The sequence below is a fragment of the Macaca thibetana genome, chromosome 11 (assembly GCF_024542745.1).
Source record: "Macaca thibetana thibetana isolate TM-01 chromosome 11, ASM2454274v1, whole genome shotgun sequence".
NCBI classification, from domain to species: Eukaryota; Metazoa; Chordata; class Mammalia; order Primates; family Cercopithecidae; genus Macaca; species Macaca thibetana.
Window position 1 is genome coordinate 123,163,697 of NC_065588.1, and position 72,089 is coordinate 123,235,785.

The 72,089-nt window shown below is 42.0% G+C and overlaps 2 long non-coding RNA genes across 2 annotated transcripts; one reads left to right on the forward strand and one right to left on the reverse strand.

Moving 5' to 3' along the window:
- Positions 1-1,763: 1,763 nt before the first annotated feature.
- Positions 1,764-10,648, reverse strand: LOC126930975 (uncharacterized). Its single transcript, XR_007717745.1, has 3 exons — positions 10,551-10,648; positions 5,868-5,964; positions 1,764-1,893 (listed from the first exon to the last, which is right to left on the reverse strand). It is a non-coding gene; the product is annotated as an uncharacterized LOC126930975 (long non-coding RNA).
- A 175-nt stretch (positions 10,649-10,823) lies between these two features.
- On the forward strand, positions 10,824-18,033 carry LOC126930976 (uncharacterized). Its single transcript, XR_007717746.1, has 3 exons — positions 10,824-11,016; positions 15,744-16,559; positions 17,044-18,033. It is a non-coding gene; the product is annotated as an uncharacterized LOC126930976 (long non-coding RNA).
- Positions 18,034-72,089: the final 54,056 nt, after the last annotated feature.

Here is a 72,089-nt window from a genome sequence, read left to right on the forward strand (position 1 = left end):
GTATACAAACACGTGTACATCCCTTGTTCACACGGTCGTGCACGCTGCTCTTTTTCCTCTCAGTGTATCTGGAAGGTGGTTCCGAATCAACTGGATGGGATTTTTAATTTCCCAAGGCATGAGCTCTCCTGGCATCCGCAAATGTGACCCGCAATTTTGAGAGGAAGAGGAGCGCAGACCTCCTGCCCGGAGAGACGGTCAGGAGGGAGGTGGGGGAGGGCTGGGCCCCTCTTGGTGTCCCGGGTTCCCGGCAGAAGTCTCCAGGACTGCGGGAGTCTGCAGACTCGGAGTTTCCGCGCCAGAGGAGCGGGTCCACGCGGACAGGCAGTTCCAGCCCCGGGTGAGAGCGGCCCCATCTCCTCCCCGTCCCCGGCGCCGCCAGCAGCAGCCCTGGAGCGATTTCCCCTCCCCGCCACCCGCGCTCTCTCTCTTCCTGCGCCCAGGCCGTCTCCGGCTCCGGATCCGGGCGGCGACGGTGTAGATGGGGGCGCACAGGGGAGGGTCCTGGAGCCCAGGAAGGGTGCGAGCTGGAGGCGGCGGGTCAGAAAAGTTGTCAGGTCTCCAGCGCGGGCAGCGGCGGGAGCTGGAGCCGCGGTCAAGAGGACCCCAGGGGACGCGGCCCGCCTGGCACAAACGGCCACGGGTGCGAGGGACTCGATGAGCTGGGAGGACGCGGTCACCGCTGGCGCGGCGCACTGGGCCCGGTGATTGGCGCCTTCCCCGGCACAGGTGAGGCTGGGCAGAGAGGGCATCCGTGGCGTGGCCTCTCTGGGTGCGGGATGAGGGGACGCACTGAACGCGGAGTTAATCTTGGGGATCGGGCGGGGGCGCTGGATAGGTAGATACTGTGGGGCTCCGCGGACCCTATCGCCTACCTGGACCTCCCGAGGAACACTTGCAGGTCCGGTGCCAGGGGGGATGTGGCGGACGGGTCTTGTCCCTTGCTTTCCCCCTCCCCAGGACTTGGCGGGACTATGAGGATGGAGAGCCCGGGTCTTTGCACTCCTTTTTCTCCAACCATGGAGCTCCATGCCTCCCTCACTCCAGTTCAGTTAAACTCAGACGGGGAGGGTCCCAGGGACGAGCCAGTCTCCCTCCACCTGTTTCCCTTCCATCCTGTGGTCCTGAGAGCCAGGCTGTGCCCACCGGGGAGCAGGAGTTCACAGCGAAGCTCTCAGGGGGTCCCAGGTTGGCAGAAATGAGGGATCATCTCGACAGACACCCGAGATCCGGTCCGATGTGGTTTGAGGATTGCTAGGAGGGACTGGGGGTCTCTGGTGAATGGGTACAGGAATGTAGAACAGAACTGGGCTTTCTAGAAGGCCTTTCACCCCACTCCTCCATCTCTGCAGCACGAATTACTTCATCTCAGAGGGAATTTAGTGGGTACGTTAGGCACATAGCACAGCGCCTGAAGCGCACGAAAAGCTTAGCAGCTGCTAACCACTGCCATGATTATCACGCACACGTTGGGCCCAGGTAGAATCAAGCCGACCCACATGAGCAGCGGAGGGAGAGGCTTCCAGGTCCGGGAGAGCCACCTACGCGCCTTTCTGCGCAGGTTGCTGGCATGCGTGGTTGCGTGGATGGCGAGCAAAGTCTCACCTCAGGCTGGGAAGGTGGCTGCGCCTCTGTCCAGGGTTCCCGGGCTCCTGAGAGCAGGAGCGCTAGGAGAATGTCGTTCGCCTGCTTCCCGCGCGCCCGAGCTGTGTCCACAGGGCTGGGCTCTGAGCGCAGCAGCGAGACCACCTGTTGGTGAAACTTTTCGTGCGGTGTGGGGTCGTCTTAGGTCTCTGCTCTCAATGCGGAGAGCTCTACCTTAGCCCGCTTACAGACAGATCTTCTAAGCACTTTTTCTCCAGCTGCCTCCTGCCTAAAGCCCTTTCAGCTCAGCTGGAAAATCAATAGGAAGAATATACTGCCAATTTCAGTGAGAAGAAAAATGTTTTTGCTTTTCGAAAGTCATGTGCAGCCTGAAATTCTGGGATAGCCATTCTCCTTGAGCCTGCAGGTTTCCTCAGGAGCCAGACTGAACTTTTAAAATATGTTTTTTAAATACTGCCATTTTCTTTCAAGGCTTCCAGTTAGGCAGAGATGAGGGTGGGGTAGCAGATATCTTCCCTTTTTTCCTTTTATTTAAATTGCAAAACAGATCTCCAGTATCAGGGTGCAGAATAAAACTAGGTGAGGAGACAGAGTGAGAGGGTGCAGAATAAAACCAGGTGAGGAGACAGACCACTATTGGCGGTGGAGTGGGCAGAGAAATTTCCCCAAGGAGGTTTACTTGGGAGCAAATATTTGAGTGAAGTGAGGGAAGAGGCCAGAGAATATCTGGGGAGGAGCTGTCCAGGCAAGGGAACAGCTAGTGCAAAAGCCCAGAGGCTGGAATTAGCTGGGAGCGTGGAAGGAAGAACAAGGGCGAGACGGCCATGTGGCTGGGGCAGAGTGAGGGTGGGAAAGGGGTCCTGAAGGGAGGTGGGCAGAGTCCTGAAGCTCATCATGTGGTCCAGGCAAGCTACGTGTGTCTCAGATTAGAGCTGGGTCCGGTATCCACTCTCCTTTCTCTTTCTCAGGAGCAAACTCCTGATGTTTTCCTGGGCACTTGATTACCCAGAATAAGGACTGCCTTTGCCAGCCTCTTCTGCAGCAGGGTGTGGCTCTGTGACTGGGTCCTAAGATTTTTTTTTTTTTTGGGGGGTGGATGGAGTCTCGCTCTGTCACCCAGGCTGGAGTGCAGTGGTACCATCTTGCTTCACTGCAAGCTCCGCCTTCCGGGCTCCCGCCATTCTCCCGCCTCAGCCTCCAGGGTTAGCTGGGACTACAGGCGCCGCCACCACGCCCGGCTAATTTTTGTTTTTTTGTATTTTTAGTAGAGACGGTATTTCTCCGTGTTAGCTAGGATGGTCTCGATCTCCTGACCTCGTGATCCATCCACCTCGGCCTCCTAAAGTGCTGGGATTACAGGTGCGCACCACCATGCCCAGCTAGGTTCTAAGATTTAGTATATAAAAGGGGGTGGCACCTGTAAACTCCAGGAAGTGAACTTCAGTGGAGGAAGTCGCCTTTCTTTGTCCCTATGTCGTGGCTGGAAAACGAACCGTTAGTAACGACAGGAGCTCTAGCAGCCGTTTTAGACCATGAGGTGTTCCTTGGAAATGGAACCTGCACAGTGGAACAGCAAGAGAAGTGAAGCCTGGATCTCCACCGCAGCTACACTACCCCTCAGCCTTGGCTGATGGCTTCTGGACTTTATGAACACAAGAGAAAAATTAATTTGTATTTTGTTTAACGTTTAAACCTAAACTTACATGGAACCCCATGGTAAGAACCTACATTTTATTCTAACCCATCAGGAAACTATTGGAGACTTTTGGGCCAGGAAGTGACAGAAATTGTTTCACTTTTTAGTAGACTCATTCTGCTGCTGTGAGGGAGGAGACTGGGCCCAAAGGAACAAGAATGGACACAGGAAAGGTCAGCTGAGGTTACGGCAGTTATCCAGGTGCATGAAAATGGCAGCTTGGGCCAGGTGGTCATGGTGGAGGGAACAGGAAATGATCATCTTTAATATGAACTAGGATGAGTGTGATTAATACAGGTGATGAGAAAAGCCACAAACACATATATTATACATTTGACTTAGAGACATAGATCTGATTTTCCCATATAATATTTTCTTAAAATAGGTCATTTCATAGTTCCCATCTCCTTAGTTCACCTCCCCATGTTTCTAGTAGTTTACTGAACAGCACCACAACTGTTTGTATAGAATTCGTCAGAAAGCAAGAATTAGGAAGACTTTTTAAAATTCTCATATTTACAACGAGAATAAATGAGGCAGAAGAAAGTGGTGCAACTTTCTATAATTCATCCCAGCGAATAAGTTTGACACCTGGTATTAAAAGATCTGAAAATATTGAAGCTTCAGTGAAAAGCAGATTCCTGCCAAGCAATTGTTAAAGACTTCTTAAGGAAAGAAAAAGTCAGCATTGCATTTATATGCGTTATTTTATATAAGTATATGCCTCTGTTTCTCTAATTCCAACATATGCTTTAGCTCATGGTTGGCATCTGAAATAGCATTTGATAATACACATGGAAACATAGAGAAATAGATGTAAGAAATGTAAAATAAGGCTAAAACAATTGAAAGGAGATCAAATCCAGGGGAAATGTTGGACCGGGGTATACAGATTGTGACTCTTTGATGGTTCCTGAGAGGGAAGTAAAGCTTTAACTCAGGATTTCCTAGCAAAAGGAAACACAATTTATTACATGTTTCTCACTGTCCATGAGAAGAAAACATACCAGCCATAAAGAGGCCATGAAGGTGTTCCTGCCATTGAGATCTGAAAGAAAACTATCATGAACAGTTTTAGAGCAGAAATAATTACCCTGTAGGCTGAGACTCCTGCAGTTCACTGATAAGCATTATGGAGTCAATTTTCTCTTATTTTTTTTTCTGAAATGTTGTGGTTGTTTGCATTTTTTCCTCTGAATGGGCTCCATAGTTTTAATTATATTTCCAAAAGGGTGAAAAGGTCTGAAACTGTTAAGCATCATTTATATAGAAAATAATGCAGTAGGCAGCATTCTCCAGGCCATAAAAGTTGCAATAAATGTGGCAGCAGCCTTCCTAAAGCTTTCCATTTATACAGGTTTCTTAGCAAAGTTGAGGGTCTGACAATTTTATTTTTATTCCTTACTCTATTTACTTTCCTCCTTTGTTGTCTTTATTATCAGCATGTGCTTCCTTCAAACGATGTCATTATCACGATGTTTGTTTTAGTGTAGTTATTAAAAGCATGGGCCCTAGGGCCAGAAAGCCCACCTGTAAATTCTGCCTTCACCACTCCCTCACTGTGTGCTGTGGGATGGGTGGCTTCAGGCTTCTGTGTCTCATTTTTCTCGCCTGTAAAATGGGGCTAGTAATAGATAACGCGACAGCATTGTGGTGAGATTCACATGAAGTAAGAAATGGAAAGCACATGTGTCCACGTCGAGCACATCGCACATGCTCAGGAAGTTGAGTCCTTTATCATTCTTGATGTTGCCTTCACAATCGTTGTTATCATGGACTTTCCTTTTGACATGCCAGAAGGCATCTCCCACATCAGCTTACTTAAAATGTCGGGCATTCTAATATTTTTGTTCAAATATTTATAGCAACAAATAGAGAAATTTACAATTATCCTCACCTCCACATAACTGATCTTGATTTAGGACTGTGCACATTTAGCGTTCACAGTCAGTGTGTATGTGTCCATCCCAGAATAGGAGACGCGATAGTGTACAATGGCGAAAACACAGACGCCTCAACCCATCTGTCCACTCAATGTGTCCCTGCCCAGCAAGAGGCCATGTGAGTCTCAGAGCCCCTCTGTTGATTCCTTTCTTTGAGACTCTTGTCATTCTTGTCTTTAGAGACAGGATTCTGTATGTGTGTGGGGGGTGTGTGTGTGTGTGTGTGTGTGTGTGTGTGTCTGTAGTTGCTTCACTGTTTTACAGCTTGGTGCTTTAAACTCTAGATCTTCAACTAGGGCTCAGCAGAAACAGCAGCACTCTGTCGTAATGCTGAACAAAAAGCCATCTGTGCTAAATATATTGCAATACAGAACTTTACCATCTTTATGGCAGATTTTGGTTTAAAGAGACTTTTTAGGAATAATCTGATGCTAGGTGCATTCTGCTTCCATGTAGACTTTAGAGATTGAGCCCTTTTTATATGCCGCTTCACTGAACACTCAAACTGAAGTCAGAGATTCCCTGAGGGGAATGGCAATAGCTGAGTTTTAAGTAAGACGCAACTCTGTGTGACTGGGTAGTTTAGCCAGTTCTACCTCTGCCCATCCTCACCCCAGACATACCTTTTTCCCAGAGAGATTAGAACCATAATCACCCAAGTCAGATGAAAATACACCTTCAATCTGCAGCTCCGGCGAGTCATTCCGTTCCACAATCGCTCTGTGAAAAAAAATGTCAGAGTAAAAAATATTCTGAATTGTGTTAATTTCTTTCTCTCAAAATTATAGTTCTAATTCTCCTTGTCAATCTATCTGCACACACACACACATACACACACACGTGTGTGTGTGTGTGTATATATCATACATACAATTTCTATTATTCATAGCAGTTATATTCCAATGAATTAACACATACTGAACCATTGCTCCTAGGGAAACTGCAGAGATAGGTTTCTCTTAGTCTTTGTTTACACAACTGATCAATATATAATTTTATGTGTACTTCTGTATAAAGACACCTTATTTAATATAGATTATTGGTTCATTTTCATTGAATTTACAGCTGACAGCACTACATAGCTCATGCCTGAGCAAAGTTTATCTAACACACATATTTTCTCCACAAGGCACACGACAACTTCCTTGTGCTTAGGAACTAACTACATGGCACTTCAACCCTACAGTTGGGGACTGTTTTAAACAGCAAAGTTCCTCTCAAAATGAACCAAAATAGGAAGAGCATGGAACTGACTAGACCACAGAAGGACCGTTGCTCACAGAGCTGGGCAGGAAGGGAGGGCACTGCCTGTTTGACCTCAGGTTGGATGATTCACATTTTTTGCTGCTCCGCCCATGTACAAAAATGACTTCAGATGTTCCACAAGTATTGATATGGGGGTTAAAAATGAGGGCTAGTGAGGAGGCAAATTTGCAAATACAGAATGTCAATAATGAAAATTGACTTTGTGTGTGTGTGTGTGTGTGGATGCGTGTGTGTGTGTGCGGGTGCGCATGTGTGTGTGCGCGTGTGTGTGTGTGCAGGTGCATATGTGTGTGTGCGCGTGTGTGTATGTGTGCGTGTGTGTGTGTGTGTGTGTACATGCATATATAGGAGTGACAAGTGGCTGGCCCAATTCAAATTTATATTGATTAGATTGGAGCTACTTGTAGCATTTACATGGTCCCGTAAGATGCATTCTTATTATAGCTGAGGAAATGTAACTATTTTCTGCCATAAAGCTTGTTGTAGTCATCTGCAATAAGGAAGTGGAATAATGTAATAAGGATTGTCCCTGTCCTTGAAAGAGACAGCTCTTATTAGTTTTTTCTTAGCTTTTGGGGTAGGAGAGCGTATAGGACAGATTCTGTTGAGGATTTTCATGGAAAACTCAGCTAAGAAAAGGAACAGGTTTGGTTACTGTTTCAAATTAATGAGCCAGGTTCTTTCATTTCTGTCTTTGAGGTACAGGAAGGGATTCAGAGTGGTGTTACTGAGTGGACTCAGGATCTCTGACAAAATTGGAGAAGTTATCATTTATGTTTCAAAATATTTATCCATATTAAAAGTATGAACTGAATGGAAGGACTACTGGTGTAACCCCTTTTGTCACTGGAAAGTTATTGATTAGATATTTCAGTCTTTACAGAAGAATTCCAGAAAGATAGATGCCTTCATTATCTTGTCTGTAGTTGGTCAATTTTTATAAAATGAGAATGTGTTCATCACTTTTCTTCTTTCCTTTTTCTCTTGTTTATAAGGATTTGATAGTCTATGGTTTATCCTTCCTTCTCTTAAGGTAGAAGCTTCTTTTTTAAAAACCTAAGACATGAGACTTCATGGGCCTCCATGGACTGTTTTTCCACATGCCCCATGTAATGGGAGCTGTGTAGGTACAGGAATGTCCCTTCACAGTGGTTCCCAGGGTGCTGCTTTCCTCTCCCAGCTTCAGAAAAAGACACCTGGGACCTCTGAGTTCCTCACTGGTGGTGGCGGCAGGGCTTCAACATCCCCAGTTCTTATATCCTCACATAATCCTTTGAGTGTAAGAAATAATCTTCTGGTAGCTCCTGCACACGTTCTGAAGGCCACGCTTTCTTGCATCATCCTGTAATACTCGGCGATAAACTGTGTGGCAGAGTCCCCAAAACTACCCCCAGATTCACTTATTCTCTGTAAGAACTCAAGGGATTCAGCACACAGGCTTACCTGCCGCTGTGAATTATCACAACAAAAGATGTAAAGCAAAATCAGCAAAGAGAAAAGGCTCACAGAGCAAAGTCTATAGGTCGCCGGCACAAGCTTCCAGGAATCCCCTCCCACTGCAGTCGTCCAGGGGGTGCCAGCTTTTGCATCCTATGGTAACAGCATTGTGAAATGTGGATCAGGGAAGCTCATTAGAAATGCAGCACCCAAGGTCTTTGCTGAATCCTGGTTGCCTGGGTACTTTCTGCCTATCATGTACCTGAATCCAAAACTCTAAGGAAGAAAGCAGGTGTTCAGTATAGACTGTCCTTTGTGTGAAGAGTTTTATCACAATGCACCACTCTTCTTAGTTAGTGAAAGCTGGAAACTCTCACAAAATCCAAGTTTCCAGAGAGCAGTCAAAGGACAACCTTATAAGCAGATCTTTCTAAGGACAGCAGTCTCAGGCCTCCTACATCCTTTTCTGCACACGTAACCACCCTCGGCCTAGTCAAAGATTAAGTCCAAAGGGCGATACAGAGAATGTTAATTTCCTTAAGCAAATCAGGATTCACTAAGATGTTTCCTTGTGTTTTGGACTTTGGTTCGGCAAATCCCATTGAAGATTCTGCAGAAGAGACCCCCTGCCCTCCTTATTGACCTTTTAACAACAAAAGGCTGAAAACAGAGCACAGGCTGACACACCGTTGCCATGACTACCTGTGCGGCAAACATCTTAATGGCATTTCACTGAGATGCTTCAGGTATTGGGCTTTGGAAAGGGATGGCTGAATAGAACTAAAGACCTCGTGGCACTCAGCTCCCAGTGGTGCAGGAAATATCCAGTTAATGCCCTCAGTGGTAGCCATTCCCTTTTTACCAAGGGTAGTAGAAGATGAAATGGGTTCATGCTACCATGAGTTGGTTTGGATACTCATGGAAAGAATGGTCTCTTCAGGCATTATTCAACTTCCACAGCTCCTGCTCACTCTCAGTCATGGTGCTGTGTCTCTTGGCTTGTGGTATAACAAATCTTCTATTTTTTTTTTGTTGTTGTTGTTGTTGAGTTCTTTTTTTTCTTGAGTTCTTCTTTATAGGTTTTATTCCACAGACATTTCCTTAAACATTCTTAATTAAGACAATGATGAGGCCTGCTTTGGGTACTTAACAGGACTGCCTACTGGGGGACACAAGCACCATGACACGGAACGGCTCTCACTAAGTAAGTCAAGTCCATTCGATGGTTGGTTAGTTCCCTTGAGGCCTCAGTAACGTTTGACATTAATACTGATGTCCTTTATTAAGCTCTCTATGGCTGTGCTTCTCACACTTTGATCACAGGATCTGTTTATCCTTACATTGTTGAGAACCACCCCACCAAAAAAGCCATTTTGCTTATAAACATTGATATTTATTAGAAATTAAAATGGAGAAAGTTCATGATGTTGTTTCTCCAGTTGGTTGCAATATCACCTTTCCAGTAGCCTCTGGAAACCTCCATTCTGCATTCATGTGCTCATGAGAACGAAACCAACAAATAACACCTTAGTATCCACGTAGAGATATTTTGGCTTGTGTGGACCTCCTACAAGGGTCGTGGGAGCCCCGAGAGTTCCTGGACCTCACTTTGAGAATCACTGTTCTACACAATTCCTTTGACTGTTTTTAACACCATGGGCTTCTGTCTTCCTCCTACCTTCCTGGCTCCTCCTTCTTGTTAGGTTTCCAAGGCAAAGTGAGGGTTAAAGACACACATAGAACAAGATCGCGGCTCAACAGCAAATGCAGGCATTTAGGTCCAGTGTAAACCGGCTGAGGTGGAGCACCAGTTTAATGCCAGTGCCCATCACTGCTTATAGGCTGGGATACTTACAGGTATGGGTGGGAGGGGTCTGGGCAGTATGGCTTGCTGCCGGGGAAGATGTTAATAAGATGTACCCATGATGAAGCAGTTGGGGCCTTGTTCTCGCAGAATGTGATAGTGATGTGCCTTGGACTTTTTCTCAGCAGAATGTGATAAAGTCAGGCGGTTGGACAGGCAGGTTCTCATGGCCCGAACCCTCATGGAATGTTTCACTTTGACCAAGGTCTGCATAATGGCAGGGAGTTTACAAAATAGTGTATTTCGGATTAACAGGTCTCAGTCTTGGGCTTCTTGTTGTCTGACAGGTCCTAAATGTTGGCCCCTGCTGTTCCAGGTTCTCTGCTCATTACGCATGTTCTCTGGGTAATTTCATCCACTCCTAAGGCTTAAATCATCATCCCTCTGCTGAAGGCTTCTAAATCTCTTTCCCTAGCTCAGAGCCCTTTTCTGAGATGCAGATTCTTGTGTAGTTTGATCTAGTGGGCACTGGTACTTTTGTATTCCACAGGTATTTTTGGCAACTATCTACTTCTTTCTATCTTCAGGGCTATTCTTGCAGGGTCACTCTAGCAGTCCCTAGCAGGGTTTACTGTGCTTGTCCCGCCTGCTTTTGGTCCATTCTCCATCACTGTAGAGAGATATATTTAATCAAATCTTCTCATTTGTGCTTAGGTCATGTCAGTGCCTTTCCATTACTCTTTGGATAAAGGCTAAGCATTTTAAAATGCTTAATGGCTTTTTGTGATATGACTCTTACCTAAACCTCTCCAGCTTGTGCTTTGCAGTTTGTCCCTTCTATTGAACTTCATCTTTCAGTGACACCGAACTTTCAGGTTCTTCTAATGGCTATATGTTCTCATCCTCTGGGCATTTACCTCTGTTGTTCCAGGAAATGGTCTTCAACATCTTCAGATACCTAGAAGCTTTGCCCCTCAGTGGGAAGAAAGCTTTCAACTCACAACAGTTCCAGCAGAAGTTCTGGGGCTGGAGAGCTGATCCTGAGTTGCCTGTGATCACATGCCACACCTGAAGGCATCACTCTATCCAGGCTCCAGGTGTATAGAACGTTGTGAGGTCATGACTGAGGCATTATGACCAGTCTTGGAACTAGAGTTGGGGTGGGGTTCATCCCACCCAGACCACAGGGACCAAAAATGAGAAAGGATGTTTTTCAGAGAGAAGTGTTGGTGCTGGACAGGAAGAACCACAGATGCCTGATACGGGTACTGTTGTCACTCTGTTCTCCATAAAACGTAATTTGCTTTTGTTTAATACTAATCTTTTTGTCCTCATAGTCTTGCACATGGAGTTTATCTATCCACCTCCAACAGACACTCATGTGCCTCCCAGTCACTTCTTCTTGTCCCTCAAAACCAGCTCCAGAGAAAGGATCGATGTTCTTCCCTCCTAGGCTGACTTTCCATATGCAAAGTTCACATGTGTACACTGCAATGCATTACACACAGCATTTGATTTGTGGGTTTGTCTTCTCCACCACATGAGCTGAACAGAAATCATGCCTTGGACGTTTCCACATCCTCAACAAGTAGTTAAGACATGTCACAGAGTAAGTAGTGCTTAATTAGGTTTGAGGAATAAGGGATACAGTTTTTTTGTTTGTTTGTTTGTTTGTTTTTTGAGATGGTGTTTTGCTCTTGTTTCCCAGGCTGGAGTGCAATGGAGCGATCTCGGCTCACCGAAACCTCTGCCTCCTGGGTTCAAGCAATTCTCCTATTTTTGTCTCCCAGTTTCCTCCAAGGCTCTTGTTCAAACTGTTCTTATTGTGACTTTGGGTTGGAGATTTCTAAGGCTTGTGGTATAACAAATCTTCTATTTTTTTTTCTTGAGTTCCTCTTTATAGGTTTTATTCCACAGATGTTTCCTGAAACATTGCTAATTAAAACAATGATGAGGCCTGCTTTGGGTACTTAACAGGACTGCCTACTGGGGGACACAAGAGAAGGACATGACAGAGCCTGTGACTTTTACCAGCCATCAGTTCAAAGGGAAACTGGCACACAACCTGCAGCTGGTTAAAGGATCAGGAAGGAAATAGTTCATCTAAGCACAGTCTCTGGAGCCTGAGTTCAAACCCTAACTCACCCCTTGCTAGTTTTGTGCCAGCGGGCAAACTTCTTAACCTAATATGACTTAGTAGATGCAAAGTACTTAACTCATGCTCGATGTATAGTTAACAATTAATAGTTAAGATTAATTTCATTACCTCTTTGTGATTATTTCAAACTCATTGATTTCTTCTTTTTCTAAACTCTGACAATAGTTGAAACTGTATTGAGCACTTCTAGTGTTGCATTATGTATTTTCATTTATGCATCAGTATTTATTGTGAGCATACATCTTCTCTTCCCAACTAAATTATTTGTTCCCCGGGATAAAACTGTGTTTTCTGCTTTGGATATGTATTGGCTATGTCATATGTGTAATAGGGGCCTTTACATAATTAGTTCTGATAGAAATGATACGATCATTTTTTTGTATCATAAGTTAAACATAATATAATGGTAATATAATACCATGAAAAAGATGGCAGGAGTGACTGTTAAGCTCCTGAGCCAACATTGTTTCAACTCTTGAGAAGCACCCATTAATACATCAAGTGTTATGGCCATTTTGAAGCAGTCTTAATTTCCTTAAGGTAGTTGCATTAGTCTTCTGGCACTGCCATAAAATACCATAGGCTGGGTGGCTTAAATTTTATTTTCTCACAGTTCTGGAGACTGGAAGCCCAAGAGCAAAGTGCCTGCTGATTAGTTCCAGGGCTTTCTTCCCAGCTTGCAGACAACCACCTTCTCACAGTGTCTTCACGTGGCAGAAAGAAACAGCGAGCATTCAGCTCTCTCTCCTTAGAAGGGTCCTTTCAGACCAGGGCTCCATCATTACCACCTACTTTAACCTTAATTAATTCCTTACTCCAAATTCAGCCAGATTGGATGCTAGGGCTTCAACATATGAATTTTGGGGGACACAGTTCAGTCCATCGCAGAGGTCTTTCCACAAGAAAAAACCAATATGATTGTTCTGTCCCTCTAGTTTTTGTGAGCCAGTCCATACAAGAAACTGGCTTCCCCAAGTTATCCGGGATGACTTGTATTTTACCTTTTTTATAAAAAAATTAAATTACTATATTGATGAGGAGTCAATGCCTAGGTCAGGGTTGTAAACTCACCCTGGGTCCTGGTATTCAAATGTGTCATAGGGATTCTGTCTCCATCTCCAGTGCTGCTTTCCCCAATGTTGGCCTTGTTCTCACACAGTTCCCTGAAGGGGTGACAGGAAGGCCAGGCAGGGGACACAAATGAGACAAGTCTGGGCATGGGGCAGGAGGGAATGGTGGGGACTGAGGCGAACCTTAGGACAGAGGCCCCATGTAAAGTGCTCAGAGGCCACTGAGGGCCATCTGACTAGTGCCAGGAGAAATGTATGTCCCACTTTCCAGATCTTTTTATATTTTCAAAGAAAAGCTAGAGATCTGGATTTTTTATGTTGATTTTCTATGTTGATTTTCTATGTTAATTTCATTTTTTAAAGATTGACAACTAATTCGATGTTAAAAATTGTGTTAAATTAGAAGAAAAATGTCATCAAGCAGGCAATCCATTTTGGATCTCTAACCTAAGCTTTTGGAGGAACTTAATAAAAGTGGCAAGATCACATTGGTGGGGGATTAACTTGCATATACATCCAATTTTGTCATTGCCTATTGAGCTTATTACTGAAGACTCAGTGTCATAAAGTATATCTGTTAGTTCATTTGCGGCACTGGGTTCAGACGGTCTGTTAAAAAAAAAAAAAGAGTCAATTCCAACAGTAACTTTTTTCTCCAGAATAATTGCTTAAATATCTGGTACACTCTGAGGGCACTCTTGGTTTCTCTTTTATTTCCTTTTTTTTTAACAAGATTACTGAGTTGAATAAGTCAGATTATATTATTATTTGACTATTTTGTTTGGGTTTGGGAATGAATAATTGTTGCTGTTTTTCTTCTTAGCATTCCTTTGCCCTTCCTGTCCTAACAGTATCTAAGAATGCTACGGAAAAGCACCACCGGTCCCCTACCTTCCAGCTTTGTACTTCAGGAAAAACTGACTTTTTTTTTTTAGGGCTGGGGAGGGGGCCTGCTGGCATAGGCTGGGCTACTCGATACATTCTCCCCGTAGGCCACAGTGATAGGGTTAAGGATGACACATGACCCACTAGAGACGATGACATGCAGAATGGCTTCTTCCTTCTTCTACTGTGACTTGTGGAAAAGGAACCCTAACCAGTTCTTGATGGACTGAACAATGTTTGGGAGATGGTGTTCTTGTCACCATGTGGAGCTTAAGCAAAAAGCCACACCATGGAAAGCAAGACTGAGAGATGAATGAAAAAGCATGTTGGTGACACTGTTGGCACCTGAATCCATCTGAGTCCGAAGCCAGTCTGCTCCTCGTGACTGTGTGTTTTATAGATCTCTTTAAAAAGAATCCTTACTGATATACATAATGGCCAAAGGAGAGGAAGATCAGTCTCAATTAGTGAGAAGTCCAAAGCAAATGGATGTAGAGGACTATGTGCTCACAAACAGGGTGTTCCCGATAAGTCCTGCTCTTGCAAACGAAGCAGGGCATTCCCAATAAGTCCTGCTCTTGCAAACGAAGCAGGGCATTCCCAATAAGTCCTGCTCTTGCAAACGAAGCAGGGCGTTGGGGGCTTGTTTATGTGTAAACATCTTGAAAATCCAGAAAGTCAGGGAAAGGTCAGAAAAACAACAATGTGTCTTGTGACTTGGCAACATTCCACAAACGACTGTATAAAATAAAGCAGAGCGCACCATTCGAGGCGGCCGCCATGTTTGTCTTGTCTTGTGTTGTCTTGTGTGTTCATTCCTTTGTTTAGGAAACACGCGGACCCCAACAAATGGACTCGTGCATGGTCTCATCAAAATGAAGTCAAAGGTTAAGGGCACATTTAAATTGTCTCATGGTGTGTTTTTGGTGGGTGGAGAGACTACAAAATCCCATTTAATACAGAGAAAACAAATCGAACCTCAGAGGACTTATGTGGTTTCTCTCAGTACCTACAGTGGGCTCATGCAGTCCTGGGACTCCAGCTCAGGTGTCTCAGCTTCTCAGGACATCAGCTGCCCCCTATTCAGGTAGTGACAGAGCTACTAGGATTGCTCAGTGAACATCCGTATACCAGCTCCTAGATTCAAGTTAATATTTTACAGTGTTTGCTCATCACATATCTATCCATGTGGTCCACTGTCCACTCTTTAATACATCTTATTTCACGTTTTAATTGGAGGCCATCTTTCTTGATGCACTAATTTTTATTCATTTGGCAAAGATGTAATACCTCCCACTAGGCACTTGGGATGCAACAGTGAGCTAAATACCAAAATGTTTCCTCTCAGGAAGCTGGACATTTTTGGGGGGTTGATGGTTGATGGAAGAGTAAAAAAAACATACACACAGGACACTTTTAGGTAGCAATAAATGCTTTTGAGGAAACAAAATAGGATGAAATGACTGAATCTCTAAGACATATTCCAGCTAGGAAAATAAAAACTCTTCTAGGTATTTTAACAGAGGGATTTAGTATAGGGATTATTTACCTAGGTGTAGAAAAGCTTTAAAAAGGCTTAATATTTCTTGAGAAAATAAAGCAGAGGTTAAGAGTTGCAAGAAACTGTTACCACTCCTATGGTTGGAGGAACAGAGGGAAGGGATGATACTGCTAGTGCCCAAGTACGGGGACTGTTTGGTGGAAGTTAGAACCACAGCCGTAGTTGTCCTGGATGATGTTGCTGGGGGATCTGAGAAGATGGTAAGGGGAGCTCTCAAGGAGCTGGAACCGCAGAGGAGACAAAGTCAGTAGCAGAAAATGCTGCAAGAAGCAGGAAGAAAAACACATACTCAAGTTCTTCCTTCTTCTTCTCCTCCAGCCTTGCACCAGTGCCTCCAAATTGGCTGAACCTGCTGAGAGTCGGTGGGAGAGAGCCTGGGAAATGCATTTCTGAGGCATACACAACAGAAGAAGGTGTTTGGGGGCCCAGGACAAACCGGCAGTTGACAGGCACATAGAGGCTTTTCAGAAACAAGTCTTGTCGGAAATGTGACTTTTTTCTGGGGAAAATTTGACTAGAAGCGAGAACAAGAAGAACTGTTTACTGGGAATTCTCTCTATGGGAAAGTCATGGGGGTATCGACTGTAGATTGGCAGACGACAGAGGGCCTCTTTGAGGGGGTGACAGATAGCTGAGGATGCCTGACCAGGGGCTGACATCTCTGCACACATCCTGGTAGAAAGGTTTCCAGGCTGAGCAAGGAGCCAGTGAGAGCCATGAAGACAGCACGGAGGAAGATGTGTCAATAAATCAGAAACTGATATTTCAGACAAGGCTGGTTAGAAGAGTATGAGGAACCTTTGGCCCTTTCCTTCACCGTAAGCAGTGACATGAACACCACCACCCCAGATGAGTATCAGTTTACTTACCAAGGCTCCTTCAAGCTCTTGGCAGGCAAGACCATGGACCCAGGAGGGTATGTAACTGTGTATTGTCAGCGACGCTGCATGGCTACATTTCGGTATTTAATGAGGCATTGATCTTGCTGGAGATTTTTGAAAGTCTGGTCAGGTGGCCCATTGGAAGGAGACCTGAGCTTGGTTCTCTGTGCCTGAGTCGTCAGCTGTCTATGCTACAGGAACAGCCTCAGCTGTGGAAATGCCACGACTTCTTTCCCCGTTGGCCATGCAGCAGGTAATTAGCTCTATAGAGATGTGGGGAGGATATGGCAGGCTTTCAAGTCTGCAGGTTGTATCAGGGGCCTTGTCACACTGCCGGAGTGTTTGCATTCAGGGCTTCCTCAATCCTGACAGAGGCACCTTTCCAGAGATGATGTATGTGTTCCAAGCACAGCTACAAATGAGGCAGTTAAGTCCGTGGAAGCGCTGTGGGCCACAGTCTCCTGCCAGGGTTCCCAAGACCCTGGGAGTGGCTTCCTTCCAATGGGCCATTAGCTTTCCCCCGAAGCTCTTTGAGGCTTCTCTGGAGCCAGCTTCTCTTGGCACTGCTGGGCTGGAGGAAGCTTCTCCCATGGCGCTTGTCTGGCAAGCCTCACAAATTCACTCTGTCTTTCTCTGAACCTCTATGCTTGATTATTTCTGTAGCTCATAACCAGGCCAGTAATGAGAGGCCCTGTAGAGCTGGGCCTCATTAAGACTTTCTTCTTCTCTCTTCCCAGGATATACTTTATTCAGCTGGGTGCTGAAAAACAATCTTGGAAATTAGGAAACTGAATGAGGCCTCATTTCACACTCAGAATGTGGGTTGCAATAGTCACTTCCTCTGCTGCTGGGAAAGAAAGAATTATACTACCTTTTGAATTTTGGATTAAAAAGAGAGGTGTTGGCTTGTCAAACTACCGTGTATTCCTCAAGACATATTTTTGTAGCTTTATAAAAATTCAATATATATTTCTAAATTTAAATGTATTTTGTTGCAACCTGGCCCTTGGACAAAATGAGGCATTGGCAGCTGATGTTTATGGCTTTCCACAGAACCTTCCAGATAAAATTTACACAGCATTTTACTGCAGCTATTTCACATAAAGCAGAGGATTTTGCCACAAAACTGAAAGAAAAAAGAAACTGCATTCTTAAATTTTTTATAAATCAAAAGGTATCAAAATATCCACCTAAAAGATAAAGGAGTTGAGAAACCCATCCGTGACGGAAAGAAAGCCTATTTCAGCTTTGCCTTTTCTTTAAGTTCTTTGTTCCATATCTGGAATGCAATCGGAATTTAATCTTTCCTGGGATTCCTCCTGGATGTGGGGAGAAGAGAAAAGCTGAAAATCTGAAATCTGCCTGTGTTGGGCTGCATGTCTTCGGACGCCAGCGGAAGGATCACACTGCACAGAGTGCTGTGCTTGCAGAAGCCCAGCTTCTCAACCTCCATCGCTTTATGAATTGATTCACCGGAAAGGCAACTGGCCATTTCTACAAGGGGAAATTAACCAACTAAACGTGACATTGGATTGTTCCCAGATTCTTTATTAATGATGCTTCTGCATCGCTTTACCTTGTCAAATACAAGTTATGGCAGATATTCTTCTGAGAATGATCTCCTAAGGCATGGCTTCCTCTTTTCATCTCTATCTGGACGCTGTCCCATCTATAGGGTCGCATTTCCGATTAGAAATGTTGCTGAAGATCCCCTTAAAATAACAAATATGTGTGACATAATTATATATGCTTTATATATTTTACATATACACATGTACACTTGTGTAAGAAACTTATTAGTTTTGGTTAAATAGCATTTTATAAATGCTGTTTCATATGACACATTGCAAATGCTTCCCGTGATACTGTATTATCTTCAAGTCACGGTTCTGATGGTGATTTGATACCCTATTTATAGTATGTCTGAACCATATTTATTTAATCCCTTTAATGATGGAGATGCAGGTTGCTTTCAAAGTTTTCTTGCTGTCATAAATAATGGTTACCACGAACATCTTGGCACATATATCTCTTTCCAAAATGATTATTTCCATAGAAGTTCTTAGATGATGAATTATAAATACACACACTTTTTTTTTTTTTTTTTTTTTTTTTTTTTTGAGACAGAGTCTCGCTCTGTTGCCCAGGCTGGGGTGCAGTGGCGTGATCTCCACTCACTGCAAAGCTCCGCCTCCCGGGTTCACGCCATTCTCCTGCCTCAGCCTCCCGAGTAGCTGGGACTACAGGCGCCCGCCACCGCGCCCGGCTAGTTTTTTGTATTTTTCTTAGTAGAGACGGGGTTTCACCGTGTTAGTCAGGATGGTCTCGATCTCCTGACCTTGTGATCCGCCCGTCTCGGCCTCCCAAAGTGCTGGGATTACAGGCTTGAGCCACCGCGCCCGGCGAAATACACACTTTAAAAAGCGTATCCTGATTTATTTATGCAGTCCCTTATTAATTAGCATTTAATGCTGGTTATTAATAAAGACAATCACAAGGGGATATTTATTATTTAAACATGCCAGTAACTCTTCTAAGTGCTTTAGCCTAGGAACTTGTATGATGCTCACAATCACCCAGTGAAGTCGAATCTATTATCATCCCATGTCCTACCTAAGGAACTGTGAATTGTAGGAAGACGAAGCAGCTTGCCCAGGATTGTTCTGCTTGTAAATATCAGATTCCAATTCAAGGACATGGCTGCAGCATATTTGCTGTTTATTTGGTTTGATGTTATAAGTGATACTGTAGTTAATATGCTTGAGTTTCAATCTTTAGTCCCCCTCAATAGCATCTATGAGGCATGACTTTTAATTTTTATAGAAAGGAAGATTATAGAAGTGTAAATGTTCTCCCACAGCATTATTCTCATTTTAATGAAAATGATGGAGATATCTGAATGTTTCCTTAACAGGCTTCCCAAGTAGATGCAACATAAAGGGACGATGGAAATAAGCAAAAGGTTCTCAAGTATCAGCGTGCCACCTTCCACAGGCGGGATGTCAAAAATAGTTCTGGCTGATGGGCAGCTTACTGTGCATAAGGTTTGCAACCAATTGATATTGATTCCTGTTTTTCTTTCCTTTAAGAAAAGAAGGAATCAACACTTTCAGAGATGGAGACTGTTGAGTCACAGTATCAACTAGTCAATGCTGAATCCGACTTCTCCCTTTCTACATTGCCTGATAGAAGTCATTGGGGAATACTCTGTATGTGAATTTTCACTGTTGGGGAAAGCAATTTTTGGAAGTGGTGGGTAGACCTCAGTTTGTAAGCATTGCGTTAATTACTATTTCTTTGCTTTTCCTTTTTTGTGAAGTTGCAGGGAGTCAAGGGATTGGATTGTGGATTGCATTAGTGGCTTTCCTCAGTTTCCTCATCTTCTCCACAAGTTTCTACATATCGAATGCAGAGCAGCCCTTCTTCAAAGGACCTCCTACGGAACCTGCTAAGGAACTCACTCTGTAGCTCTGTGTGGAGCCATGTGTAAACACTGAAACGAGACCTGCCACCTCCTACTACCTAATGGCCCCTTCTCATCTGAGAAGATCATTCCCTAGAAACAAGCTCATGCTGATGTCCATGTTTTTTTTTGTTGTTGTTGTTTTGTTTTTGGATTGGATATATGGAGAATTTTCCTTTCCCTTAGAATTAAAATCCTGCTTTCTAGTTTTCAGCAAGCTTTTTTATTTTGGAATAATTTTAAATTTAAAGAGAAGTTGCAAAGATAGTACAGAATGTTTTCTTATACCTCTCATCTATTTCCCCCTTTTATTACCATTTTACATGACCATGGTATACTTTTTAAAACTAATATACCAACACCGAGGCATTATTATCAACTACACTCCAGATTGTACTTGGATGTTGCCAGTTTTTCTATGAATGTTTTCTTTCTGTTCCTTGATTCCCCTTTTTTGTTCTATTAGTTAAATAGTTAATAGAATACACAGTTAGCTATTAAATTAATAGAAACCATAAATAGTTGACTAATTAATAGAAACCAGGACACCCAATTGCTTAAGTATCATATTTGCTTAGTCTCCTCTGGACTGTTGCAATTTCTCAGTCTCTCCTTGTTTCAAATGATCTTGATGGTTTTGAGAAACAGTGGTCAGATTTTGCAGAATGTTTCTTCTTTGGTGTTTGTCTAATGTTTTCCTCATCATTAGACTAGTCTTAGGGTTATTTTTGTAAGAAAGCTACAGACAATATGCAGGAAAATGATTATGGACATTTTACTATAAAACTCTACTTATAGGCACTGAGATGTAAACTTCATGTACTTGTCACACCACACAATATTCTGTTCATTTTTATTATCATTAAAATATGTAAAAAACAAAAATAAACTCTCTTAATTCACTAAACAAAATTAAGAGGTTCTGATTTGGCCCATGCAGCATTTCGTTGACCATTGGTATAGAGTAATACCATCTTACTTTTTACCGTAAAAATAATTGAATAGACATGAAGAAATTAATAAGACTCAGGTATGCAGATGCTATTTATGGGGGTGAGGAAGCAGCTTGTTGTATACTAAGTGGCTAAACCATTATTGTGTTATTGTCTTGCCTATTAATTTTAAGGAGTATATATCACAGTCTATAATGGGCTTTGAGGGTTCTAATGCATGCATGTGCATGTCTGTATGTGCATGTGTGTTTGTGTGTGTGCCTGTGTGTGTGCGTATTTTCACAGGAAACTGAGCGGAAACTCCATGGCAGACATGGTCCCTACTGGCTGGTACACAGGGAATGTGCAGCCACTGTTGATAGAAATACCCGCCAGGTACAGCCGTTCGTATGGCCTCTGGGTACAGGTGATGACTGATGAATGCCATCTGGTGTCAATGCCGGGTCTGCTGAATCTGACCAGCTCTTCTTGGTGTGACCCTGATGCCTATGTGATGTGTCCTGGGGCTGCCCGTGTGTATCTAAGGCTTTCCAACCTTTCCTGTCCTTCTCAAACCCAGTCAATTTCCTTCCTATACTTTTTTTTGTTTCTCATAGGGCAGCCAGAATGGCTTTCTGTTGCTTGAGAGAATCAATGAAAAGTAACAGTGTTCTCCCTTGAATGTTGGACTTACATGCATATAATTGTGTAAATTCTGTTTATTTTCATTGTATTGTTTTATCAATAGCTTCATTCTCCTAAAATACTGAAGAAAAATGTGATGTAATTCATGTTTGCTTCTAAGGCAAATGTTCATTTTCAGTAACCTAAGTTTAACTTCTCTCTAACTTGTGGTTGAGATCACCTGTTTGTATCTGTTTTTATTTAGAGTGATGTTCCCAGGAGGCGTGATAATGCAGCAATGGACAAGGACAGGAACAAGAGACAGTTTTACCATCTTCCTACAATTTGTAGATGGGACAGTGGAAACAGAAGCCACATTGGGGTTGGGCATGCAGAGATCTGGCCCTAAATCGATGTGAATTTTGCCAAGTGCTTTTGCCTCACAGAGCTCTAGGTTCTTACCTGACAAACAGGAACCAGACCATCAGATCCATAGAGATTTAATCAATGGAGCCTTTGAAAACTTCACACGGCCTGTGTCAATGCGAGGTTGCTGGATGATTATGATAAGAAATCACATTGAATTCACTGTGGTAACATTGTGGTAACATTGTTCATGAAACGGGATAATGTGTTTCAGCGATGAACCACCACGGTCTTACGACAGACATATTTCCACTTTGAAAAGGTGTGTGCGTGTATGTGTCTGTGTGTGAGACAGCGATTGGAAAGTATAAATGTGTGTGTTTTCATTTTACACATCTTACATTTTCCTTTAAATTGTGTGAAAGCCTGTTTTGTTTGTGACTTCCATTCTTGGAGGTCCCATGAGTTGTTAGTGGTGAAGATGGAACAGATGGAGACTCCTGCCCTCAGGGACTGACCACTGCAAATATCCCTCTCTCATCTGATTCCACTGTTTCTTCCACATGTACACATCATGAGAAATAATGTTCAATCAATATATTTCTTTAAATCAACTCATATGCTTATTTACATGAATTTACCTAAAACAGAAACTTGATATCACTTCTGTAAATGAAAAAATTAAACTTTCTGGCTATAAATAAAGTGTAACAATAATAATCATGCCAAAAAAATACCCCTCCAGTGTTATGAATTGAGGGTGGGGTGTGGGGGTGAAGACACTGCCTAACTCCTCCCCACTGTTGGGGAATGATATCCAGCCTGTCACCCGCTGATGGCAGGTTATGTAGGAGAAGCAAATCCATTAAAATAGAAGCACAGCTGCATGCCCGTGATTACTTCTCTAATGTTATTGTCTAGCTCTGCGCTTGATCCTCCTCTGATAATACTCAAGAAATAGAACAGCAAAGTTTGCTTGTTTTAAATCTGGTAATTAATGTCTGTTTTGCTTACATTAATGGTTTCTCGCGGGAAGGATGCATGCATTATTAAATGTTGCTTAAGGAAAAAAAGTCTTGTGTTGGTTAACAATTTTTGACTACAAATAATAGAAAACGATACGAAGGCTGGCTTCAGTAGAAAAGTAATTTAATACTTCCCATAAATAATAAGCCGGGGGTAGCATGGCCAATTTATCCAGTAGTCTCAACAGCCACCATGCCTGAGGCCCGTTGTACTATTAAAAGGTTCATGAAAATATTTTTATTTTAATTTATTTTAAAATTAGAAGAAAAATCACTATAATAATCTTTTAATAGGGTGGGAATCCACAGAGCAAAAGCTTCTGAGGCACCCAAAGTCATAACATAGCCCTGAGGGGTAGGCCTGCCTTCAGCCTTCATTTGCTATCAAGAACACACCAAACTCCTTTGACTTCCCCCTGCTCTCCCTTCTTTTTTATATCATGCTGTTGACACTTAAAAATAGGCTTTTCCTTCGCCTCCTACCATCATGTACTCTGTTCACCCCATCTAGCTCCCTGCTCTCTTATTTCCCCGTGCTCCAAGGCTGTGTCTGCAGCAGGATCTCTGCCCTGGGTCTTCTCTGTCTGAAGTACATTTCTTTCAGGAAACTTTCTAATTTCTCTTGCTCCAGGGGTTTTCTCGGCTTCTCAGAGAAACTTTCTTTCATATGTAAAAAGGATAATGAGGCCAGGCGCGGTGCCTCACACCTGTAATCCCAGCACTTTGGGAGGCCGAGATGGGTAGGTCACTTGAGGTCAGGAGGTCAGGAGTTCAAGACCAGCCTGACCAACACAGTGAAACCCTGTCTCTACCAAAAATATATGTATATAAAACTAGCCAGGCGTGGTGGTGGGCACCTGTAGTCCCAGCTACTCAGGAGGCTGAGGCAGGAGAATTGCTTAAACCCAGGAAGCGGAGGTTGCAGTGAGCCGAGATCATACCACTGTACTCCAGCCTGGCGACAGAACGAGACTCGGTCTAAAAAAAAAAAAAAAAAAAAGAGAGAGAGAGAGAAAGAAAGAAAAGATAATGAATAAATGAGTGAAAGATAGATGCACCAGCCCAGACTTCAAAACACAAGGTCAGGAAATCAAGACCATCCTGGCTAATACAGTGAAATTCCGTCTCTACCAAAAAATACAAAAAAAATTAGCCAGGTGTAGTGGCGGGCGCCTGTAGTCCCAGCTACTTGGGAGGCTGAGACAGGAGAATGGCATGAACCTGGGAGGCAGAGGTTGCAGTGAGCCGAGATCATGCCATTGCACTCCAGCCCGCCTGAGCAACAAAGCAAGACTCTTTCTCAAAAAAAAAAAAAAGTGCTATTGGCAAACTGTCCAGCATTGTGCCATAGGAACAAAAGAGTGGATTTAAAAATATAAACAGAGGTAGGTGTTTTTAAAAAGGTATGTACTGAATTAAGAAAGAAGCAGAATGAGTATATTATTTACCCCAAATAGCAATATATATTGTGACAGAACACGTAGATATCTCCATGACCATAACAAAATACATGTTAATTTTACGTAAGTGGCTGGTGATAAAGAAATGAAAATGGTAGTAAAATGTGGGGTTTATTGTTTGTTTGTTTAGACAGAGTTTCACTCTTGTCGCCCAGGCTGGAGTGCAGTGGCAAGATCTCGGCTCACTGCAACCTCCGCCTCCCAGGTTCAAGTGATTCTCATCCCTTAGCCTCCTGAGTAGCTGGGATTACAGGCGCCTACCACCACGCTTGGTTCATTTTTGTATTTTTAGTAGAGATGGGGTTTCACCATGTTGGTCAGGCTGATCTTGAACTCCTGACCTCAGGTGATCCACCTGCCTTGGCCTCCCAAAGTGCTGGGATTACCACACTGTGCAGGAGTGAGCCACTGCACCCAGCCTGGATGTGGGTTTAATAAGGAATAACTGCTAGGTGAGCCAGTTGAAATCATTAATATTTGATTACTTTTTTATCTTACAAAAGTGGTAATTGTACATAGTTCAACATAATGAGTGAACAAAAAAGGATTCTTTCACAGATCAATAATAATAACAACATGCCCTGAAAGACAAATGAGGTGAGGTTGACCCTTCGCATCTGTGTTGAATAAAACAAAACTAAACTCTAGATTCTTCTGTAAAAAATATATTTCCCAGACTTGGTTTCATCTTGCAATTCTATCCCACTGAATACATGGACTTGGTTTCATTTTGCAATTTTCCTCCACCGCTTCTAAATGTTGTTGTAGAATGATCCACGTAACAGAAGGTCCTGCCTGCTATCAGAGAGAAAGCCACTCCTGTCTGGAAAATGCCATCTGAAAAAAAATGACTAAGTGATTTTCTCTTGGTGACTTCAAACCCACCAAGTTAAATACAGAAAGGTAGAGACGGTTATAAGAGTAATGCTCTCTTCCGGCAACGGATGGATTGCAGCGGCATTTATTCATTTTGCATTTTAAGAGAAAGGCAGTTTTCTTCTGCTTTTATTAGTGTGCTTACAGATGTGGAAGGGAACCAGAGGATGACAAATGAAGCACGAAGCTTTCTGTTGCTCCATGGGTCTGCCTCTCCTCAGTGTCTCCTCACCACCCTCCGAGCAGTCACCGGGACTTCTCATCTCACAGAGATCTTGAAACAGGGGAAAAGTGCCTAGATAGGTCATGTGGGGTCTGTGTCCTGTCTGTTAAGGAACAGTGATTAGGAAGCAGGAAGACATAGAGGAAACGATGCAGGGACAGAGTAGGAGCCCTTGGTCTGAATCCTTATATGTAAGTAGCTTCATGCATGTGATTTTGGCAACTTTCTTCCCGATTAGACCTTAGTTTTATTGTTTAAAAATTAGTAGGTTGGAGTGAATGAAACCCCAAATCTATACTATGCTAAAGCTTTATGTGTTTATTTGACGAGTTAAGGAGGGTTTTCTTTGTTTTGTTTTGTTTTAGTTTTAGTTTTAGTTTTTGAAGAGCCTGGGTCTCGCTCTATCTCCCAGGCAGGAGTGCAGTGGTGTGATCATAGCTCACTGAAGCCTCAAACTCCTGGATTCAAGCGATCCTCACATCTCAGCCTCCCAAGAAAATGGGATTACAGGTGCATACCACCATACCCAGTCAATATTTTTTTTTCCTGTGGAGATGGGGTCACATTATGTTGCCCAGGATGATCTTGAACTCCTGGCCTCAAGTGATTCTTCCCGCCTCAGCCTCCCAAAATGATGCTTGTATTATAGGCATGAGCCACGCATCCAGATCTTTTCTATGTCTGTAAGTATAATGAATGCAAAGAAGATCATTGAAGAGAAGCGACTGATGGATCATAGCTTGACAAGCTTCTAACCACTCCCTAGATCCAATTGCCTTTACATGGGCCCAAGGTCCCGTCTCTCAATTGCTGGAACCAGTGGCAGCTTCCCAGATTCTGTTTCTTCATCTGTGAAATGGGATTTTCAACCATATTTCTCTCACGTGTTTTCACATGGTACAGTGTCTGGTATTCTATAAACTGCCGAAACAACAGCTATTTTCATGTTGAAAATCTTTTCCCTCCAGTTAACATAGTTTAAAATCACATTCCTCTAGCCAGTGGTAAGTTGAGGCGTCTTCTACAAACATTCTATTTTCCATTTTCATTTTGCCTTTAGTAAATTATCTCTTTATATTTGTTACACATTTTTTTTTCCTATTTGGTTGTTTAGTTTTTCCTATGATTTAGCATATTATGATGTTAAGCTTTGTTTTTCCTAGTGCATGTGTAGAAGACGAAAATGGACTGCAAGTGATGTGTAAAGATTATCACCAAGAAGTCCAGTATAATTTTCTATCCTTGTAATGTAAGCTGTCCTCGAGGTGTGCTTTGGCCAATGGAATACGGCAGAAGAGTCACTGGACCACTTCTGAGCCTGAGCTTCAAGAACCCTTGTCACTTCAGTTTGTTCCTTCTTAGAATGTGTAAACCCTCAGGAGGGGGGTGGGAAGGGGTGGGGGAAACCCTATATTTACTCTCTAGAGGTTGAGAAGCCACATGGAGAGAGAGACCTGGCCAGCATCAACTTCCCAACTGGGCTACCGGATGACTACAGCCGTGTGAGTGACCCAGGCTAATCCAGGTAGAAGAACCAGTATGCTAAGCACAGCTCAAAGTATAACTCCAGATTCAGAGCAATAAAATGGCCATTTCAGCCACTATGTTTTTGGGTATCAGTTATGCAGTAGTAGATGGCTGATCATACACACACACAAACACACACACACGAAATCCTTCTATGCCTGTGCATACACATTTAGCATTATCACAGGAGAGGGAGACTATTACTGAGATTTTGGGGGACAAAAATTTTAACCCCTATTTTGTATATTTTCTTATTGCTTGAGTTTTTACAATAAGCAAGCATAATTTTTTACATAAAAAAACAGTTTTCTAAAAGATAATAGTCTGGCTCTGTCAATTGGAAACATGTCTTCTTCAGGACAATGATTTTTGTTTCTCTGATTTTTTTTAATCTCAAAATGTTATCTATGCTATGAGCTTCCAAAATCTGATTTAAAGGTTTTAGAAATACAAAAATTTATATGTGATCATCTGTATTTTGGCTGGATCCTTCTTGACTTGAGCAGAAGATGTCATGGTCTAGTTTTAATACGTGTAAAAGGGAAATTTTAAGAATGAAAAGCTCAGTGATTAATTGAGGAAAATGTTCCACTGTATGTACAATATATTATAATTAATGAAAGGGATTATACTATCAACACAGTTTTGAGTTTGCTGTTTTCACTTCAAAATATTTGTAGACATCTTTCCATGTTGACCCAAACATTCTACCACATCAATTCTATATAGATTCTATAATCTATATAACATAGCATTGTATAACCGTGCCATAACCTATCAACCAGCTTCTTGTTGATGCACATTAGGGTTTGCAGGTAGAACTTCTGAATGCAAACAATACTTCAGTGAACATCATCGCACACATCTTTTGCAATAGGTCTTTAAGGTCCTTCTGCCAGGGCAGAAGTTGAATGTCTATATTGCGATATTGTTTTTAGGCTTTACTCCGATGGACAGGACCTGTTTTCTCATTCCCCTGTGAAATTTGGTAGGGGTTACAGGAGACAAATGTGTAAAGGGAATGCACAATGAAACCAAAGAGATCCATGAATACTAGGTGTGCTGCTTATTCTCTGTTTGTTTCCACCCCATCCTCTTCACCACACCTTGTGCCCAGGGACTGACTCCTACAGACCTCATCACCCAGCTCCTCTATCAGCCGTGATAAAGGACTGTGGTCAGTGTTGGCTAGTGGGAGGCATCAGAAGGAGTTTGGAAGGTAGAAAGAAAAAGACCAGAGGGTTTCTTTCCACTTGTTTTCTGCTTTGGCAACATGGTTTCTGGCAATGGCTGCATCCATTCAGAGCCACAGCCCCTCTAACATGGCCCCTCTCACACAGCCCCTCTCACACAGCCCCTCTCACACAGCCCCTCTCACATAGCCCCTCTCACACAGCCCCTCTCACATAGCTCCTCTCACATAGCCCCTCTCACATAGCCCCTCTGCCATGGAAGTAGCTTTCAAGGGGCTCCAGCAACACTGTATCTCCTCTTGGTCGTTCAGATCCAAGGATGATAATAACAGCTTTCTGATGATACCAGTTTCTGGGTTCCTCAATACCCTTCTTACTCTTCTTAACCCTGTAAATATTCCCTTCAAACCCCCGAATACTTTCTTTGTGAAATTCTATCCCATAAACCCATTTGAGAGGATCTTACTTCCTGCTAGGGCCACTACTGATTCACCCGGCTTGAGTGCTTGAATTTCATTCTCTGGGCAGTAGGCACAAATAAGGAAGGCCTGGATTTGGTCCTCACTGCTTGGCACTACCTCCCTGCAGGAGCCACTGGGAGAACGGATAGGGCAGCTCCTACCATATCACACACACGGGAGCTTTGGATCATGTTAAATTATATTGGATCTGGAAGAACATGAGTATTCCTTCAGTGGCAGTTCATGAATAGGTCTGGGTCTTTTAGTTAAAAAGGCCTTTTGTTCATTTAATACTCCAGTACCTTTGCTTTGAGGAATTTCTATGAACATTCAATGTGCAATATTGTTGAAAGGTTGTTAAGGGAGTTTAATTCATTGAGATGTATTTAAGTTGCGACAGAACCTGACATCCCATATCCTCCTGAATTATATTGCCTTCTCTACTACAAATTTCTCACTGGGTTGAGCAGCAGTGAATGGCCAACCTTTAGCTCCAATTTTTAAAGCAGAAATAGTTGGAAGATGGACCCTGAGACTATGTTGGTTTGATTTAGCAAACGCATAGAACTGGGTAGAAGAGAATGAGATTTGGTGTTCGTAATTTAGCCATTTCAGGGAATCATTGTGAAATGTCAACTTCCTAGAAGGATTAGGTGTTCCAGGAAAGAAGTAATAAACTTCAAGAAAATAGACTAACCTCGACTTTGAAGGTAATTTACACTTTTCTACTGCACCTTTTGCTTATTCCTTGAAATACAGTTAAATATCCATTGAAATTATAAGGCAAATCAAACGGCTAGTGTACAGAGAAACATGGGAACGCTGCCTCATTAAGAATGCTCTGCTGTCATTTGGTAGTACTAATTTCCAATTGCTGCTATAACAAATTATCACAAATTTAGTGGCTTAAAACACTAGAAATGCATTATCTTACAATTCTGAAGGTCAGAGGTTTACATTAGATTTTGATGAACCGAAGTCTTCAGGGAAGAATGGTTTCTTTTTTTTTTTTTTTTTTTTTTTTTTTTGAGACGGGGTCTCATTCTGTCGCCCAGGCTGGAGTGCAGTGGCCGGATCTCAGCTCACTGCAAGCTCCGCCTCCTGGGTTTATGCCATTCTCCTGCCTCAGCCTCCCGAGTAGCTGGGACTACAGGCGCCCGCTACCTTGCCCGGCTAGTTTTTTGTATTTTTTAGTAGAGACGGGGTTTCACCGTGTTAGCCAGGATGGTCTCGATCTCCTGACCTTGTGATCCGCCCGTCTCGGCCTCCCAAAGTGCTGGGATTACAGGCGTGAGCCACCGCGCCCGGCCTTTATCCAGTTGGGAGAAGCTGCCCATGTGCTCTGTTCTGTGGCTTTCTCAGTCATCAAAGACAGTAGCATAGCATTTGAATTTCCCTCTGATTTTCATGCCCTGTCTCACTCTTTCACTTATAAGAATCTTTATGATTATATGGAGCCTGCTAGATTATCCAGAATCTTCTCCCCAGCTCAAGATCCTTAATGTAATCATGACTTTAAAGTTACTTTTGATACGGAAGGCAACATATTTACAGGTTCTGTGGATTTGAACACGGACCTCTTTAGGGACCCATTATTCTGTGTATCGCATGTAGCATATAACATTTTCTATTGCAAACAACAGAGCTTCAGATTATCCTAAGGAAAGGATGGATTGACTCATGAATTGGAAAGGGGGTTTCAATAAGTAAATCTGGAGATACCTATATGTGGATTTTTATATCTATACTCTATCTGTATCTCTATCTATCCATCTATCTTGAAATACTAACTGATCAGAATCAATTTGTTTATCATTCCACTACTTTCTACGTTTTGCATTCAACTCATATGTTTTCAGTGCTCACTACATCTTAGGCTCTTGTGAATTAGACGTGGTCATTTCCTGAGATACTTACAGCATAATGGGGAAATGAACCTGTCTGTTTTGTGACACACATACGCAAAGGGAGCATGACAGGGGAGCACTACCTGCAGCAGATGGGACATTAGTTACCGCAGCTTGCTCTTACATCTTCCCAAGGTTCTTGATGGGCATGTCCCTCATAGCACGTGCCACATTCTGTTTCAATAATGAGCCTATTTCTCCAGCTTTTCTGTGACTTCTACAAAGATGGAGAGAGTCAGGCATCAGTTTCTTTGCATTCATAATTCCCAGCACAGTGCCTGGCATGTACTTAGTACCATATATTATTTATCCAATGTAAGTTATCTCACGGGGCTAAGTAGTTGTTGCAGCTGTCCCTGCAGGCAATAGACTGGGACATGCATGAGTAATGGGAGCTGGAAGGGACAGAAGGCCCCTGCCCCATCCAGAGGGAGGATCAGGGCCTCAGCACAAGGCAATCCTTGCCATATTGGAATGTGTGCTTAGTGCAGCTGGATCTTCCTGTAATCTCAGAATATTGGAAACGTTTTCATGTTGTGTGAAATCCAGATTTGTTTTCTGTTGGTAACTAATATTCATTGCTTTAAGATGCAGATAAGGCTGGGGAAAAAAATTTTTAAAAATGCAACCGTCTCTCTTCCAGTATTTGATGTTTGATTAAAAGCTTGTGGACATTTTTCACCTTCTAGGCTGGTGAGGGGGAAGGGGCAGGGGGTGGAGGGGAGCTGCTGCATACATCTGGATAAAAACGTGACTTAGAGGGGCAAAGGGGCCTGCAAGTGTTGAATGTCCATGCCCTCTCTGACGTGGAAACCTCATGCTAAAAAATGCAAACACTGGCACCTTATGGCACTGCTGTTCCCGGGCCCTTGGGGACATTTTGCCTCCTTCCGCTCTTCTTTGCTAGGCTCTGCTTTGAAACTTATGTAGAAATCAATTATCCAAACTGGGGAGTGGAATTCCAAGATACCCACTGGTGGTTGAAGCTCACTTTTCCCTAATTCAGCTGCTATTCACAACTTAGCAAAGTTGCAAAAATTTCAGAGGGGACAAGAAAAGGAGAATGCTACAGAAATCTCCTTCTAGAGTTGATTGACTGAGAAGAGGAATCATCTCTATCATAACATGTCTTTTAATTAAACTACGTTGTGTATTAATTTTCTCAATACCAATCTTACTACCCTAAGCAGACTCTAAGCCTCAAGTAGTCAGATAATTTTCATCTCCTAAATTGCCCAGCATAGAGGGTAGCTGATAACAGATATTTTTAATATATTGAATGTTTACCTGAGATCAAATCAAATGTGACCCAGCTTATAATTTCATTAGACATTTTGAAAATTTTGATAAAGGGGTGTGGTGAAACATTAGGATTACTATGTATCTTTCTTTACATTCTCATTACAATTAGGCCTAAACATTTTAGATGTTTATAAACAATGTTAAAACAAGGACATTCATTTGATAAGATCTGGTATCCATAAGAATGTAACATTTATGTCTGTCTTAAGATAAAAAGTTTGAGAAAATTTTTTTTGACAGCAAGAAAAATTGCTTGAACTCTAGAGATCTAGAAAGGTTTTGAATTCAAGTGAATGATGCTCTTTAAAATACCATTCTAACATGGTTAGAAATATATTTCCACTAAATGATTACAGAGATGGACAATCAGCCGTGTTTACTGGAATGCTTAGCTGGGCTGGGATGATCATGGCTCAAGATTTGGCTTTCCAGAGCACAGCAGAGCAAAACAAAACAAAACAAACAAAACAACAAACAAACAAACAAAACATTATCTTTAAGGAAGCCTGACACTGTTTTAATTAACACAACAGCCATTTCCACCACCTTCTCCTTTGTCCCCTCCCACTAAAATACCTGCAAAGCCAGGCACTCACTTTACCAAACCTCCTTCTAACAAGAGGTGGCCATGTGACCCAGTGCTGGCCGATGAGGTCTTAGACGGTTATTTGAGATTTCTGGGAAAACTCTTGCCTCCTTAACAAAAGGAAAAATATAATAGGAACTTTCCCTCTTCTTTGTGCCGTGAAAAGGCTGTGATGGCTAAAGCTGTGCAGCCATCTTGTGAACATGAGTTGCTAAGCAGGAAAATGGAAAATCAACACTGGAGGGTGACAGACATGAATTGTACAAAGAGCTCATGTTTTTGGTTTAATTGCTAAACCAATGTATCAATCTAGAATCACCTACTCACAGTTTTCTCCACTACCCCTAGTGCCTTGACTGTATGAGCCATTATTTTAGCGATTTAGGTGCTTGACTGTATATATGGTGTATATATACTTAGGTGCCTTGACTGTATAAGCCATTATTTTAGCAATTTCTGTTACTTATACACAGAAATGTTAGAACTGTTATAGCACCAAATATTTGGAAAGTTCTTCACTAGACCCCTGAGAGGTACATGATAGGGATATGGTACCAGCGACTTACTTTCTGAGTAGACAATGAGACATATATGAGTAAAACAGAAAAGTGATAGAAGAGAATACACAGTGGCCACATCTGTCCAGCTCATGTGTTCAACTGTCTACACAAATTATCCCCAGAGCACTGAATCTGGAAACTTTAATTTCTACTTTAACCATTTAAAGTTTCCCCATATGTTAGTTGTGGAAACTGATCATTAGGGAGTTAAAGAAACTTTCTCAAGATCACCAAATGAATAAAACGCGGAGCTGGATTTCTTTTTCTTTCTTTCTTTCTTTTTTTTTTTCATTACAAAGTAAACTTTAATGTCGAAAGTGCAAACTTGGAGAGGGCAGAAAGATCATCCACAAGGCTGTCACTTCACACTTGGAGGTTTGCACAGCCGGGCAGAGGCGCTCCTCACTCCCCAGACAATGTGGGGGGGGGCCAGGCAGAGGCGTGGAGTTGAATGTTTGTTTTGTTTGTTTGTTTGTTTTTTGAGACGGAGTCTCGCTCTGTCGCCCAGGCTGGAGTGCAGTGGCCGGATCTCAGCTCACTGTAAGCTCCGCCTCCTGGGTTCACACCATTCTCCTGCCTCAGCTTCCCAAGTAGCTGGGACTACAGGCGCCCGCCACCACACCTGGCTAGTTTTTTGTATTTTTAGTAGAGATGGGGTTTCACCGTGTTAGCCAGGATGGTCTCGATCTCCTGACCTCGTGATCTGCCTGCCTTGGCCTCCCAAAGTGGGAGTTGGACTTCTAAACAGGTTAATTGCTGTCAATTAACCTAATCAATACTTAGTGTCTAAGTTACTTAATATCTTCAATTTTATTTCTTATTTTCTATGTCAGGAACGAGCCAGAATACAGCATTTATTTTTTCATTCATATTACCTTCTTTTATCCAATCTTCTTTGAAAGTTTACCACATAGTTACTATTTTTTGTTGATCTTACTGGTGAGAACATTGAGGCTCAGAAATTTAACGATTGCCCCAGGGTCACTCAGTCCATAAGTAGCAGGAATTTGAACGCTGACTGTTCACCTGTGAAACTGTCCCTGTAAATTTTAGAAAATGAATCAGGGAAGAAGGAGTCGGGAGAAAGGGAACTGAACCCAGCTTGCAGCACACTCAGCATTCACCATGAGGGAAGCCTGGTCTCTGACCTGCTTCCTCATAACTGTTTGGTGCTGATTGCCTCAGAATCACATAGACCCTGTTCCAAGGTTACAGTTCCACTTAACTGCTCTGTAATTAACAACTTGAACCTTAGAAAACATTGCCCACTTGGGATACTGTACTAGTCCATTTTCATGCTGCTGCTGAAGACATACCTGAAAGTGAGTAATTTATACAGGAAAAAGGGGGTTTAATGGACTTACAGTTCCACGTGGCTGGGGAGGCCTCACAATCATGGCCGAAGACAAGGAGGAGCAAGTCACTTCTCCCATGGATGGAAGCAGACAAAGAGAGCTTGTGCAGGGAAACTTCCCTTTATAAAACCATCAGATCTCATGAGACTTATTCACAATCATGAAAACAGCATGGGAAAGACCTGCTCCCATGATTCAATTACCTCCTATTGGGTCCCTCCCACAACACGTGGGGATTCAAGATAAGATTTGGGTGGGGACACAGCCAAACCATACTTTTCAGTCTGGTATACCAGTGAACCTACTAACTCAGCTGGTCTGAAGGACCCTGCAAGAAATGGACTCAACAAAGAATGCAGTTTCCATGTCCTGATGGTTTATCCCTCTTATCCTGACCAATCAATGACCCCAGTCTTCCAGCCCCTTACCCACCATGAGCAGATTCAGCCCAGAACCCCTTGCAGAGATGGAAAGAAGAGTCTTCTTCCATCTCCTCACTTGGTGCCCTGCAATTATTAAATTCTTTCTCTGCTGCAAACCCTGCTGTCTCAGTGTACTGATAAGTTACTGTGCTGCAGGCATACACACCTGTTGGTCCTTTATTCTAATTATTTGTTCATCCATGTATTCCATTATTTATTCATTCATTCATGTTTTTGTTCTTTCATCCAATGTTCTTTGAGAGTTTACCAGATGGTACTATTTTTCTCGATTTACTGGTGACAAAATTGAGACTCAGAGAGGCCAAATAACTGTCTTAGGGTTACACAGCCCATGGGCAGCAGAGCAGAAATTCAAACTCTCAACTGTTTGCCTGGATAGTCACAGCCTCTCTTTTTTACTGCCTTGCCTCACCTGCAGGTGCAGTGGGCATGGCACCCTCTGCTGTGTTCCTCTCCAGGCCCCGGGAACAGCTCTGCAGTGGGGTTATGCTGGTTGCCTGTTTATTCAAAGATGAAATGTTTCATGAAGGTGTTGGGCTTACCTGGGCTTACACAGGAAGTCGCTATCCAAAGAATGTACATCCTGTGTTAGTCCCAGTGCCCATCAGTCCTTTTCTGATCACGACTCAAACTGGCTTAAGTGAGAAAGGAATATATTTACTTAATTTGCTGACACTTTCAGGAATACACAAGCTCCAGGTGTAGCTGGAACCAGTAGCTAAAGTATTTTTCTCAAGACCTACGTTCTCTGTCTCTCTGCTCTGCTTTCACTTGTGCTGGCTTTTCTTTCAGGCAGACTCTCTTCAGTTGGTAACCCCTGACATACACATGCTCTTGTCCTCGCAGAAGGTAGAAGATGCCCCTTCTCTACTCTTGCCAGCAGTTTCAGTGAAAGTCCTGAACCTGGCTTCCTGCCCAAATAGAGTCTTGCATCCATCTAATATGGTCTGAATAATTGTCCCCTCTAAGTCTCATGTTGAAATGTGACTTCTGCCTTGTGGAAGGCATTTGGGTCATGGGAGCAGGTGTCTCATGAATAGGTTTGTGTCTTCCCCATGGTAATGAGTGGTAATGAGTTCACATGAGAACTGGTTATTTAAAAGAGTGTGGTGCCCCCTCTCTGTCTCTTGCTCCTGCTCTTGCCATCTGATACGCCAGCACCCTCTTTGCCTTGCATCATGATTCTAAGCTTCTGGAAGCCCCACCAGGAGCAGATGCTAGCACCAGGCTTCTCATAGAGCCTGCAGAAATGTGAGCCAAACTAAACCTCTCTTCTTTATAAATAACCTAGTCTCAAGTATTTCTTAATAGCAACGCAAGAACCGACTAACACACCATCCCTGAATCAGTCACCGTGGCCAGAAAATGGAATGTTTTGATTGGTCAGGCCTGGATTATGTGCCCTTCCTGAGCATGTGGTAGAATCTGGAAGGACTGTGAGTGCAGCTATGATAGGAGTAGAATAAAAATGGCTCCAAGTCAGCAAAACAGCAAACATCCTCTGTGTCAATGCAGGTGCACCACACACAGTTCATAAATGAGCATTCTTCAGGAAGAGAGCCATAGGTGAGGGCCCTGTAACCATGCTGGACACACAGCAAATGCTCGGAAGCTGTCTGCTAAATGCAGTGCATTTAAATAAAAGAGGGCTCTGTTAATACTGTATCTGGAAACACTTTATTTAAAAAGAAGACAATGCCTTGGAAAGCAAACTTTCTAATCATGCTGGACATTTCAAGGATGTATTTGCACTTTAAAAATGTGGTTGAGAAGATATGTTTGCAACCTTGAAACTTACTTTCATAGTATAGTTAAGGAGAAAAGTTGTTCACTAGACACTTGTTGATAAAGGGAAGGTGTATTTTATTCAAGGATATTGCAATAAGGGAGAGAGACTGAACTCAATTCTGAATACAACAAGGACAAGGGAGGATGTTTAGCAAACTAGCTGAATAAGGAGATCGATCAATGGATGGAAAAATAGGCATCGAGTGGAAAGGGTTGTTTGATAAACTGACCTAGAAAGATTCTTGCTAAGGGCAGACCAAAGATTTAGATGTCAAGGGTAGAAAAAGAAACACTTTATGATAAATAAAAGTGATGGGTGGTTCTCAATAAGCTGACTTAGTAGGCTGAAGACATGAAGGTCTTCAAGGTCAAAGCCTAGTCAAGGACAAAGATCAAAGAAATCAAACTAAAGTGTGGTCAAGAAAGCAGTCTTTGTCAGTAAACAACAGAATCCCAGCCTTAGCAGAAAGTCTTTTCCTGGTTCCTCTACCCTCATGATTTTGAGTTTTTAAGGGTTAGCGTATTTTCTTTTCTTATTCTTTTGTATTTTTCTTTTGTAGAGATGGGGGTCTTTCCATGTTGCCCAGCCTCATCTTAAACTCCTGGGCTCAAGTGATCAACCTGCCTCGGCCTCCCAGAGTGCTAGGATTACAGGCATGAGCCACCGCACCCAGCCAGGGCAAGTATATTTTCAACTAGTGCGGGAACAGCATTTCCCTTGTGGTGTAGAAAAGCTTCCTGGCCATAAAGCTGGGAACACAATTAGAAAAACATTTAAGTGATGATTTAATACAAATAAGAATAATACAAGTTGAGGGCTTGATATTCCCCTATTAAGCATTATTAGTCAGAAATTGCATTGGATATATGTGCAATCTATTTTACTGAAGAAAAATATATGTAGACTATAGACTTGTGAGTGTAATTAAAAGCATCCTTCTGGTGAATTCTAAAGCATCCAATTTACTCAGATTGTAGTTTTCATCTCCCTATACTTGCTAATCAGTCTGTCAAGCATAATAGCCATTTTGGGATGGAAGTATTTAATCCTGTGTGAATGGGCTTATCAGTATGCCTTAGGAAGACAATATATGACTTCCTGGCAAAGAAATGGCTGCAATTAGGCAGTGATTATGAAGTGTACTTGTTATTATGGTTTTAAAAATCATACCAGGCTAATTGTGGTACAGGAACTCAGAAGGTACAACCGAAGGTTCAAAATACGATTACATTTGGTGATTGGGAGCATTCTGGACTCTTGACTCAAAGGTCTGGTTCTGAAATCTGAGTCCATCCCTGATGCAAAAAGATCAGCTTTAGCATCTGGCTCAATGGATACAGGGGAAATGTGTAACTAACATGGGACCCAAAGTCTTGGGGAGGGTCATGCCACCGTTAGCTTTACAACCCATTTGTGAGTGTGCTGATGTTGGAAACTCGAATCTCCTCATTATTTGGGGACCTAACTTCTTGTATCCCACATCACTGTAACAGTGAGAGAAATCTAACACAGCTAAATCAATCTTGGTTCTAACCTCACAAGCTAACTGTCCTTGCTCATTGCTACATGTAGAACAAGCTAATGATGGGAGGAAATTAGTTTATAATTTAAAGCAAGGATGATAATAGCCACTTCCAAAAACTCACCCCTGAGGAGATAAAGAGGGCCATACACATAAATAACCATAGTATGTTAAATGTTTATAGGAGCATTGTGACCTGACCAAGGGCAAAGAAAGCTTCACAACCCCCTTAGGCTCCTGCCAATGCTTCGATGTCTGTGGTCACCTGTTACCCTCTGATCTCAAGCCCCTCCTTGATTCCCCTTCCCCAAAATAAAAAGAGGCTTGGAAGTCATGCCTTTTAAGATGGTCCTTCAGGACATTAGTATGCCAGCTTCTCAGTTTGCTGTCTGTCTGAAATAAACTAGCTTTTCTAGCCCCAAAAATAGAGGCAGGGGACAGAGAAATGCTAAGCAGACAAGAGTGGGTCCCTGGTGAAACCCCACCTTCAAGCAAAAGACAGTTTAAAGCCTGAACACCAAGCTACAAATCAAATCCATACACCGGGTTCAGAACCTGTCTTCCCATTTGACACACTTTCCTTTAATTCCCACCCTTCACCTATTTTACATATACCTACCCTTCCCTAATTGCTTTTACACTGTGCCCACCTTTGAGTGCTACCTTTGTTTTAATCTTTTTTGCATATTCACAAATCAGTCAGCATGTACTCCCTTATCCTGTGCCTATTAAAGCCCCAGACTCAGCCACACTGAGATCACCTGACTTCAGGAAAGAGACGACTCCACCTTCCCATCCCCTCTCTGCTGAGAGCTGTTTTGTTGCCCAGTAAAATTCTCTGCTCTCATCACCCTTCAATTGTCAGCATGACCTCATTCTTCTTGGACACAGGACAAGAGCCTGGGAGCCATCAAAGGCAGATATCCAGGAAGGATGTAACACTGGCCCTCTTCCCTTGCTGGCACCAGTGGAGGGCAGCCACCCCACATGACAGAAGCAGCAGCAGGGCCAAGCCAGCCCCAGAGCCACGCCAGTCCCAGAGTCATGGGCCAGAGTTGGGCAAGAGGCTGGCTGAGCTGATAACACACTGCTGCCCATTGGACTGTGGATGGTGGAACTAAAAGAGTTAATTAGTACACTGTCTGGGGCTTCAGGATCACGGACATCCCTACTTGGGCCCTGCAGCATTCCCCTTGGGGGTGACATGCCTGGTCTGGCTGCAGGCCCCACACAGAGTTTGCTCCTGTGTTAGTCTTCAAAGGGGTTGATCAGGCCCTGTACTCACTCGCACACGTGCTCCCTCCTGCCAGGGGCTAAGTGTGGCAGGCAGAGTAGACAGGGTGCCCCCTGCTGTGAGTCCAGCAAAGGGGCCGAGAACAATTCTGTGTCATCAACACCTTGTCTCTCAACTTACTGACTATTGTACAGCAAGCAGTGTGAGCTTTGGATCCAACAATATGAGTAAAGGCAAATGTATTCAGAGTAGGATTAAGTCACTTCGCTTCTTGTGTTCAGACTTCAGTTTTTTCTCTCCCTAATTATATCTTTATTTTTTCTTTTTGTCTTTTTTTTTTTGTGAGATGGAGTTTCACATTTTTTATTTATTGTTTGTTTGGTTGTGTTTTTTTTTTTTGTTTGTTATTTTTGTTGTTGTTGTTGAGAGAGTTTTGCTCTTGTCTCTCAGGCTGGAGTGAAACGGCATGATCTCTGCTCACTGCAACCTCTGCGTCCTGGGTTCAAGTGATTCTCCTGCCTCAGCCTCCCAAGTAGCTGGGATTACAAGCGTGCACCAACATACCTGGCTAATTTTTATATTTTTAGTAGAGACAGGGTTTCACCATGTTGGCCAGGCTGGTCCCAAACTCCTGACCTCAAGTGATCTGCTCACCTCAGCCTCCCAAAGTTCTGGGATTACAGATGTGAGCCACATAATCCCAGAATCCTGGCCTCTCTTCTCTCCCTAATTATTAAGAAGCCATAAATAATATTAATTTTGCATAGGAGCAGAATGTCTGGAGCTCCTGATCTCCCTATAAATGTAAAATCTAAGTTATTTTGCCCTGAATTTGGGAACTATCTGTCAGAATTATACTGTGACTCAGAATCACATGACAGATACAATGGACATGATTTTTTTGAGTTAGAGTTTAATGGTCTGGGGGAAAATGTCAAAGTCAAAATATTATGGACTATTTTAGGGCTACTTGAATCTGAAAAACAATCTTCAAAATCTGAATCTTCATTTTTAACCTGAACCTGGAAATCTGAGTTTAGCCTAACCTGGAGAATTATAAGACCTGAAATGTCATTCTGTTCCCAAGAGGGAACAGCAATAATTTTGAGACTCTAGAATGAGGAAGAAAATTGTTTTCATCCACTTTGATTGGTAGTGGTTTCATGCTGAGAACAGTTTTAACAAATGGGAAATGTGTCAGATTGCTTGGTGATATCAGCCATATATGAGATGCATGTGTTTTGTGTTAATTCCCACCACTTCAGGGCAGTGAGAAAATGCAAATGATGGAATCCCAACCAAGTCAGCCTCTGCTGATTCTGCTGATTCTTTTTTTTTTTTTTTTTTTTGGTCTTTTTTTTTTTTTGGTCTTTTTTTTTTTTTGAGACAGACTCTCGCTTCATCGCCCAGGCTGGAGTGCAGTGGCACAATCTCAGCTCACTGCAAACTCCACCTCCTAGGTTCAAGTGATTCTCCTGCCTCAGCCTTCTGAGTAGCTGGTATTACAGGCGTGCACCACCATGCCAGGCTTGTTTTTGTATTCTCAGTAGAGACTGGGTTTCACCATGTTGGCCAGGCTGGTCTCAAACTCCTCACTTCAAGTGATTCACCTGCCTTGGCCTCCCAAAGTGCTGGGATTATAGGTGTGAGCCACCGCACCCAGCTGATTCTCTATTCTTCCGTGAAAGCAAAAATTCAGATCTGGCTATTTTTCAGAGGCATCATGGCTTAATGAAATGTACATCGACTTGGGTGTCATAGCTAGTGGTTAATCCTGGTTCTGCTACTTAACTAACTGTGAGAACTTGGGCGAGTTACTTAACATTTCAGAGCCCAGTTTATCATAGGAACTTGGGCAATACTCATGTCTCTTTTAAAGAGTTGCAGCTGTGTTGAAATGAATCACACTGTCAAGGGACCGGGTTGGCATCAAGTAAATTACTCAAAACAGTACTACTTTAAAAACACAATCTTGACAGGGGAAATAGCTCCTAGTCTTATATTTAAATAAGTGATAGGGATTAATTTTATTTAATTTATGCAAGTAGCTTATGAAGTATAATATTCTAAATCATAAAATTATGACTCTAAAAATATATAAAATTAAACCTGTATAAATTTCTTTTTAATTACTACTTAGAGAACCAGTAACATGGTATAACTGGTTTAAAGAACATTTTTGAAGCCTCGTATATAAAAGCAACATTAACATATGATGTATGAGTTGCATACAAAAACTGACTAATATTCAATATGACATATTTTGGGGGTTGTTATCTGTTCTACCAAATAGAAGTAATTTGTATCTCTACCAGGACAAAAACAATCGGGGATGCTTATTCAATAGTATCAATGAGTTCACTTCCTAGTTGATTTTGCACATGGAATTTGGCAGGAGGGTTCAGTTCTTCACTGGCTTTTGATAGGAGTATGCATTTGTGTTTTTTGTTTGTTTGTTTTGTTTTGTCTACATGGGCTTGAGTGTCTTGCTGAAATACAGCTAGATTTTCCCAGAGTAAGTGATGAGAGAGAACAATGCCTTCTATTTTCATGACTTAGCCTAAAAGCCATATGTATTAGTTTGTTTTCATACTGCTAATAAAGACATACCTGAGACCAGGTAATTTACAAAAGAAAGAAGTTTAATTGGACTTACAGTTCCACATGGCTGGGGAAGCCTCGCAACTATGGCGGAAGGCAAAGAGGAGCAAGTCATGTCTTACGTGGATGGCAGCAGGGAAAGAGAGCTTGTTCGGGGGAACTCCTCTTTATAAAACAATCAGATCTTGTGACACTTATTCACTATCAGTAGAACAGCATGGGAAAAACCTCCCCCCCATGATTCAATTATCTCCCACTGGTCTCTCCCACAACACATGGGAATTCCAGATGAGATATGGGTGGGAACACAGCCAAATCATATCACCACATATTATTACTTCTGCTTGTGAATTACCTCTGTGAATAACTCATTTGGACTCTCACTCACTAAGAGGGGAAACAGACTTAACATGATAAGGGAGAATTTGTTAAAGAAAAATTTGTGGACATATTTTAAAGGCATGTACCTAACAAACAACCTCAGAACCTCTGTGGTTTGAAACAATAAGGTTTATTTCTTACTCATGCTATAGGTTCTTCAGTGATCAGTAGAGAGGTCCTGTTCATTGTGATCGGATGCACAGGATAAATGAAAACCATCGTATTGAATACTATAGATCACTCTGGAAGAAGGAAAACAAGCTTTCAGAGTCGTCATCCAGCAGTTGAAGATCCCATCTAAATACCACACTATTAGAATAAATAATGAAAATCACATTATCATCTCAGTATACCCAGAAAAAGCATTTAACAAAACCCAACACCTTTTCATATATATTTAAAAAAACACTCAATAAATTGGAAATAGAAGGTAAAGGACATCTACAAAAAACTCCACAGCTGTCATTATAGTTAATAGTAAAAGACTGAGTGATTTTCTCTTAAGAGCAGGAATAAAACATAAATGTCTACTCCTATAACTTCCATTCAAAATTTTCCTGAAATTATCCAAGAAAATTAGGCTAGAAAAATAAATAAATAGCATCCAGTTTGGAAACAAAGAAGCAAGTCTATTTATATTCAAACATGATATGACCTTGTATATGGAACATGTTAAGAAATCCACTTAAAACCTATTATAACTAATAATTAGTTGGACAAAGTTTCAAGATACAAGATCAATATACAAAAATAAATTGAAATTCTATATGCTAAAAGTGAACAATCCAAAAATGATCTTAAGAAAATACGTAATTCCATTTATAATAGCACTCAGAAATAATATGATATTTAGGAATAAATCTTTAAAAGGAAGTGCAAAACCTATGCATGTAGCACCAGAAAACATTATTGAAAAGAATTAACGAAGATTTAAATACATGGAAAAAAAATCCATGTTTGTGGATTGGAAGGACTTAATATTGTTCAGATGGCAGTACTTTTCAAATTGATCTATAGATTCAATGTGGTCCCTATCAAAATTCCAGCTGGATTTGTTGTATAAATTGAGAAGACTATCATAAAATTCATACTGAAACACAGGGGTCTTAGAACATCCAAAACAGTTGTGAAAAATAACACCTTTAGAGGACTCACACTTTCCAATGTCAGACATTACCTGGGCACAATAATTAAGGAGTGTGGTATTGGTATAAAAAAAGACATACAGACCAATGGAATAGAATTGAGAGCCATAAAATGTACCCTTACATTTATAGTCAATTGATATTCAACAAAAATGCCAGTTGAATGAGGAAAAAAATAGGAAAAATCGTCTTTTCCACAACTGGTGCTGACAAGTATGTTTTGGATCCCTTCCTTACACCACATACAAAAATTAACTCCAAATGATCCACAGACCTAAATTAAAGAGTTAAAGCTGTAATACTCTTAGATGAAAGTATAGGATTAAATTTTTGTTGCCTGGGTTAGGCAAAGCTGTGTTAGAAACAACACTAAAAGTACGAACAACAGAATATTTTGTTACTTCCTGTCTTCCTGATGTGCGTCTAGTCTAGGTTGTTTTTCTTGTTCTTGCTACTGAGAGGAGAAGTCGTCTTCTGATCGAAGGTTTTTCTCAGTTCAAGGGCTCGTGGTCTCATGGGCTTCAAGGAATGAAGCCGTGGACCACAGCGGCAAGTGTTAGAGCTGGATTAGAGAGTGTGCAGCAGCAAGATTTATTAAAGCGAAAGCGAAAGTAAAGCTTCCTCATGGTGGAAGGGGACCTGGAAGGGTTGCTGTTTCTGGCTTGGGTGTCTTATGCTTATATCCCCCTTATGACCCCTCCCCTCTTCCTTTTTCTGTCCTATAGAATTAGCTTATTTCTACCTGCTTGTGGGTCGATGGGCCTAGTTGGTTAAAAACATCAGGCTGCAGCTGGAACTTAAACTCCCTGTATGATTGGTTCAAGTTTCAATCCCTTAGCTCGCAGCTATGAGTCATTTTGGCTTAGGGGAAATTCCCCTTTGATTGGTTGAAGTTTCAATCCCTTAGCTCGCAGCTATGACTCCCTTTGGCTTAGGGGAAAGTCCTCTTAGGGAAGTGCCTATTGACCCAGGAAGTCTAGCCAACTTAGCCACTTAGTCCCTCATTACAACTCTTCCCATTTAACTGCATGAACCACTCCTTTTTTTAAAAAGTCACCACTTTTTTTTTTTTCTTTTCTTAGAGACGGAGTCTTACTCTGTCGCCCAGGCTGGAGTGCAGTGGCGCGACCTTGGCTCACTGCAAGTTCTGCCTCGTGGGTTCATGCCATTCACCTGCCTCAGCCTCCTGAGTAGCTGGGACTACAGGCGCGGGCCACCAAAGCTGACTCATTTTTGTATTTTTAGTAGAGGTGGGGTTTCACCATGTTGGTCAGGCTGATCTCAACCTCCTGACCTCGTGATCCACCCACCTCGGCCTCCCAAAGTGCTGGAATTACAAGCGTGAGCCACTGCACCTGGCCTGAAAATCACCACATATTTTTTAAGCACTATTTGTCTCAGGACATTGTGGGATTTCAGTGATGAACTGGATTTAGCTTTTAAGTTGAACAGGAAACATCAATAGACTTTTCGGTTTTCAAGTCAGTGTAGATCTCCCAAAACAAAAATAAATGTGACATTGGCTTTAAGGGCAGGGCCTGGCTCTTTCCCATACACTAGTCCAGGCTATTCTGTAAATGGTTAACACAGCTCCAGGAGGAGATTGCCGATCCAGAAACACCAATTCTGTTAAATACAGAAAGCAAATCTCACACTTGGGTTTTTGAGATCCCACAGAGTATGGCTTTGCCATTCTAATCTCCTGGGGAGCGGGGAGATGTGGCAGGAAGAGACTGCTGCACGGAAGACTCATAGGCTGACAACGATGTGTGAAGATGACCTGCAGATGCATATGCAAAGGAGAGTGTGTGGAGACCACCAGCAGAGGACTAAATTAGGACAAGCAATCCGGAAGGGTGCAGGCACTGGTTTGGCTGCCATGAATCTGAAATCCATACAGGAATTCAGAGGAGAGATACACGTTGCTAGAGAGACCAATTCAGGGATAGAGGGAGGCAGAAGTGAATCTTCAAAGACAAGAGCTAAATTTTCAGCTGTAAGAAAGGAAAGAGATATTATGCTGAGGTGCCTTGACTCTGATGGTCATAGGTAAGTCATTAATTCATTACTTCATTCATTCATCTGTTCATTCATGCAGATTGTAGTGGTGGCACACAGGAGTTTAGTTTCAGACATATTAATTTAGAGATGCATATTAGATGTCTAACTGGAGACAGTGTATTGGTAGTTGGATGAAGGAATCTTGAAGTAGGAAGAAATATTAAGGCTGAAGATATAAACTCTGTGATTTTTATTCTCATGCTTTTAAACTATTAATATATACATTTTTCTGAAATCAGTGAATTTCCCCAAGCAACTCCGGAGAGATGTCTGTGGCCTCTTTTATTTATTGGTTTCATAAATCTGAGGCCTCTTTGATTTAGCGTTATGCAGCCAAGCCATCCCAGGCCTGATCTTTGCCATGCTGATCATGAACTAAGCCCCTGCCATGTAATTGTGTGTCCACTCTTCTGCCTCGAGGAATTGTAAGTACAGTGTTGTTCTTTATGCTTCAAGATGTTATTGCCAAGATGTCAGTCATGCAATTGCCAGGAGTAGGGTCTCTGAACCCAGCTGCAACTTCTCCATTGAAGACTAGCATGCCCTAAAGGGGGTTCAGAGTAAAGGGAACCTGTTTACCCCCCGTAAGAGCCCAGCCAACCAGCATCCCCAATGCATGCATACATGGCCATGACCTCAGTAGTGATTGTTCTCTCTTGGGTAGGCCAGTTTGTCTTCTAGAAAATGAAAATGCCTCAGTTAAAAAGGCTAATGAAGTGCAAACTTGTGAAGACAATAGGGGGGAATGTTTCACACTCTGAGGATCTGTTTTGGAAAGTAATTTGAGGGTCAGTATATAACTCTGCTTTTTAAATTTTCCCATTGGATGTGCAACTATGTATGTCATACACCAGGCCGGGGACACTGAATGGATGAATGGAAAGTCAGTGAATAAACGACTGGGTTCTACATAGACTCTGCCCCACCTGGGATCCAGTGTCACACTGAGCAGTTGGTGACACCTGATGCCTCCACTTCATACCTCTGTGACCTACCTACTCCTAGAGGTAGACATGATAAACTTGCACTTGCTGGCCTCGTTAATTCCAGAGATGACCTTGTGACTAGATCTGGCCAATGGGTTGCTAGCAAAAGTCAACTTTCCTTCTTCTGGACTTGAGCATTTAAATCCCAGTGTCAAAACTTCCAGAGCTCTTCTTTCCCTTCAAGTCCAAAACCAAATAGTCTAAATTTAGAATGGCATGTATAGTATGTATTACTTATGTAAAAATGGGGCAAAAAAGGGCACATGACTATGTAATTGCTGGTAGATATATAGGATATTCTAAGGATAATCAATAATAAATTGTAACATCTCGATCAAAATATCCCAACTCCAATCCCAGATAAACCCGTAAACATCCACCTCTATAGCCCCAAAGAATAGTTTACCAGATGTGACTGCCTGCCCACTGTGTATACTGACAGAGGTTGTTGCAGTATTTTTTTTTTTTTTTTTTCTGAGATGGAGTCTTGCTCTGCTGCCCAGGCTGGAGTACAGAGGTGCGATCTTGGTTCACTGCAACCTCCGCCTCCCAGGCTCAAGTAATTCTCCTGCCTCAGCCTCCCAAGTAACTGGGATTACAGGCACGTGCCACCATGCCCAGCTAATTATTCTTGTAATTTTAGTAGAGATGGGGTTTCACCACCGTGTTGGCCAAGCTGGTCTTGAACTCCTGACCTTGTGATCTGCCCTCCTTGGCATCCCAAAGTGCCAGGTCGCAGTATTTCTTAAGTCAACTAGAATGAGCTCATCAGTATTTTATAGAGACTTAAATAGAAATAACCTGCACTTATGATGTGTCCACTTGATTCTACGTAAGAGTTTTCATCGAGGGTGGTAGGTAATAAGAATAAACAGAGATAGGCTATTCTTAAAAGTTGTATTGGCTAGGCGTGGTGGCTCACACCTGTAATACCAGCACTTTGGGAGGCCAAGGCAGGCACAATCATGAGGTCAAGAGATCAAGACCATCCTGGCACATGGTGAAACCCCGTCTCTACTAAAAATACAAAAATTAGCCGCACATGGTGGCAGATGCCTGCAGTCCCAGCTACTTGGGAGGCTGAGGTAGGAGAATTGCTTGAACTCAGGAGGCAGAGGTTGCAGTGAGCTGAGATCATGCCACTGCACTCCAGCCTGGGTGACAGAGCGAGATTCCACCTCAAAAAAAAAAGTTGTATTTAAGGAACAATGTAAGAAGATGTGTGTGCTGTCCTATCCTGGAGACAATCCTGGGATGTTTTCAGACAGGGTGAAAAACAAACTAAAAAAAAATGTTTGGCAAGTATTTAGTGTCTCTGGCTGTGCCATAATAATGTTGATGAAATCAAATAAGCTGCACATGAGGAAGAGTTGCTTTTGTGAGGAACTGTTGTAGATTTGGCAACTGAGGAAGTGCAGGTGCTGAAAGCATCTGCTCATTTTCAATCAATATTATTGTTCACTCCCAGATATGCTAACTACGTAAAAATGTAAAGTCACTTCTACCAGTCGTAAGAAAGATCCTATCGATAGAGACAGGAGACAGCCAAATGTGGCCCATGTCATTGTGCACAGGGAGCTTGCCTAAAGATGCCCACAGTGAAAAATTTCATACCTTAACACACGCACAGTAAGGGAATAAAATAATGTGGAGTGGCTGAGACTAAGGCCCCCCTGCCCACTGGGAGAAGCGGGTGGAGCCACCATAAATTCACGCCTTATGCAGTGGGAGGAGCTTGGCCTCTACAGCTCATGTGTGGTGGCCTGGTATTCAATCTGTGAGGTGGGAGATTGTTGGCAGGGACCCCCTTTTTTTTTGCTGAGAACTTTCTTTTAAAATATTTTGCTTTCCTCACATTTCAATGTGTCCACATGCCTAATTTTCCTGGTCATGAGATAAGAACTCAGGTTTTAGCTGTGCTAAGGAGCAAAAAATCCTGCATCACTATTTTAAAAATGAATCCACAATGACTGAGGTTGAAAGATGGGATTGTATGCACACACACACACACACACACACAATTGTTTGCATGCTTTCAAACTTCATGTAAATAGTGCAACTTTCTTTTGTTTCCTTGGTCATATAGTTTCAGATTTATTTGTGTTGAAAGATGTAGTTCTAGTGACTCCATTTTCAAGTAGTTATTTGGTATTTTATTTATTGATATATTACACTGTTTTATCCATTATCTGGTTGGTAGACAGTTTTTTTCATGTTTCTGGGATCATAGATGATGCTGTTAAACATTCTCATATCTATCTCCTTGTGCACATATACAGACACATCCACATACATGCCTATGTGTATATAATACACATATTTTATATAAAATACTTTATGTGTATATACATATGCATATACACATCACACACATGTATATACACATGCATACACACAAACATCTGTATATTTAAAAATTACATATATACCCAAGAATGGAATTGCTGCTTGCTATTGCATATATATCTTCAATTTTACTAGATATTGTGGAATTGATTTTCCAAAGTTCTTGCACTAAGATACATTCCCATAAGCAATGTCTGAACATTCTGGTCTCCTTATATCTTCTCCATAATGGTTGGCACTCTCAGGTGCCTAAATTGTCTGCCTGTATTTTGGATGCTTAGTGGTAGTTGATTAGCTTTAATGTGTGTCCATGGAATTGATAGTGAAAATGAACCACAACCTATATATGTCTTTTGCCTATTTGAAATTCTTCTCTAAAACACCTGTTTCACTGATTTTTCTCTTAGGTTGTTTGTATTTTACTTACTGCTTTGTTAAAATTCCTTATTCTGGATAGTGCTCTCTTGTGCTTTGTGAGTTATGAATATCTTTTATTTTGTAATTTGCATTTTTTATTTTTTGTCTTTTATTCTATAGAGTGATATATTTGGCTATTTAGTTGTGGTTTCCAAGAGTTTTTTAAACATAAGAATAATTGCCACTATGTATCCAACAATTAGTAAGCTCTAATCTTTGATATATTATCTCTTTTAGTGCTCACATCAACCTAATGAACAAAGCAATGTCATTATCTCCACGTTACCAGTGAAGACTCTGAGATCAGAAAGTCAAGTCAATCTCTTAGGGTGAAACAGTCAGTATGGTGCTGAACTTAATCCAGCTAGTTATGTCCTCAAGTGTATGTTTAAAAATTTCAATAAATAAGTGATAAGTTGGCCTAGTTGTTCAGGAAGTGGGGAACAGATTGGCACATGTGCTATAGTGTGGGTGGGGACACAGTGGTATTTAGAAGTCATTCATTCATTCTGTGTGCATCTGTCCATTCCCTTCATCCATTCAGTCATCAAACTTTTACTGGGTGTCTACCATGTTCCAAGTACTCCACTGTAAACAGACGCAACCAAAAGAGTAAGAGAAAACCTGTGCTCAAAGTAACCAGTGTATGTACAAAGGGTTTTGTTCCATGGTACCAGTAAAGGAAGTAAAAAGGGTAATGAAATTTAAACTCATAACATATGTAAATAAATTATACTGAAGATGAGAGCAAAAACAACAATATTTATAATAGATAACAAATAGAAAACATGAATGAAAACCATAGCTACTGCTTTGAAAAGACTGACATTGATAAACCTATAGCTTGAGTGAACACTAATAAAAGACATACATTACCAGTATCAGAAATAGACTAGGTAACATCCCTAACATACTACAGATGCTATATAATAAGAATGAGATACTATGAACAACTTTGTATCCATATATTTGATAACTTAGATGAGATTGACAAATTCCTTGAAAGACACAAACTATGAAAGCTTATTGGGGGCAGCCCCACCCCCGATATTTATTATGGGTTCTTTTCTATTTCCCTAAGTGTCTTGGCTGGTCTGAGAAATAAAGGGAAAGAGTATAAGAGAAAGAAATTTTAAAACTGGGTGTCCAGGGGAGACATCACACATTGGCAAGTTCTGTGATGCTCCCTGAGCCATAAAACCAGCAAGTTTTTATTAGCGGTTTTCAAAAGGGGAGGGAGTGCACGAATAGGGTGTGGGTCACAGAGATCACATACTTCACAAGATGATAAAATATCACAAAGCAAGTGGAGGCAGAGTGAGATCACAGGATCACAGGATGGGGCGAAATTAAAATTGCTAATGAAGTTTCAGGCACGCATTGTCATTGGTAACATCTTATGAGGAGACAGGGTTTGAGAGTAGACAACCTGTCTTACCAAAATTTATTAGGCGGGAATCTCCTCATCTTAATAAGCCTGGGAGCGCTACAGGAGACTGGGGCTTTTTTCATCCCTTTGGCTTCAACTGTAAAAGGCAGCCGCCTCAAGGGGGCCGTCTATATGTATCTATATGCATCTATATGTGCCTCAGGGTGCGTTCTCTTTCTCAGGGATATTCCTTGATGAGAAAAAGAATTCGGTGATATTTCTCCTATTTGCTTTTGAAAGAAGAGAAATATGGCTTTCTTCTGCTTGGCTCACCGGCAGTCAGAGTCCAAGGCCATCTCCCTTGTTCCCTGAACATTGCTGTTATCCTGTTCCTTATTTCAAGGTGCCCAGATTTCTTATTGTTAAAATACACATGCTCTACAAACAATCTGTGCAGTTAACACAATCATCACAGGGTCCTGAGGCAACATTCATCCTCCTCAGTTTACGAAGATGACAGGATTAAGAGATTAAAGTAAAGACAGGCATAAGAAATCACAAGGGTATTGATTGGGGAAGTGATCAGTGTCCATAAAATCTTCACCATTTATGTTCAGAGACTGCAGTAAAGACAGGCATAAGAAATTATAAAAGTATTTTTATAATAAATATCCATGAAGTCTTCACAATTTATGTTCTTCTGCAGTGGCTTCAGCTAGTCCCTCCGTTCAGGGTCCCTGACTTCCCACAACAAAACCTCATTCAGAAGAAATAAAGTAAATAGTCTTACTTATTTTAATTTAATTTAGAGTTTCAAACCTTCCAAACAAAGAAAAACTCAAACCCAGGTAGCTCCACTAGTGAATTCTATCATACATTTAAGAAAAAAATAATAATCCTACATAAACTCTTTAGATAACAGAAAAGAACGCTTCAGAGCTCATTTGATGAGACGATATTGTCCCGATACCAACATCAGACAAATGCAGAAATTACAAAACCAGAAAACTATAGACCAATTAATTGCTTATGAAGATAAATAAAAATTATCAACAAGCTATTAGCAAATCAAATCCAGCAGTAAAACAAACAAACAAAAATAACATGCCCAAATCACACAGGGCTAATTCCAGGACTATAAGTCTAGTTCAACATAAATTAATCAATTAATGTAATTCAAAATATTAGCAGATTAAAAAAGAAAAGCCATCTGATCCTTTCAATTGATACTGTAAAAGTATTTGACAAAGTCCAACATCAATTTATGGCAAAAAATCTTAGCAAACTAGGAATATAGCTATTTTGCCTTAATAAATAGCATCCATAAAAATCTTATGTTTAACATCATATTAAAGGCTGAAATAATTAAAGTTTTCCCTGAAAGAACAGAAACAAGGCAAGGATGTTCATCTCACCCATCTTATTCAATGTTGTACTAAAATTCCTAGCCCATGAATAGGGGAAGAAAAAGAAATGAAAAAAAAAAAAAGTCATGTGGATTAGAAAGGGAGAAAGAAACCCTCCTCTATTCATAAGCAATGAAATTGTCTTACAGAAAATCAAACACATTTTGGAAAAAAAAATGGTAAAAGTAATTAGTGATTTATCAAGAGTATAGTGTAAAATGTCAATATATCAAAAACTCAATTGTATTTCTATATAGTATCAATGAAGAAATTGAAATGGAAACATAAAAGTGCTATTACAATAATACCAAAAACTATGAATCATTTAAGTATATGTCTAGTAACATATATGTAGGACCTATATACTGAAAATTATAAAACACCAATAAAATAAGTTAGATAATAATACTCATGTTCATGTATTAAAAGACTCACGATTTTTAGTATGTGATTTCTCTCCAGACAGATCTATGGTTTTAACATAATTTTCATCTAAATCCCAGAAGATTTTTGCTGGTATTGGCCAACTGACTCTAAAACATTTGTAGAAATGCAAAGGATCTTGAACAGCCCAGACAATTTTTAAGAACAACAAAACTGGAGGTCTCAAGTTTTAAACTATCCAAATTCACACCTTAGTGTAAAGGTATAAAACTTCAGTAATCAAGCCAGTCTGACATTAGTGAAAGAATGGACACATAGTAAATCAATGATTGAAAGGAAGAGTAATCCACAATGGACACACAGGTATACAGTTAATTGGCTTTCAACATAGGTGGAAGTTAATTCCATGGACAGTGGATAGTATTTGTAACAAATGGTGCTAGAACAATTACGAATTCAAAATATGCCACAAATAACCCTTGATATCTGCCCCATGCAGTCTTTACATAAGTTAACTCAAATTGAATTTCAGACCTAAAGGCAAACACCAAACTACAACAATTCTACAAGAAAACATAGAAAAAACTACTTATGACCTCAAATTAGACAAATAATAATTCTTAGATATTGTACCCAAAACATGATCCATAACAAGGAAAATTGATAAATTTAGCTTTTAAAGAATTAAAAACTTCTACTCTGCCAAAGGCATTGTTAAGAGAATGAAAAGGCAATCTATAGAGTGCAAGAACATGTTTGCAAAGCTTACATCTGACACTGAACGAATGTCCAAAATAAGAAAAAAAAAAACCTCTCAAAAGTGAAGTTAGACATTGGTCATTCTGAGCTTTTAAAATACTGTTGAATGCACAGAGGTGCCTTGGGAATAGCAGCTGGGATTGAGGAGAAAGTTCTGTAGACAGAGATCCAGCCTCCCCTCGAACCAGTTGTATCTGTTCTGCAGTGGTTCTATAGCTTAATGGCAGTGGGGTAATCAGGCACCTCTGACGACGGTCCACGAGCAGTCAAAAGTTCCCATGAAACTTTTAGAAAGACACAGGTTGGAGACAGACACCTCATCTTTCAAAAAGTCAACACAGCCCGTTTTCCCTCTGAGTTTGGGACAGTTGTTGAATTAATTTAAGTACTGGACTTGAGCTTGGGCATCATATTCCAACACACACACACACAAACACACACACACACACACACCCTTCAAACAGTAGTCACAGTAGTGCCGTGAGACCCTCACGTTATGAGAAACATTTGAAAACGGAACGTGCTATTAAGGAAATAAAAGACCCTCATGTTTATCTCCTACTAATTGCAGGACACAGACATTTTTCCTGGAATTGTTGTTAAATTTCCTACACTATTTAGATTATCATTACATCCTCTTTCTTCTTCCCCTCCTCTTGCTTTTCTTCCTCTTTCCCTCTTTCTTCCCCTTCTTTCTTCTTCTATTCAGTATAAATATATATGATGCTCAGAGTAAACCTGTATATGCTTTTCAGCACAAATGTTATACGATGTTCAGTGTTGATGTGTATGTCATGTTCAGGGTAAATGTGTATGTACTATATACATATTTTCTTGTAAGACTTTCTTGTAAGGCTTCATTTGAAGAAAGTTCTGCAGGTTAACAATAGTTGGAAGTCACTGTTATAATGTGTACCATTGTGTACCATAAATGAGGAAAATTGAATCACTTGAAGCCAAGTGTCTTCTTTGTGTACTGAAGCAAATAAATGAGTGAGTAGGACTAGGAATCAGGCTCCTTGAACTTCAGTTCAGTGCTTTTGTTCTTTGACACAGTTCTTTCTATTTTGAGGGACTCATAAGTTAACGACCAGAGAAAATAATCTTACAGGGAAATCAGACGTTCAGAATGCAGAGGCAACCTCCCTTTCCCGTGTTCTCCCAAAACACATTTCCTCTAAGTGGGCAAAGCTTGGCTGTACCTCTCTCAGTGCTCTCTGTCTCCCTCTCTCTTTCCTCCTGGAAGACAATCATTATTGTCAACAGGAATTCTGTACTGAGAATTCTGGGCAGGTCCGGCAGTTCAGACACACTCTCCCTCTCCACCCCTCCTTCCTTCTTGCTGCTGTATCTGAGCAGCCAGGCTGGGCAGCTGGTGTTTCCTGAAGGGCCCTGCACTGAGGTTGTCATGACTCAGGGGATGGGAAGAGGTACAGTGTTTACCAAAGATACGATTTTCATGGAAGTGGGCCTTGGGAAAGCAAAATGTTTTTGAAAACAAACTCTATCCTTTAGTTTGAGGACAGAACTGGGGAGCTAACCTGTGTCACCACTTCCTACTGCAAGTGTCAGCTGTACCAAAACACACAGACATGTATGCGTACCCACACACACACACACACACACACACACACACACACACACACACTTCACTACTCCAAAGGAAATAGATCTATGGCTGAAATAACATTCTAGACTCGTCAGTTCCTTGATTGTGAACATCATGGAGCACTCTTTTGAATGCAAAAGACTTATCAAAAATAGATCAGCAGCAGATAAAATTAATATTTATGAACTCAATTATATAGAAATGGACTTTTAGCAAGCATGCCAGCTGCCAACATTTTACGGTCTCTTTTCTATGGCTCCTGGAATATAACTTTAAAAATACATAAAAGTAATTCCAGCTTAATTGGATTGTCCTTCTACACAATGCTTTGGCAGAGTTCCTACAGTTGGTTTAGCTTCAAAGTCAGAGAGGAGGAGGAAGAGCCCGCAGTGTGGGTTTAGCAGGATTAAATGGCCAGTGTCAAAAAAAGTTATGCTCTACTTCTTCTCTTGCTGGATTTTTCAAAATCTACTGCTGAGTGGCTGTTTTTCTTTTTTTTGATACCTTTCTCTCTTCATTGTCATCACCCATCAATGTCAAAGTCAGTCATCAAACTACAAGTCGTGTCTGTGATAAGCAGTTTCCCATAATGAAATGTATGCCTTCATACACTTTTTCCCATATTGGAAAGTATTGCTTATAGGTGCTCACTGTGTATGCTCTCCATTCACCCGTTCCATAAGCACTGTACTTCCTTCTCAAAGCTGGAAAAGATTAAAGGTTGAGACAAGTTGACTAATGGTTTTGCACATTACCGACAAGCTCGTTTCAGGCTAATGAAATTTTAAAAAAATTCAATAGTGATAGTTTCTTTGCAGAGTTCCTTGTAGCTTCTAATGTTTCTAATGTCCTTTCTCATACTCTGTTTCCTATTGTGTTACCAAAGATTGTATGAGGTTATCACTGCCATCCTCAAATTCTAAAATGCAGGTGGTCAAATCATTAATCCGTGCCATGTACTAGTTAGAAGCAGCATAACCACATTCCAAGATACACCTGAGAACTCAAAGGATGGCAACACTCCGTAACGTAGCATGAGGGCACGTGTGGTTCTTGCATGTTAGTACACACATGTTTTGGGAACAGGGAGGAGAGCTGTGCATTGTGACTCCAACACGAAATGTTGTGTAAATCCCTCATTTCATAGAGCAGAGTCTATTTTCCACAAAACTAGGAACTAAAGAGCTCACCCCAAAGGAGTAACCCATGAAGTGGGATTTAGTTACATTCTTCTGCACTTTGTTGATAATTATTCTTGTTAGAATGCAGCAATGTGGAAATGCATTCATGTTGTTTCATCTTGGGTTTTAAATTGCCTCTTTAACAGGTTCGTGTTTGTGTCTTGAAGAACCACGTTCACATCACAGGCCTAAGACCACCTTCAGAAAGCCTTGTTTGCAAGGTAAACCTTTGGAATCGTCTGGAACCTTGGATTTTAAGAGGGTTTCCTAACCGGTAAGACAGGTTTTCTGTGCCTAAATGTCTGTACAGTGTTGATTACGCTGAAAACTGGCTTTCCTTCTGGGAGTCTGGAATTTTGGTGCATTCAAGGCAGATGATGTGACCAGAATCCAATGCAACCAGTGAGCTCGCTCTGAGTCTCTAATGGGCTTCCCTGGGCAGAACTATTACATGTATATTTCAGCACTTTGGTTTCTAGGAAACAATGTTTCTATGTGACCCTTATGGGAGAAGGAGCATAGGAAGCCTTCACATGGTTGCCTACAGACTGCATCTTTTTTCCTTATAATCTCGCTGGGCATCCTTCCTACATCTCTGTAATATTTCTTAGCTGGGAGAACGACTCTGTGTTGGGTCCCATGCATGCTTCCAGGGAATCTCTGAATATAGTGGTAGCCTCAGGGACCCTGACATTGTTCTACAGAGCAATTGGCTCATTCCACGAGATGCTGCTGGCTGACTTAGGACTTGACAGCAGCAGTGGCTGCATTTGGGCTCAGGAAGTTACCTGGTAGGTGATGGACCTGGGGAGTGAGCTGGTTTTCTAGCATTTTCATCAGGCAGACGACCTGTGGGCACTGTCCTTTTTAAAATGGTAAGAGGTGTTTGCTTTAAAAAGAAGACGTTATAACATGTTTTTTTTTCATTTTCACAACAATTTTTTTTCATTTTTTTACTATTAAAAAGAACATTACGTTTTTATAGTTTGCTCTTTCCCATGTGCCTAATGCAAGTTGTTTAAAGAGGAAAAATACACATCGGTAATGCTCAATTTACTGATTGCATCATGAGAGCTCCCTGGAAACTATTAGGTTCTTCTATTTACATCCTTCTTTCTTTGTAGGGGTTACTGAACTGGCTCCCCTAGACTCTTTGTTTTCTATGTCCTTAATTTGCCTGTACATGAAGACTGAATTCTCTAGTTAGTTAAAAATGGGTTCATAGGAATATATCATGGCATATGGCAGATGCAGCAATTTCCTAAACCGAGCAAACTGCTTCTGGGCAATCAGCTTGGCTCTGAGAATCTCCTGACCTCTTGAGGACTGGAAATGCTGAAAATGCAAATACAGTGAAATAGCTTTGTTGGGCACCCACCAGCAGAGGGTGAAAGGGCCCCAGAGTCCACATAACCACGTGTGTTTCTGCTTCATGGGCCTGAAAATGACCAGATTTCTTCCCCTAAGCTTGACTGAAGCTTCATTCACGACCAGAGTTAGGAGCTACATCTGAGAACAGAGTGATGGATCAGGCCCCAGAATCTAAAATGCAAGGTGCTAGTCAGTCACAGGAATGATAAACCCATGGGAGTGTCTCATGCTTAAATTCCTTTCGTCACGCCTAGAAAATGTTCAGATTTCCTCTGTCTTGGCTTGTCTTCCAAAGCTGAAGCTACAGAATGGGGTACAAACCTAAATTACCCTAATGGATCATAAAAAATATGTGTTACCCGTTCATAGGATGTTAATGGTAACTCCCCCCAATTCAAATCAATCTGGAAATACAAATATGACTTTTTTTTGGAAATAGTTTCTTTGCTAATGTAATTAGTTCAGGATCTTGAGATTACATTATCCCAGCTTTAGGATGGTTCCTAAATCCAATGACTGGCACCCTAATAAGAAGAGGAGAGAACACATAGAGATATACAGAAAAGGCCAGGTGTGGTGGCTCACACCTGTAATCCTAGCACTTTGGGAGGCTGAGGCGGGTGGATCACCTGAGGTCGGGAGTTCGAGACCAGCCTGACCAACATGGAGAAACCCTGTCTCTACTAAAAATACAAAATTAGCTGGGCGTGGTGGCACATGCCTGTAATCCCAGCTACTTGGGAGGCTGAGGTAGTAGAATCACTTGAACCTGGGAGGTGGAGGTTGTGGTGAGCTGAGACCGTGCCATTGCTCTCCAGCCTGGGCAACAAGTATGAAACTCTGTCAAAAAAAAAAAAAAAAAAAAAAAAAAAAAAGGACACAGAGAAAATAAGTCTAAGTGACAATGGAGGCAGAGATGGGAGTGGCGATTCCAGGAGCCAAGGAACACCTGGAACCCCAGCAGCTGGACAAGGCAAGGAAGGACCTTTCCTTAGAGGCTTCAGAAGGAGTCCAAGGGTGGAGTTGCAAAAGTGAGATTTACTTAGATTTCTATTTTCCCTTTTAATTTGCTCAATTGGGATAACATTTTTTCTTTCCTATGGACGAAAATGGGCGGATCCATGACTTTTGATGACAAAACACAGCCTCAATTTAAAAATGATTCACTAATCCCAGTTCTGAGCTATAATCAAAGGACAACATTCTTCTCTTCTCTCAACCGAAACTCTTTTGGTAGAAGTAGGCATGGTAAGTCTTTCTTTTTGTCCCTCACTGTTGGCCTCAAAGTTTTCTCTCCTGGCTTGGAGACTGAGGGTTCTGAGTTTGCAGAAAAGCCACAAAGGAAGGGGAAGAGATGTTGGGAGGAACGAGAAAGATGAGGTCACACACACAGGTGTCAGCTGGCATCTGCGTGCTCCCTGGGCTGGGAGGCACTGGGTGGGGTACTTTATTTTTTATTTTTATTGTATTTATTTATTTATTTAGATGGAGTTTTGCTGTTTGTTGCCCAGGCTGGAGAGCAGTGGTGCGATCTTGGCTCACCGAAACCTCCGCCTCCCAGGTTCAAGCGATTCTCCTGTCTCAGCCTCCTGAGTAGCTGGAATTACAGGCACCTGCCACTACGTCCAGCTGATTTTTGTATTTTTAGAAGAGATGAGGTTTCCCTACGTTGGCCAGGCTGGTCTCAAACTCCTGACCTCAGTGATCTGCCCGCCTCAGCCTCCCAAAGTGCTGGGATTACAGGCATGAGCCACCATGCCCGGCTTTTTTTTTATTTTTATTTTTTAAGGGATGCTTTCATGGGTTTCTTGGCAAAGCTCAATTCCCCTTCCCTGACTGATCTTCCACTCATGTGGCCCCAGAACTGGGTGACCACACCATGTTCCCTATTTAGCTACTGGGCACCCCATAGTCTACTTCCAGTATCGTCTCTGTTTGAGGTCACCTTTCTGGGAGTTTTTCACGTGACATCAGCCAGGCTCCCCTGACTTACTCTTTGATGTTCTAGCCTCTCCATGTGCAGCAGCAACTATTGTCTCTCGGCTCTCAGAGTAGCTGAACTCCTGCCCGGTCAGATCCCCCTGGAGTGAGTCAGGCCCTGGTTCAGTGTGTCTCCCACTGCAGGGAACACACATTGGGGTTTCCAGGTAGTCCTCCTGAAATCCTTTTTTCCTGAGCTGAGGAGAGAGAAGACAAACTTCCCTTGTTCTCCACCCTGGAGCCTGGCATGCACAGGGCACCTGGAATTCTCCGCCGTCCATCCCCTTCCTAAGCTTTCCTCTTAATTTCTAACTCATGTCATTTTGTACCCTCAACCAGACTAGGGGCTCTGCTTGTGGTCCAGCACATCCTTTGGACTTTAGCAGATGTTGTATATGGGTCCCTTGGCCACAAATGCAGTTTTGCCCTCTGTTTACGCAGGTGAAATTGCCGGGAGAATGTCCAGTATATGGAGAACAGAGTCAGAGGGAGCTATTACTCAGTTAGTATTGAGTATCTGGGGACATGACCCAGGAGAAACTCCTTGTGGAAGAGACCTCTCTCTCAAAGACTCAACCCCCCTGTGATAGTCCTGATATGTTTTTGCAATGCTGTCCCATGATCTAACTCACAGAGGTGGGCTCTTGTTCAGAGTGAGTTCTTAGTGTTCTGGGGGCTGATGGGTTTGTGGTTCCTAAGAATCGAGTTGCATGGAGGAGGAGGACAGAAGAGGAAACAGAAGTCCCTGCAATCCTCAGGAGACGGAGCGGCCCAGGCACTGTGCTCCAGAATGGGAGGACGCAGCGGCATTTGTGGCAAGGTCAGGATGCCAATCAGTGTGATCGTCTGTGTGTCTACCTGTTGCAGCCAGCATTTTGCAGTCAGGAGCACCTCTGGCCCTCACTCCTTGATGTCCTTAAGTGGCCAGCCAAGCTCTGGGAGCAGGGGCTGGTGGGCATAAGGACTGAGCCTGCCCTGGGGGAGCTCCTGGCTGGTTTTGCACCCACTGAAGTCCTCATTGCCCACCTTATATCCCTGCCCCCAACATCTCCCCGTTTCTCGTGGTGATGTCAAGTCTCTTGGGTGGAGGGAGGACGACGCTGTTGTTTGTTCCTACTGTATCACTGTGTGTTTTCAGTCTCCCTGTTGGGTTAATTGGTCCTACAAAGGTGTCTTGCTATAGCATCGAGGTGCAGAAAGATTAATTACAGTGCCTGGAGGCTGCTAGATTGGGTGGTGGCCTGTGCTATTGCTGACCTCTTGGTTCACTATGAGAATTGCCTCTGGAATGATGCCAAAAGACTAAGGCTGCCTATTAAACTTCAGCATAGCCAGGCTTGGTAAGATTTTTACAAATCATTTGTGTTATTTGCCTCCAAATTCCATAAACATGCTGAAGAATAGTCTTTGAAGACAATTCCTTCTCCCTGTTTTAGAGGAAGACTGAAATGGTCTCTTTAATTGGCTCCTACATACATTTTTGTTATGCAGCAAGACCTATAGAGATCCCTGAAAATTAATTCTAGACAAGTTCTAAATAAAGTAATGGCTGTAAAACGCTTGCCCACCACATGAAAACTAAGGAAAACAATACCTAAGGCAACAGTAACAACACTAGCTGGTTATTGCATTAAGTTCTAACCTCTAACCAGGAGATTTAAAAAAAAGCACACTTTTGCATTTAGAACAGAGTTTTGTTTTGTTTTTGAGACAGAGTGAGACCCAGGCTGGAGTGCAGTGGCACAATCTCAACTCACTGCAACCTCCACCTCCTGGGTTCAAACGATTCTCCCGCCTCAGCCTCCCAAGTAACTGGGATTACAGTCACATGTCATCACACCTGGCTAACTTTTTTAAAAATACATTTTTGGTAGAGGTAGCGTTTCACCATGTTGGCCAGGCTGGTCTCAAACGACTGACCTCAAATGATCTGCCTGCCTCTGCCGAGTCATTTTTAAACGTGAGAAAGTAGCTGCATGGGATCAAATGCCTCAGAGGCCAAACAAGGAGCAGGGAGACACCCCAGGATTTAGTGGCTGTCACCCCAACCAGAAAGAAGAAAGCAGGTCATTGGCTCCTTGCAGTATGACACGGGTGTGATGTAGACACCTCACCTTCATCCATTTATGAAAAGCATGGATAGAGCATGTGAGGGAGGGACCAAGACTAAACATTTTGAGTCTGGCTTGGAGTTTGGGAGTAAGTTAGTAAATGGCTCATTCTCTTTGCCCGTTTTTCCTATAGGATGGCTTCTTGCTGGTGGGTAGGGGCAAGGGCAGAACTAAACTCCTCTACACAGGGGCTAGCTCCAGGTGACACAGTCTGGTTTGATTTAATGTACTGGCATATCATTTCCAAGTCTACCAACTTGATGTGGGGCTTGGGGCTGCTGGGCTAGAGGATGAGTGATACCGTTTTATGATTGAATCTCCTGTTCTTGCAAGGGAGACTCTTTGTCTTCTAGGCTGATTAGAATAGGCCAGAAGGAGTATTAGGCCACTTCCATCTCACGAAAGCCCCACGCCTGTCCCCACGGACCTCGTTCCCACATCTGATCCCTGACACTGACCCTGTTGGTTCCCATTATGGCCTCTACCCACACAGCCTCTCTCCAGTGCAAACATTTAGAAAAGAACCTTTTATTCTGAGGACGATGGAGATGGTGCCATGGCGGCCCTTGAAGTTAGTCACAGCTTTGCACAAGCTTGATTTAATACTGGACATTGCTGAAAATGTGAAAGGAGGCATGTTAGTGTTATTTTCTTGGTGTAAAAAGAAATCACAAATTTGATATTCTAAAACAACACGTATTTATTATCTTCTGGCTTTGGTGGTCATAAGTGTGACACACTGGCTGGGAGCGGTGGCTCATGCCTGTAATCCTAGCATTTTGAGAGGCTGAGGTGGGGGATCACCTGAGGTCAGGAGTTTGAGACCAGCCTGGCCAACATGGTGAAACCCTCTCTCTATTAAAAATACAAAATATTAGCTGGGCATGGTGACGATCGCCCCAGGCTGGGGCAGGAGAATCTCCTGAACCCGAGAGGCAGAGGTTGCGGTGAGCCAATACCATGCCATGGCACTCCAGCCTGGGCAAAATTCAGTCTCAAAAAAAAAAAAAAAAAAGAAGAAGAAGAAGTCTGACACACTTACGATATATTTTTTGTTTATGACAAGTTTTAAAAGACATTGCTTTCTGTGAGTTATTCTTTGTGTACAATGAGACGTTTTTGATGCATTTTTCTTATCAGTGTAACTAACTCTCACATTTTTTTAACCACTGCCTGGTACTTTATATTCACATGTATCAACTAATATTTAAATTTCTCTTGTTGATGATCATTTAGGTTGTTTCCATCCTGAATTCATCCATTGTTTGCTGCTACAGTACAGTCTTGTTAAGCTCTATCTGGTAGGAATGGGACATTTGCCAATTGGTGGCACTTTGAAGTACACAGCTTAGAAAGATTATAAGGTGGAGTCTGGGTTCGATGGGAAGAAGTTTTAGGTTTGGTAAGCACTGTGGGTCTCTGCTGCAGGGAAAGGCGAATGGCATGATTGACAACAAGCATCTGCTCTGCATCCTGTTTCTGCATTGCGTGGTGGGATCAGCGCAGCCCGCTCCATTCTCCCTGCGTCCAGTGAGGCTGACATTTAGAATCATGACTCCAAAGGTTGTCAGACCTGCAGCCTATGGTCAGCAGCCTCAACAAATCTTTACCTAGGACTGTGACTGTGTTCTATTTATTAAAACAATACATAGGTTCTCATGAATTTAAGATTTACTTGAAAAAAAGCTGAATAGCAGTAGTAATTAGAGAAATGCAAATCAAAACCACAGTGGGACACTATGCACACCAGTCAGAATGGCTATTATTAAAAAGTCAAAAACTAACACCTGCTGATGAGGTTGTGGAGAAAGGGAATGCCCACACACTGTTGGTGGGAGTGTAAATTAGTTAAACTATTGTGGAAAGCAGTGTGGTGATTCCTCAAAGAACTAAGAACAGAACTACCATTTGACCCAGCAATCCTACTACTGGGTATATACCCAAGGGAATATAAGTCGTTCTACCAGAAAGATGCATGCACCCGTATGTTAACTGCAGCATTATTCACAATAGCACAGACATGGAATCAACCTAAATGCCTATCAGTGGTAGACTGGATAAAGAAAATGTGGTATATATACATGATGGAATACTATACAGCCATCAAAAAGCATGAGATCATGGGGATCATGTCCTTTGCAGGAACATGGAAGGAGCCAGAGTCTGTTATCCTTAGCAAACTAACACAGGAACAGAGGACCAAATACTGCATGCCCTCACTTATAAGTTGGAGCTAAATAAGGAGAACTCATGGACACAGAGAGGGGAACAACAGACACTGGGGCCTAACTGAGGATGGAGAGTGGGAGGAGGGAGAGATTTAAGAAAGAAAGAAAGAAAAAAAACTACCAGATACTATGCTTGGTACCGGCATGATGAAATTATCTGTGTACCAAACCCCCAAGTTGTGAGTTTACCTATGTAACAAACCTGCACATGGGCCCCTGAACCTAAAATACAAGTTAAAATATTTTTAAAATTATTTTTGTTTGACCTCTACTCCATAAGACCATTTAGACCCTGTCTGTGTTTTTCTTTTCCCCAAAGCAAGTGTGTTTGTGGTTTGTTTGAAGGCACATATAACCACATGGTCTGCCTGCTCTTGGCGGTGGATTTCCAGAATAAACTTCAGGCAGATGGCACTTTTATGTTCCCTTGTAAACCAGAACGACCAAGGTGTTCTGCAAGCAGTTCTTACCTCGGTTATATACAAATGGTTTCACAGCCGAAAGGGGTAATTGTAAAATGTCAAGCGGAATATATGCCCACTGGAACACCCTGCAAATGACCAGAAATAACCATCTTTGCCCGAGCAGGTTAAACACTGTGTACTTTCTAAATGTGCCTTTCTGCAGATGCTCAAGAGTGGAAAGCCACACTTCTAATGTCCCCAGTGGAATTCAACTACCTACAGCAAACGATTTGCTACAGTTTATGAGACCTAATGATCGTATTCATTGGCATAAATCTATTACGCCAATGTTCACCTAATAGGGTTTAGATGTTCTGTCATTTCTTAGCACGTATTGGAATATAAAAACACGAAAAGATAGTAACTGGAGAATGAACTGGAGGCAGCTAAGTGGAAAAGAAGACAGGCAAAAACCATGCAGATGGCAAGTCATATTGACCTGCCTGCATTCACACAGACCTTTGCTGACATTTATTTTCTCATGCTAAACAAGTTCGGGAAAGAAATTGGTGGTTGTTAGATGGTGTCAGTCGGTAATAGATTCTGAGTATTTCTGTGGCAGGAATGGGACATGACACGTTTTTAAGGATTGTAATCAATATCATTAATATTTATAATACGTTTTAAACAAAACAGCTATTGGCGGCATACCCATTAAATACTTGTCTTTGTAAATGACGTTTTATTGGAGCATAGCCGTGGCTGTACATTTGTGTATTGTCTGTGGAGACTCGTGCCCTACAACAGCAGAGTTGAGTAGCTGAGACAGGGTCTGTAGGGTTACGAGTCTAAAATATTTAATCTCTGGCCCTTTGCAGAAATAGTTCGCTCATTCCTGATAGGGTAGGTTCAACTACCTAGATTCAATTCTTCCCCTCATTTGCTAGCTCTGTGACCTTAGGAAAGCTACATCTATTTTGGAGTCTGTAGTCTACGCACAGTTCACGCATGGTGTAGTCTACGCACAGTTCATGCATAATGTAGTCTATGCCTAGTTTTAATTTTACAAATTGTTAAGGTGATAGTTTTAGTTGCAATTGTGCTTGCTTTATCCTTGTATAAATATTGTTGTTTTTGTTTGTTTACTTGTTTTTGTTTTTGAGGTGGAGTCTCACTCTGTCGCCCAGGCTAGAGTGCAGTGGTACGATCTAGGCTCACTGTAACCTCTGCCTCCCAGGTTCATGCGATTCTCCTGCCTCAGCCTCCTGAATACCTGGGATTACAGGTGCTAGCCATATGCCTGGCTAATTTTTTTGTATTTTTAGTAGAGATAGGGTTTCACCATGTTGGCCAGGCTGGTCTTGAACTCCTGAGCTCAAGTGATCCGCCTGCCTTGGCCTTTTGAAGTACTAGGATTATAGGCGTGAGCCCCTGTGTCAAGCCCATATCCTTATATTTTTATTGCTCTTATTATTTTACTGGATAATTTGCTGACAGATATACGATATAACCCACATTTTAGCTGTTATTCCTGTTTCCTAATATTGTTCATGGGAACTTCTGGCTCACCCTTCTCTCAAATTACCTGCTGGGCCACACTCTTTACCTTTACTCTTTTTTACCCAAGTTCCCCAGGACTACAGTTTACTCATGAAGAAATGAGGGCTCTTTCCTGGAGGTCTATGCAGTATCTAGTATCATGAACAATACATAGGACCTTAGTGAATGTGTGGGCCTCCTTCAGCCAACTGTTCACTTCTAGCCTTGTGGATAGATGGAGGCATATGTTGTGTGTGTGTGTGTTTGTGTGTGTGTGTGGTGTGTTTGGTTTTTTTTGTTTGTTTGTTTTTTGTTTGTTTTTTGATTTTTGAGACAAAGTCTCACTCTGGAGTGCAGTGGTGTGATCCCGACTCACTGCTCCACCTCCCAGGTTCAAGCAATTCTCATGCCTCAGCCAGCTGAGTAGCTGGGATTACAGGCACCCACTATTACGCCTGGCTAATTTTTGTATTTTTGAAGAAACAAGATTTCACTATATTGGCCAGGCGGGTATTGAGCTCCTGACCTCAATTGATCTGTTCACCTTGGCCTCCCAAAGTGCTGGGATTACAGGCGTGAGCCACCACGTCCGGCAGGCATATGTATTTTGAATTGGCAGTATTAGCATTTTAACTAAAATAATGCTTATTATTTTTAAAAAGTCTGAACAACGTATAAAGATGAGAGCAAAAATCCCCCAAATCATAGGACCCTAAAACCCCCATTAGTAGTATTAGTGGATCATTGTTTCAGTCATTTAAGAACATTTCTGTACGAGGAGATAGATGTGAATCCACAGAAAGGACATAATCTACTAAAAAGTATACTCTGCACAATATTCTTAATAAGAACGTACTCAATTTATGTGTGTTTGTGTATAGCAGAGACAAGGGATCCAACATGAAACTGCTGGACTTAAATGTTAGCTACCTTGAGAGGTGTTTAAGGCATTCTGTTAAGACTGAGGGAAAAAAAGGCTTATGATAAAATTAATGCAAATTTAGCACCATCATTAAAAATGCTGTTACTGTTGTTGTTTTACATGTTTTAAGGTCATTTAAGCTGGTCGGCCGAGTTTCGTGCTCGGAAGATGAAGGCACTACCACCCTCTGCCTTCCTCCTCTGCCTCCATCACTAATTATTTTTCTTTGCATTACTTGAAATAGTTTATACCATTTATATAGTGTAGTGAATTTCCAATTCCCATGTTCATTACATTTTAGTTCTATATGAAGATTATCCTGCCTCGTTCGTCACTGGCATTGCTTCATCTGCTTCCCATCTTCCAAAGTTTTTATTTTATTTTATTTTATTTTATTTTATTTTATTTTATTTTTGAGACAGAGTCTCGCTCCATTGCCCATGCTAGAGTTCAGTGGCATCACCTCTGCTCACTGCAACCTTCGCCTCCCAGGTTCAAGAGATACTCCTGCTTCAGCCTCTGGCATAGCTAGGATTACAGACACCTGCCAACATGGGGTTTCACCACGTTGGCCAGGCTAGTCTCAAACTCCTAACCTCAAGTGATGTGCCCCCGTCGGCCTCCCAAAGTGCTGGGATTACAAGCATGAGCCATCGCACCCAGGCCCAATTTATTTTAAAAGTATATTTTGTCTGCTAAGATTCTTCACCAAGTCCATTCAAATACATAGTAAATGGGTCTTTCATCTTTCTATTCCTTCACATCATTTACTATGATCCTAGGGGGAGAAAAGGAGATCCAATCATGGCTTCAATCTACTGTATTGGATTGGAAATCTCAACATATTTGTAAAAAGTAAAGTACTATATAATTATAAGAGATTTCCATCCATCATCTGTTCAATAAGCATTGATTGATGGCCCTGTGTGACAGGCACTGGGATTGAAGCTGGGCCTAGAGGAAGGTTTAACACCCAGTTGTTGGCATCACCGAGCTCATTATGGCCCTGGGAAGTGTTTTGTGTACAATAACAGACTTCTACTTTCTGGCAGAAATTTCTTTAATGGGAAACGAAGGATTATCTCATAATTAAAGGCTGAGCTTGAAACACGGATGCCCTTAAGGAGATGATGGTGCCTTCATTTATTTAGAATCAGGTGTAGAAGCACTGGGTTCTTTCCAGAATGCAGAAAAGGGATAAGAGATATTTGGAAAAAAATAAAAATAGCAAGCATTGCTGTGAACTTTAGGGCTAATTTGCCAATCTTTTTATTTCCCCAGAAACATGTCTTCCTTTGAAAAATATTTACCTTTGGCCATTGAGGCAGCTCATTTTTAGACAGTGATTATGAAATCACGTTCTCCTTCCAGGAGAGGGAAACTTGGAGAGAGAGGCAGTGCCTTAGCACAGTGAGCTGCCCAGCAGCTGGAAACCTAATGGAACAGAACACCATCTAATCCCTGGGAGATGCATGCAGTCGCTCTGTGATTTTACAACCACAGCAGACTTTTCCTATGAGTATACCTTGTGGGTGGTTCAGAATTCCCAGTTGAGAGGCAGCCATGTAGAAACCAGGCCAGCTTCTGCGGGGCCCTGATTCAGTTCTGGTAAGAAGAGATGGCCCTGCTTTCTGTCTGCTGGCTGTCTGTCAGGGACACTGCTGCCCCGCAGACCTGCCAAGGAGCGAGGGAATAGCATTCTCTGAACATTGCTGTCTCTGCATACATCTTTGTTACAAGGCAATGGCAGACTGCTACAGAGTACAATGGAATGGTAAAGCTAAAATGGGTCATTTCCTAAAAACAATGACATCAATCTGATTCTTCAAAGCCTGGAGGTACAGAAGAACAAATAGGGAACCATGAGGGCTGCCTGGTCCCTGTTGTTCACTTGTGTTTTCATTCTGCCCTCTGGACTGTAAACTTCCTGAGGGCAGGCCCATAGTCACATGCTGATGAGGCTCCCAGTGTATGTGCCAAGGTGCTGAGGACATCATAGGTCAAGGCTCATAAAATAAAGTTCCTTCAGACAACCAGGCTCAAAATTACAATGAATGAGGTGAGTGTGGTGAGAGAAAAAATGGGAAGTGACAAGACTGGTGAATCGGAGAACTTGGAGGACACAGCCATTTGTGTCCCTGTGTGAATGGAAGCCAGCAACACCGGGTCCCCCAGTGCTTCACAACAAACCAGAAACCTGCTGTTGCCGTTGCTAGTGTGGTGCTGTTTCTTATGGTGAGCTTCCTTTTATTCTTATTATGAGTTTCCCCCATTGTTTAATGTTACTTCAAGCAAGCACAACGCTGGGACTGTGTCTTTTTAAAATTCTTTCTACTTTGCCTCCATATCACCCATCATGAAGCCTGGTGTGAGGGACCATGTTGATGCTGTGCGGTTTCCTGGTGGTGCTTACGGAGCATTGCTGGGCTGCTCTGCTCAGCTACTGATGACCGTGTTCAACTGAAGCCTGAGGTTGGCTGAGATAGTGGCCTTCTCTTCTGCACTAGTTTTCTATTGCCACTGCAGCAATGACCACAAACTTAGTGGTTTAAAAAAACACAATGTGGCCAGGCACGGTGGCTCATGCCTGTAATCTCAGCACTTTGGGAGGCCGAGATGGGCAGATCACCTGAGGTCAGGAGTTCCAGACCAGCCTGGTCAACATGGTGAAACCCTGTCTCTACAAAAAAAAATATAAAAAATTAGCTGGGCGTGGTGGCAGATGCCTGTAATCTCAGCTACTCGGGAGGCTGCAGCAGGAGAAACACTTGAATCTGGGAAGCAGAGGTTGCAGTGAGCCACGGTTGCATCACTGCACTTCAGCCTGGGCAACAGAGCAAGACTCGATCTCAAAACAAAAACAGAAACAAACACACACACACAAATGTATCAGCCTACTATTCTGTAGGTCAGATTCTGAAAATGGGCCTCATCATGCTACAGTCCAGGCATGGGCAGGGTTGTGCATCCTTCCGGAGACTCCAAGGAAGAATCCATTTCCTTGTTCTTCCTGGTTGTTGGTGGAATTCAGTTATTTGTGATCATAAGATCGGGGTTCCTATTTGCTGTTGTTGTTTGCTCAAAATTCATATATTGAAGTCCTAATACCCAGTATCTCAGAATGTGACTGTGTTTAGACATAGGATCTTTGCAGAGGTAAATATAATAGGGCCATTAAAGCAGGCTGTAATCCATCTTTTCTTATTATTATTTTTTAGATAGGATCTTGTTCTGTCTCAAAACAGGCCGCTGGAGTGGAGTGCAGTGCAGTGGCGCAATTACAGCGCACTGCAGCCTTGAACTCCCAGGATCAAGTGATCTCAGTCTCCTGAGTAAGTGAGACTACAGTTATGCACCAACACACCCAGCTATTTATTTTTACTTTTATTTTTTTAGTAGAGATCGGAGTCTCGCTATGTGGCACAGGCTGGTCTCCATCTCCTGGGCTCAAGCAATCCTCCTGCGCCAATGTTCCAAAGTGTTGGGATTACCAGCATGAGCCACCACGTCCATCCGTAATCCAGTCTTACTATTGTCCTTTCGAGAACAGATCAGGATACACAGAGAGCCACCAAGGGTGAGTGCACAGAGGAAAGGCCACTGAGAACACAGCAAGAAGGCCACAATCTGCTCTCCAAGGAGAGAGCCCTCAGGAGAAACCAAAGCTGCTGACACCTTGATTTTGAACTTGCACCCTCGAGAGCTGTGAGAAGAAAAATTTCTACTGCTCTAGGCACCCCAGCTATAGTATATCATTAGGGCAGCCCTAGCAAACTAGGAAGCTGGTACATATTTCTCCCTCGTTTGTACTGCCAAGTCTACCCCACTCTACAGAAAACAAAAGCATGGAATTTTTTTTTAAAGGAAAACTTTAAAAAAAGATAGGGTTATGATTCCTCCTTCAGTTTTCAGGGAGATGGTGTTTACATGCTCAACACAGAGAATCAGGAGCAGGCAAGGTGGGAGATAATAGGAAAGTTGCTGCTCTCTGCCTTTGGATCTAAACTCTGCTTTAGTGATGAGAATTCTCTCACAGTGAAAAGATGCTTTCGATGGAAACTCTATGCCCATCACTCTCTGGAAAATGATCTTGTCTCCTTTTAATCCTTTTTGGATAAAGGTAATTCTGATGGATATAAGTGTCACTTAATGATTCTTTTGTATGCCGTGGGTCTCTTGCATTTCTGTATGAATTTTGTAACATCGGTCTCTCCAACCAAACCCACTGGAATTTTAATAAAGATCACATTGATCTGTAGGCCAATTTGAGGATCAATTTGAGGGTTACTATCTCAACAATATTAAGGTCTTCTTATCCACTCACATGCGCTTTTCCACTTATTTATACCGTCTTTCACTACTTTCAATGTTTTCTAGTTTTCAGTGCAATAATTGTATTCATCTTTTATTAAATTTACTTCTATTTTTGATGCTATAATGAATAGAATTGTTTTCTTCACTTCATTTTGGAATATGCATTGCTAACCTGTAGAAATGCATTTGAATTTTCTATATTAATCTTGTATCCTGAAATTTTACAGAACTCATTCATCAATTTGAGTAATTCATCTGTGAATCTGTTAAGATTTCTATATACAACATCATGTCATCTACAAATAGACATTGTTTTATTATGTTTTTCCCTTCAAATCTGAATACCTTTTTAATTATTATTGTGCTTCCCTAATTGTGCTGGTAGAACTTCCAGCAAAATGTTGAATAGAAGTGGTAAGCCTGGTCACCCTTTTCTAGTTCTTAATTTAAAATCTTAGTCTACTTATTTCAGCATCTAGGTTTCCTCAAGAAGATTTTCTATTGACTGCTTTGTTTTACCTCTGTGCATGGGTCATACTTTACCTTTTTTGCAATATCTTATTTTTTTGTTGAAAATTGTACATTTAAAATAATATATGAGAACTATGAAAACCAGACCCCCCTCCACCCACACCCCTGCTGACAACAGGACTTTTCTCTCTGAGCAAGTTCTCAGTCAGTTCAAATAAACATAAAATCTATCATGGAGCTTTTTCAGAGAGCTGACAGTTCCAGTGACGACAGTTATCTGAGATTTGAGACCCTGGGGAGCTTTAAGCACAGTCTACCCCTCCAGTGGCTGCTCTGGTGTGGTGTTTAAAACTACCATATTTGTGAGACTGCTTATTTCCAAGGATATGGCAGAACTGGGGAGAGAATGATGGGGATAGAGAATATTAAAATGCCCCACAACCCACTAGTTTTACCACATTCAACAATTTATCTTGAATAAACTCTTCTCAGATGGTTGCAAGACTTTGATCAATTTCTAGAGTTCTGAAAAAGGTGACTTGAGCCATTTTGGGCAGTGTTCTCAGTACTTTTTTCATTAAGTGGATTTTTGGAAGGTTTTACTCCATCATTCAGGACAATGCTTCCTGGTATTTCTCTTTCAGGCTGCATAGAAGAGACAGACATGCCTCATAATTAGCAATAAATAATGGTGGGTGGGTATTGAGAAGTTATGAAAGCTATTCGTTTTTCTAAGTGCCTCTGTTTCTCTCAGTTTTGAACTGTCTTGGAAGGGAAAACAGGTTTTGGTGAGTTTCTTATCATGTCATTCATTCTTTCATGCATTCAGTAATTATGTGTTCAGCTGGTAATGATTCCATTTGCACCATGCACCGGGCATTAGGTTAGGCACGGTGAGCAAGGAAGACGAGGTCTTGGCACTCATGGAGGTAACACCCTGGAGAAAGAGA